This window comes from Mauremys reevesii, linkage group 3 (genome assembly GCF_016161935.1).
Source record: "Mauremys reevesii isolate NIE-2019 linkage group 3, ASM1616193v1, whole genome shotgun sequence".
Taxonomy (NCBI): Eukaryota; Metazoa; Chordata; order Testudines; family Geoemydidae; genus Mauremys; species Mauremys reevesii.
In genome coordinates, this window is record NC_052625.1 from 54842972 (window position 1) to 54908464 (window position 65493).

General features: G+C 44.0%; 1 protein-coding gene and 2 long non-coding RNA genes across 5 annotated transcripts; 2 read left to right on the forward strand and 1 right to left on the reverse strand.

Moving 5' to 3' along the window:
* Window positions 1-22694: 22694 nt before the first annotated feature.
* LOC120401341 (histone H3.3A) lies at window positions 22695-31148 on the forward strand. Of its 2 annotated transcripts, XM_039531210.1 has the most exons (5): window positions 22715-22833; window positions 23479-23629; window positions 24353-24507; window positions 26755-26908; window positions 30513-31148. In XM_039531210.1, exons 3-5 carry the CDS (start codon window positions 24380-24382, stop codon window positions 30639-30641), a joined length of 411 nt encoding a protein of 136 aa, XP_039387144.1. In that variant the 5' UTR covers window positions 22715-22833; window positions 23479-23629; window positions 24353-24379; the 3' UTR covers window positions 30642-31148. The 2 variants fall into 2 exon arrangements, with proteins under 2 accessions (XP_039387143.1, XP_039387144.1); XM_039531209.1 differs by lacking the exon at window positions 23479-23629 and having other exon boundaries at window positions 22695-22833.
* A 9990-nt stretch (window positions 31149-41138) lies between these two features.
* LOC120402147 lies at window positions 41139-45008 on the reverse strand. Of its 2 annotated transcripts, none has more exons than XR_005597016.1 (3): window positions 44957-45008; window positions 43308-43373; window positions 41139-42167 (listed from the first exon to the last, which is right to left on the reverse strand). It is a non-coding gene; the product is annotated as an uncharacterized LOC120402147 (long non-coding RNA). The 2 variants fall into 2 exon arrangements; XR_005597017.1 differs by having other exon boundaries at window positions 44898-45004.
* A 6030-nt stretch (window positions 45009-51038) lies between these two features.
* On the forward strand, window positions 51039-55153 carry LOC120401507. The gene is made up of 3 exons (XR_005596494.1): window positions 51039-51718; window positions 52510-52619; window positions 54562-55153. It is a non-coding gene; the product is annotated as an uncharacterized LOC120401507 (long non-coding RNA).
* Window positions 55154-65493: the final 10340 nt, after the last annotated feature.

Consider the following 65493-nt stretch of genomic DNA (forward strand, 5'->3'; position numbering starts at 1 on the left):
TAAAATTTATAGTAAAATTGCCAATGATTTACCAACTGCAATAACTGGAGAGGAATCACACTGCTGTCAGTTCCTGGGAATATCATGTGCTACACATTATCCTGGAACATACCAAGAAACAAATAGACCCTCAACTTAGAGAGGAACGAGCAAGTGTTTGATCACTGGGCGCATTTGCGAGCCGTATGGCTGTCCATAGACATATTATACAACAAAATGTTGAGTGGCAAGCACCTTTAGTAATAAAGTGTATAGATTTCCAGAGGCTTTTGACAGTGTACACAAAGATGTTCTTTGGAAAATTATGGCACATTACAGAATACCAGCAAAAATAATTAGAATAAGAAAGGATCTCTAGTGACAACATCAGGCAATGATTTGTAGTGACAACTGGAGTAAGGCAAGGATATATTATGTCCCCACAATTGTTTGCACTGGTCATAGCTATGCCATAAGGAAAATAACTGCAGAAGGCAACCAAGGAATTTTATGGACAAATGATAAAGCACAATTGAATGACTTTGTTTTTTCTGATGACATTGTCCTGTCCAATTCAACACATCATTTAATGGAAGAAAAGACCCAGCTTTTTCCAGATGCAGCAAAACAAATTTGTTTGTTCATCAACATGGGCAAGACAAAATATATGGCTATCAATGTCCCCAAAGTAAATTATTTTACCTATCTTGTGAGTGAGATGTGCAATGATGGTGACACCATGATAGATGCCAAGCAATGAATATCAAAAGCGGCAAACAACTTTCATAAATTTGAAAAGATTTGGAAAAGTAGCATGATTGGCACAGACACAAAAATACAAATGATTAACACCAGCATTATGTCTGTCCTTTATGAAGCAGAGTCATGGAAATCTACAACAGAAATTGATAAGAAGATCAGCTTATTCCAGAGTAAATCCCTGTGGAAGATCTCCAGAGTTGATTGGAAAAAGTTTCTTGCAACATTGGAAATTCTATATAGAGCAAACCAATCTAAGGCTTGATCTTGTCTTCATTGTTTTCTCCCAAAGGAAAAACAAAACTTTCAACTGGGTCTTCTTACCCAGTCCCAACTCCCTTCTTTGGGGGACCACTTCAGGAGACCCTCTCTCCCTGCAGCTTTACTCTGTGGATCACCTTGTGGCTCTGTCCTCAGTGAACTCCCTCTGACCCTTATAGCCCAGGTGCAGCCCCGTATCCTTAATTGGCTCGGCTTGGAGCACCTGGTCTGGCACAGGGGAGCTAGACTTACTTCAATCACAGAGGCCAGCCACCCTGAGACAGCTACTTCAAGAAACATTACACAGAGCAATAGAGAAAGAAGCCAAACCCATCAACATGACACTAGGAAACCTGAACAGACCAACACAACACCAAAAGAAACTGATGGATGCCCTGTATACCTGAGGGTGCAGGAGAATAAAGAAACTGATGGATGCCCTGTATACCTGAGGGTGCAGGAGAATAAAGAAACTGATGGATGCCCTGTATACCTGAGGGTGCAGCAGAATAAAGAATGGAGAATCCTGTATATCTAAATGGGGGCCCCCCTGCAAAAAGCTCAAGTGAACAGGCTTTAAGCAAGAGACCTCTGTAACATTTGGGGGATGTCATAGGATGGACTAGCACTCCCTGCTCTATGGCCCCCTTCTTGAGTTTTTCTTTCCCCTCACAAGTCCTCTAGCATGTCAGTTCTTTCAGGGCTATTATGGTATGTCTAGGGTTATTAGGTGCTGCACCTGGAGGGCCTACAGTCATGAACTCTTTACATGGACCCACTCGTTGGAGTCTCTCCCTCCATCATCTGCCTTATTTACATACTGCAAACAGAGTCCAGTCAGTTCCTAGCATTGCTGAGCAAGGCAACAACTTTAAATTTTCTTTCCACTGACAATGGAACAACCCTCATGGGATAAGTGTTCTTTTCTCCATGTACACAATAAATTATCATCCCCTCTTGTCACCTCTACCACCTAACCAAAGTGCTCAGTACAAGGGAACAAGCTGCTGCTGAATCCACAATGCTCCTGGTAGCCTCCAGCACACTTTGATGGGAATTATCTTCATTCCGGGTTCCCCTTTTTATGCCTGTCCACCCACAGAACTCTGCAAACCCACAATCCATGTAGGTCCAGTCTTCCTTCTCATGACCTTTACCCCTGCACTGGTAACAAACCATTGAATGGGTAATTGGGGCACCTTTGTTCATGTCTTGTGACCAATTCTAAGGCTTTGATGAATGAGGTTCCTCAAGCTTCCTTCCCTCTCTGTAGGAGGACAGAGCTCTTTTCGTGGAAAGTGTGATTCCACATGATACTCCTCTTAATTTCACAGCAGACTCTAACAATTCCGGTTGATGTGTCCAGACCCAGGCTCTTGTTGCCTCAGGGTCCAGAATAATTGAGTCTCTTTGGGCCTTTAAGTCCTGACTATCTGGCCTCAACCACCAGTTGGCCCAGTCCAACAATTTCCGTGCAAAAGCCCTGGGACATATCCTGCCATTGCATGTGGCTGCTCTGAAATTTTTGTGGTATTTCTCCTTTCACCACATGTGCTTTTAATCTTCAGTTGCAAAGCATAACAGAAGGAACCACTGATATACAGTAGGAGACTTCCATGCAGCTTTCTCTCCTTTCCCAGGCTCCTCCTTTACTTCCTGTTCCTCCCAAATATATATCCTCCCTATTATTGAGCCGATTGCCTCATCAGACCAGCAATTACCACCCAAGTATCAGTAATTCCCAACAGAAATGGTTTAATTTACTTAAATTAAGCCTGCAGTTTTCCTGTGCTGCAGCAATCTCAGGGTTCGTCTGCACTACAATAAAATACCTGCCACACAGCCACAGCTGGCCTGGGTCAACTGACTTGGGCTCCCAGGGCTCAGGCTGTGGGCTATTAAATTGCAGTGTAGAGGTTTGGGTTGGAGCCTGGGCTCTGAGACCCAGTGAGGAGGGAGGGTCTCAGAGCCCAGGCTCCAGCCCCAGCCTAAACCTCTACACTGCTATGGTTAGCCCCATAGCCCAAGCCCTGCAAGCCTGAGTCAGCTGACTGGGCTCTGAGACTCGGTGCTGCTGAGGGTTTTTTATCTCAGCCCTGGTCAGGGGTGGCTCCAGGCACCAGTGCAGCAAGCATGTGCCTGGGCGGCAAGCTGCGGGGGGCGGCCTGCTGGTCGCTGTGAGGGCGGCAGTCAGGCAGCCTTTGGTGGCACACCTGCAGGAGGTCCGCCAGTCCCGCGGCTTTGGTGGAAATTTGGTGTTGGGTATGCTGAAGGCGCAGGACCGGCAGATCACCTGCAGAAATGCTGCCGAATCCGTGTGACCAGCGGACTGCCCGCAGGCGTGCAGCCGAAGGCCGACTGACTGCTGAGCTTGGGGCAGCAAAAAACATAGAGCTGCCCCTGGCCCTGGTCTACACTATGAGTTTAGGTTGAATTTAACAGCGTTAGATCAATTTCACCCTGCACCCATCCACACGACGAAGCCATTTTTGTCAACTTAAAGGGCTCTTAAAATTGATTTCTTTACTCCCCGAGGAGGGGATTAGCACTGAAATCAACATCGCCGGGTCGAATTTGGGGTAGTGTGGATGCAATTCGATGGTATTGGCCTCCAGGAGCTATCCCAGAGTGCTCCATTGTGACCGCTCTGGACAGCACTTTGAACTCAGATGCACTAGCCAGGTACACAGGAAAAGCCCTGGGAACTTTTGAATTTCATTTCCTGTTTGGCCAGAGTGGCGAACTCAGCAGCACTCAGAAGCATAGGTGACCATGCAGTCCCCACAGAATGTTTCTACGCTCCCCCTATCATCTCTGTCCCTGGGGTTATCGCAGATTAGAAGGCGAAAAAAACACACTCGCGATGACATGTTTTCTGAGCTCATGCAGTCCTCCCGCACTGATAGTGCACAGTGTAATGCATGGAGGCATTCAGTGGCAGAGGCCAGGAAAGAATTGCTGTGTTTGCTTAACATCAAAAGTATGTCTCGCTAGCGATCCTGCCCGAGCCATGTTGCTCTGTCACATGCACTCCGCGCTGTGTCAGTCTTCGGCAGGGGCATGACCGCTTGGTGAGCTGGAAAGCCATAGATATAGACATTGCATTAGGTAGCTTCTGTAGCTAGAGGAAACATTCCTGTGCATTTGGCAAAGTTTGTGGCAAAAAAAGAGAAGCCCTGTAGTGTAGTGGTGATTATGTTCACCTAACATATGAAACATCCCTGGTTCAAAACCATGTGGAAACTGGTCACTGTTCCTTTTTCTGATTCCCCTCCTGCATTTTTAGTCTTAGAACAGACTGCGCTGAGAAATTTTACTTTGAATTATATCAATTATGAGTTAAATAATATGGAAGCTCTCTCTAAGTTATTGTCCCGGGTTCTTTACCCTTTCAGCTGCTCTGATAAATTAACATTTTTGTTAGGGGCGGGGGAAAATTTTCATGAAGCCTTATATAGGGACTAAATGCTATCTAGGACTCTGAAATAATCTTAATGTGGCCCATAGAGTGCAATCCTTCGTTCTGGATTTGTCATTCCACAAGTTGAACTGCTCCTTACGACTGTCCAGGCTTCATGAGCCATGGGAGCAAGGGGCAGGCTGGGGTAGGTGCGACCGCATGGTGCTGCCGGCTGGGAGAGCAGCCTGAGGCAGAAGCCTCCAGCTCGCATGATATTCCAGGCGAGACTGAATCTCCATGAGATGAAATTTAAAGAAGAGAATGACCTGAAGTCACTCCCATTTGGTGCTCTAAGAGGAGGATAGCCATGTCCAGGCACCCCTGATCGACCTCACCGAGGTCTGCCAGCTGAGCGGGACCCCGGCTGGCAGAAGCCAGCAGATGGAGCCCCAGACGGGCTGAGTGGCTCAGCCTGCTGCTGGTCTGGAGCTCTGTCCACTGGCCCCGCTCAGCCCGCTGTCTGCCTGGGGTTCCGATCATCGAGGCAGGCAGCGGGCTGAGTGGGGCTGGCGGACAGTACCCCGGAAAAAAGGCGCAAAACTGTTGTCTGCCGTTGCTTTCATGGAAGGGGGGGGGGGGCCTGACATGTACCGAAAACCACCCGCGACAAAGTTTTTGCCCCATCAGGCAGTGGGAGCTTAATCCAGAATTCCAATGGGCAGCGGAGACTGCGGGAACTGTGGGCTAGCTACCCACAGTTCACCGCTCTGTAAGTCGATGCTAGCCATGGTAGTGAGGACACACTCTACCGACTTAATACGCTTAGTGTGGACATACGCAAGAGACTGTATAAAATCGAATTCTAAAAAATCGACTTCTATAAAATCAACCTAATTTCGTAGTGTAGACATACCCTCAGTGTAGTCATACCCTCCGTATGCACGAGTCACAGAGGAGAAAAACGCAATCCTCCCTCAACCTGGTCACAGGATAAGGTACATCAGTGCAGCAACTTCAATAGCCCATGTTCTCATGAATTGTCCAAAGGCATACACCAGTGGCAAAGATGGAATTTAGTGCTCCAGAGTTCTTGTGTCTGTTGGCCTTGATTACCAGAACCTATTCCACAGCCCCTCTGCCTCCTTTCCGAAAATCTATAAATTAATGAGCTGAAAAAAAAATCTGTCATCACAGCACACAGGTGTTTCCATAATTTTCTGTTTTGCATTTACTTTACATTGAGCTTGGGCAGCATGAGTTTTATTCTCTTGATAATTAATGAGTAGTTCATGGGTCCACAGCGGTGTTTTGAAATATAATTATTAAATAATACATGCCACTTTTCACACTAAAAATGTTTTACAGACATTGGTTTATTAATCCTCACACCTCCTTTTGGGATGAGAAAATATTAGTTCAACTTTTCAGGTGGGAAACCGAGGCAGGCTAGATTACTCGCCTTAGATCACATGGCAAGTCAGTGTCAGGGCCAGGATTAGAATTTAGAATGTCTTACTGCCCTGATTTATGCTTGAACAACTAGACTACACATCTTTCTCCTAGTTTACTTTGAACTTCCTAAATGAAATGTCCAAATTATTGGGTCAGGTAATGCCTGTGTTATGCAGGAGGTTAGAATAGATGATCATAGTAGTCCCTTCTGGTCTTAAAATCTATGAATCTACTAATCTATTTATGTGTAAATTTAAAAAAAATCTCATATCTATATACAAAGTCAGTGTAATCCTCACGTACAGTCATTTGATTCAAAATATCTGTTCATTTCTCATCATCGTGATCATCATTCCACAGTGCAGAGAGGCCCAAACTAAGATCATGGATATAAGATACAAGCAGGGAGAACAGAGTACAAACTTCTTTAAAAATATCAGTATAAAACATTCCCCTGAACGCACAAGGTACCCCATATTAACAAAAAACGTGTGTGAGAATGATGTTGAGAGAATACATTCTGATAAAGAAACAGGGTTGGGCATTATTAAACACAACAGAGAGAAAGAAATGTTATTTAAAAATATGAAAAATACTTCTCTATTTTAAAAGGACAGTGTCCCTTTAAAGTATTATTGTTCTAGGATGAATCATTAAGGTAAAATATATTATATTTAAGTAATCATTAAAGGTGTTTGAAGAAATATCTTTTAAGAATGTTTCCTAATCTGCAGAACAGTATTTTGAGTAATACAGTGTACACAGAGATTGGCTAATGTGAATGAGTAGAGACATTTTCTATTAAGTTTTAATGTGCTAAGCTACAAATTGCAGGTGGTCTATTTTCAATCTATAAATGTTTGTAAGCAATTTCATTTTTTGTATGGAGGCTTCATGAAAACATATAGTAAAGCCTTAGTGTGTGTTCTCAGAATAATAAATTTAAATGCTGTATTACATTAGGGAGCATTCTTCATTGCAGATGCTATGACATCATGCCATTTGACAAAAATGTAATTAAGTGGAATTAATCTAAGTTGATATCTGCAAGTGCAGCTTCCTGCCAAATGTCAATAGTCATCCATTCCACTTGCTGTGTCATCAGCATAATGAGTAAAAGCAATGTGTTATGATACCTGATACTGGACTGGGCGCACTATACTACACTTGGAGAATACAATCTTATATTACGTTAGCATCAATATTATAGCTACTGTCAAATTTACCGAATGCCTTATAGTCAGTTTCTTGATATTAATGGCCAGAAGTGAAGCTGAGGCTGATTAATTCTCTTAACAAATCATGTGTAAATGTGATAAATAACTACAAGAGTTTTATTATTGTTATAAACTCCTATCAGTGATTTACAACAGATAATAATATGGATATATATTTTTAAACTCTGGCACCAATAGCTCAAGTTGAGCAGGTTTATTGAAAACCCAAGTAATTTTCAAGAAGTTAATACTGCTCCACCAATAAGACTTTTTAGAATCTTGACCTCTCACTCTGTATCTCCTCTAATTTGCTAGTCTATTTTTTGTTTAGATTTGGTCTGTTTTGATTGACTTTAGCTCACTAGGACTGGTGAGAAATGAGTGGGTAAACTGCAATGTACAGTGGATTTTATAGAAGAAAAACAATTCAAAAAATAGGTCTCTGCCTCTCTTTATTTTTGCTCTGCCTGTAATGAAGTTCCCTACCTTTAATTATAGCTTGCAGAGACAGAGTGCTGAATTACTTAATCTCTGTCTAAGCACTGGATTCTAGTTTCCTAAATGGCATGTGAGTGTTTGGCAACGGTGCCAAAATCCAAACCTAAGAATGAACATGCAGTATGAGATGTATACTATGTACAGTACATTTCTATTATCTGTCAGCCAGGCCCCTGAGCATCAAAATGTTTAGGAAATAGGAGAGGGCAAACGTCACATGGCTTTGTAATATGGCTTCTTCATCTGAACACAACACTGAAATAATTTGAAGTTCACAAACCAAAGCAAACTATGTAGATACTAAGATGATCAGCTGAAGTAAAAAACCAGACGTGTCCTTGTTTTTCAACAGAGATGAGTGTTGATTTGGAAACTCCTGGCTAAGAGTCTCCTTGCATTTCCAGTTGCTGGGAGTAACTCCAAAATTATAGTGCCCCACCCACATCTGCTTGGTATTGGCTCACTTGGGACACTGACTGAAACTAACACAGAAGGGAAGGGCATCAATAAAAGGGAGGGAGCACAGAAAAAAGGTCTACACAAGAGGGTGGTTTACAGCATGATACCTGTATCCAAGGCCCCTCATTCAGAGTTAAGTGTAGTCCCTTCACCCCAGCTCCCTCGCCACACAATGGTCATAAACAGCAGAAGCAGCTACTAGATAATCCCCTGGCAGGAGATTTCTTGACCAACACAGAGACAGTGGAATGGCTACATGGCCCCACATTGTAGCCACTGGTGTAGGAACATGCTTTGGGGGCAGAAGAGTTGTGGCCAGAACACACAGGGACATGGCGATAACACCATTGCACTTCAGCTACTCAGTGCTGCTGGACAGCATCTATAAAGGTAGGGAGTGTAATAGTGAGCATTTGGGGCTGTTCAGAGAACAAGGAGGGAGTATCTCTATATCTTAGACCTTTTACACTAAAAGTAAAACAGTGTTTTTAACTTGCGACACTGTCACCTAACCTGGATACAACCAACACAATTGGGTTGTGTCTACACAGCAGCTTTTTTTTTTGGTCAACTGTGGTTGTGCATTCACATCTACAAACACTGGATTTTTGCCTTTGCAGGTCACCTCCGGTTATACCTCCATAACAATGACAGCATGGGTAAGTTCCAGTCCAGTTTTATGCCTTTTGGGGGGCCGGAAACTATATGAGTCACAGTCATGAATAGCCACCTGTTGGCTTTGGACTCAGTCAGTTTGCCTTTTTGGTTATACTAAAGCTGTGATCACCTATGTAATTAACCGTAGTTTTTGGCTTTGGAGTTTAAAGGGTGTTGGTCCTATACAGCTGTGGTTCTCAACCAGGGGTATGCATACTTCTGGGGGTACGCAAAGGTCTTCCAGGGGCACATCAACTCATCTAGCTATTTGCCTAGTGTTACAACAGGCTACATAAAAAGCACTAGTGAAGTCAGTACAAACTAAAATTTCATACAGACAATGACTTCTTTATACTGCTCTATATACTGAACACTGAAATGTAAGTACAATATTTATATTTCAACTGATTTATTTCATAATTTTATGGTAAAAGTGAGAAAGTAGGCAATGTTTCAGTAATAGTGTGCTTTGATACTTTTGTATTTTTATGTCTGATTTTGTAAGCAAATAGTTTTTACGTGAGGTGAAACTTGGGGGTTCGCAGGACAGATCAGACTCATAATTTGTGTGGATGGTCCCTTTATTTAAACTGTGAAGATTCTACAACTGAACCGCATCCCCTCATGACTTAGAACTAGGGCTGTCAAGTGATTTAAAAATTTAATCGCAATTAAGCACACAATTACAAAAATTAATCCTGATTAATTGCACTGTTAAACAATAATAGAATACCATTTATTTAAATATTTTTGAATGTTTTCTACATTTTCAAATATACTGATTTTAATTTCAACATTGCATATAAAGTGTATAGTGCTCATTTTATATTTATTTTTAATACAAATATTTGCTCTGTAAAAAACAAAAGAAATAGTATTTTTCAGTTCACCTCATACAAGTACTGTAATGCAATCTCTTTATCATGAAAGTTGAACTTACAAATGTAGAATTATGTACAAAAAATAACTGCATTCAAAAATAAAACAATGTAAAACTTTAGAACCTACAAGTACACTCACTCCTATTTCTTGTTCAGTCAATTGCTCAGACAAACAAGTTTGCTTACATTTGCAGGAAATAATGCTGCCTGCTTTTGTTTACAGTATCACCTGAAAGTGAGAACAGACATTCGCATGGCACTGTTGTAGCTGAAGTTGCAAGGTATTTATGTGCCAGATGCGCTAAAGATTCATATGTCCCTTCATCTTCAACCACCATTCCAGGGGACATGTGTCTATGCTGATAATGGGTTCTGCTCGATAACAATCCAAAGCAGTGCAGACTGACGCATGTTCATTTTCATCATGAGTCAGATGCCACCAGCAGAAAGGTTGATTTTCTCTTTTGATGGTTTGGGTTCTGTAGTTTTTGCATTGGAGTGTTGCTCTTTTAATACTTCTGAAAGCATGCTCCACACCTCATCCCTTTCAGATTTTGGAAGGCACTTCAGATTCTTAAACCTTGGATTAAGTGCAGTAGCTATCTTTAGAAATCTCACGTTGGTACCTTCTTTGCGTTTTGTCAAATCTGCATAAAAGTGTTCTTAAAATGAACAACATGTGCTGGGTCATCATCCGAGACTGCTATAATATGAAATACATGGCAGAATGCAGGTAAAACAAAACAGGAGACATACTATTCTCCCCACAAAGAGTTCAGTCAAAATTTAATTAAAACATTATATTTTTAACAAGCGTCATCAGCATGGAAGCATGTCCTCTGGAATGGTAGCTAAAGCATGAAGGGGCATATGAATGTTTAGCATATCTGGCACGTAAATACCTTGCAATGCCAGCTACAAAAGTGCCATGTGAATGCCTGTTCTCACTTTCAGGTGACATTGTAAATAAGAAGATGGCAGCATTATTTCCTGTAAATGTAACAAACTTGTTTGTCTTAGCGATTGTCTGAATAAGAAATAGGACTAAGTGGACTTGTAGGCTCTAAAGTTTTACATTGTTCTGTTTCTGAGTGCAGTTATGTAACCAAAAAAAAATCTACATTTGTAAATTACACTTCACAATAGAGAGATTGCACTACAGTACTTGTATGAGGTGAATTGAAAAATACTATTTCTTTATTTATAATTTTACAGTGCAAATATTTGTAATAAAAAAATATAAAGTGAGCACTGTACACTTTATATTCTGTGTTGTAATTGAAATTGATATATTTGAAAATGTAGAAAAACATCCAAAAATAATAAATAAATTCAGAAAGTTAATAAATTCAATTGGTATTCTATTTTTTGACAGTGCGATTAAAACTGTGTTTAATTGCGACTAATTGTTTTGAGTTAATCATGTGAGTTAACTGTGATTAATCGACAGCCCTACGAAGAATCTATAGTACTGTAGTTTGTTAGTAAGGTTTCCATTAGTGGTTCCTCACTGCTTGTGGCTTGAGGCCTGCTCTTGCTATTCAGTAGCCACAATCATGTTAAACTCAACCTGTGTTCTCTACCTTAGTGGCCCAGATTGTGGTGGTTTAATTTTAAGACATCATTTTTGGATGTTAAAGCCACTAAGGGGGAAGGACCCTGCAATATTTGACATGTCCTCCTTAAGCCCCATCAAAGAATCATAGAAGTTTAGGACTGGAAGGGACCTCAATAGGTCATCTAGTCCAGTCCCCTGCACTCAAGGAAGGACTAAATAATAACTAGACCATTCCTGGGAGGTATTTGTCTAATCTGTTCTTAAAAGCCTCCAATGATGGAGATTCCACAACCTCTTTAGGCCAATGGTTCTCAAACTTTTTTTTCATGGACCACTTGAAAATTGCTGAGGGTCTTGGCAGACCACGTAATGATCTTTCCAAATGTTGTTTGTACTATTAGCTAACTATTGTAAAGCGCTTTGGATAAAAGCACTATATAAAAATAATCTTAATAATAATAAACTTGTTTTGTTCTACAAATAAAAGCACACAACTCATATTTTAATATCAGTAGTCTTACCTTTCTAATGGATGGATGGAGGGCCGGCTCCAGGCACCAGCGCAGCAAGCAGGTGCTTGGGGCAGCCAACAGAGAGGGGCGGCATGTCCGGCTCTTTGGCAGCAATTCAGCGGCAGGTCCCTCAGTCCCTCTCGGAGGGAAGGACCTGCCGCCAAATTGCCGCCGAAGTGCCGCCCCTATTGGGGCTTTATTTTTTGCCGCTGGGGCAAAAAACCTCTGTGTTGCCCTCTCACCCCGCCGCAACAGCCACCGAGTTGGGGCTTGGAAGAAGGGAGGAGTCTCTCCCCCGCCACAGCAGCCACAGAGCTGAGGCTGGGAAGACGGGCCATCTCTCCCCGGCAGCCGCAGCCCTGGGGCTGGGGAAAATTGCTTCTTTCTCTGGCTGCCACAGCCCTGCATGTCCCAAATTCCCCCTACCGCCTCTTCCCACCCTTCTTCCCCCTCCCATAAACTCCCTCTGCCCCCCAAGGCCACCACTTCACCTTATGTGTGCGTCTTCTCCAGGATCCAGGCACCTAATTAGTGGAGCCAGGCCTGTGCAGCTCCACTAAGTAGGTGGGTGGCCCTTCATTCTTTTGTGTGCGGCCGCCTAGGCACACACCTTAGAGGGAACTATGCGTGGACCACCTCATAATCAGGATGTTTTTCCTAATGTCCTCCAATCTAAACCTCTCTTGCTGCAATTTAATCTTATTTCTTCTTGTCTTATCCTCAGAGGTGAACAAGAAGAATTTTTCACCCTCCTTCTTGTAACAACCAATTTGCTCCTGAGAAGCTATGCATTACCATATCAATCTTTTGGACCCAGTACTGTCAACTCATATTCCTCTCAGAAGAGAGGTGCGGTCCAAGCACAGGTCTGGGAACCAGGCACTCCTGAATTCTAATTCTAGTTACAACACTGACTTCTCCTAGGCCTTCAGCAAGTTACTTGGGGCAACTCTTCCAAAGGTACCCCTCCAGTTTTGAGGCTACTCATTTTTTATGTGCCCAGCTTCAGACACCTTGGCCTGATTTTCAGATGTGTCTGATGCCTACAGATCCCTTTGTCCTCAGCTGTAGCTGAGGTACCCCACACTTCTGAAAGTTATACTCAAGGTATCTCAAGTTGGGTACCCAAAATCAGAGGCCAGTTCTGGAAAACTTTGGCCCCAACCTCTGCCTTAATTTCTTTGTCCATAAAAGTTAAGCATAATATTAATATCTAACTTGCAGGGTGTAATGGCAGCTAGTTAGTTAATTTTTCTAAATCTCTTTGAAAGTGAAAAGTACTGCGTAAGTGATAAGCATTGTTAAATTGTCATTGTAGTGAATTTCCAGATCTGTTATGCTGGCTGTGGGGAATCACTCCGGTGATGCGAGCAGTTGACTTGGAATGGGTAGACAGAAGAAGAATGGAGAACTGGATATTGTGTGATTCTGGCCCCACTGTCCATATGCATACACTGGGGTGAGCACTGTGTAAGCAGAGTTTTTAGGGGAGCCAACCTATCTAATCTGTGGTATTTATATGACAATAATCTAGGCACCTATTCTTCATAGTGATTGCTGCTTTTGCCTTGAGATGCCTCATGAGACATGAGTGTGAGGTGAAGGGGAGGGGGGAAATTATTGCTAAGGACAAAATGGCAGGTTGGAACTGTGGCACAGTGATCTGTGTGATCAACAAAGAATTTGGAAAAACCTGCTTTGCTAGAAAGCTCTCTTTTATTTAAAAAACAAAACCTTCTAGGCTCATAAGACTGGGAAGAACGTAAAGTTACCTGCTGTCATTTTAAAATATGCTGCCTGCCATTCCGGCTCCTCATTCCCTCTTCAATTGTCCCTCAAGAGTCCAGTTTTCCTGAAAGTGGGTTTTGAGACTTGGGAGTACTCATTAAAAAAGATAGGATGCTACAGAGTGTGACATTCCCCTCTGGTGTTATCTGGACCTGTGATCTAGGGTGACCAGATGTCCTGATTTTATAGGGACAGTCCCGATTTTTGGGTCTTTTTCTTATATAGGCTCCTATTACCCCCCACCCCCTGTCCCGATTTTTCACACTTGCTGTCTGGTCACTCTACGGTGATCTGCTAGGTCACTCCAATCCTTGACTCTGGGAGCCAGGCTTACCCTGCTCTGCTGTGAGAACCCCAACTCCTGGGTTGTTCACGCACAGCCTCTAGCATGTAAGCTACTCCTTGGATTGTGCAACCGAATGACACTAGCCAATATCTCCAGACACAACCCTAGGACTTCCGTCAGAAACCTCTCACCACAGGCTGGCTGGTTGCCCTTCAGCCAGGCTCTCCCCTTTAATCAGTGCTTCAGTCGCTTGGTGTGGTGTCTGTAGATGTAGATGGAAGAGAGAGGAAGAGTATGGCAAACATCTCTCCCTTTTATCATGTTCGTTCTTCCCTCTTGGCTTTGCCTGCCCCACTTTCAGAGTCAGATGAGCATTACCTCATTGCAATCCAAACTGATCAAGGGAAGGGGGGGTGACTCACTCGAGAGTCCAACAGATCCTTTTGTTGCTGCCTGGGCCAGTGTCCTTTGTTCCTGTGAGGCTGGGTTGGGTTTGTCCCATACATGCCCTGATGAGTTGTGAACTGCCTCTCTGCTCTTTGAGAGTTTTTGCCTGGGCTTATTTTAAGCCATGAGGATACATTTTCAGCCTAATAACTATATACATGAAATTATAACCTATAACATTACTGTAACAACAATTACTATAACATCACTATAACAACAATGCTCAGTGCATCATGAGCCTTCCAAAGACACCCAACATAACAAACTTTGCATTGGATACCACACAATCATTTTACAAGGATGAATATGGGTGTGCTGGGTGTTCCCCCGAGGTACAGAGCGTCACACAGAGTATCTCAAAATTGTATTAGGGTCAGATCACAAAATAATGATACCATTACTGAGAACGTATCTCAGCAGATGTTCAAAATTAGACCTGTAATGCTTTAATGCTGTTTCAAGAGGACCTTACTCCTACTTTCACAATGAGGTGAACATACATATTTTGAAAGTACTGGGTCAAAAGAGCCTCAGTGTTTCAAATAAACTAATGATATTGAGGACCACACCTGATACTGAGGACTGCTGTTTGCTGGGGTATCCTGCATTGTGTTGTTTGCCTTGCACTGCAGCATGCTTGAGTACCGCTGTATGACTGCTACCCCCCTGGGCACTCCTGAAACTGAGATGCATATCTCCTGAGTCTATTCCACTGAGAAAAAATATGAATTAAATAATAAATCTCTTTTAGTTCTCCAAAATATGGTGTCTCTGAGAAAGTCACAGCCTTTCAAGGCAACTTCAGCCTCGGTTGGATACCGCATCAGTGCAGAAGTGAGCGTATTTTATAAGAAAATGGCACTATGAAATCAGGCCAATGTGAGACTAAATGGATGGAAAATAGTAAGCCTGTGTTTTTTGTAATGCAAACCTACAGGGGCTTGTTTGCCAGAGTCCTGAGGCAACCTAACTCACTGAGGTTCTGCTAAATAGGAGATCAAAATAAATCATTGGAGTTGCAGGAATCTCATTTGAGAACTAATTAGACTTTATCCTGGTTGTTTCTCCTCAGTAGCTTAAACTCAGTCTATCAACACAGAAGTAAAGTACTAGGAAATAAAACATTTTACAGTAGCCTCCTTTGGGATGAGGCTCATGGGATAATCAGTTTCTTGTACAGGAAAGCATGAGGATTAAAAAAAGACCAAAAAAGTTATAACTTGGTCATGTATGAAGGACCTGGACAGCTAGAATGAGGTTAATTATTTTGATACTGTAACTTTAGGAAGCTATGTTTCCTCACATGCTTATGCTACCATCCTCTATATCAGGGGTTCTCAACCTTTTTCTTTCTGAGGTTCCCCCAACATGTTATAAAAACTTCACGGCCCACCTGTGTCACAATAAAGGGTTTTCTGCATATAAAAGCCAGGGCCGGCATTAAGGGCTAACAAGCAGGGCAATTGTCTGGGGCCTCATGCCACAGGAGCCTCTGCAAAACTACATTGCTCAGACTTCGGCTTCAGCCCAGATTCAATCCCATGTGGCAGGGCTTCGGCTTTCTGCCTTGGGCCCCAGTGAGTCTAATGCTGGCGCTGCTTTGGGAACCACTGCTCTGTATGCAGAAGACCTTTTAAACTCCCTCAAAATATCTTTATCTGTGCAAAATAACTTTTGCTTGGTGGGCTTCGTTTCAAATCAGTTTCTCTTTATCCACCAGTTTTCCTTATAATGAATTCAAATTTGCATTAGTACAGCAACTTTTGTCCAAGAACCTAAAAGCATTTTATAAATATCAATCAAGCCACACAATACCTCTCACATATGTATTATCGCGGATACATTAAGATGGGTAAACTAAGGCAGAGGTTAAATGGTATATGCCCCACATCAAACAGAATCAGTGGAAGAGTTGAGATAGAGTCTCGACTCCCAGCTCCCTTCTCTAAACGTTAGACCACATTTCCCCTAAAAATCACTTTCTGAGATATCATAGAATTTCCAGTCTTTGGTCCTGTTGTAAATTAACCCTGCAAGCATCTGTCTTACCCATAAGCCATACTAAATCTTTTTTGCGGTTGCTTAGAGCTCTGGTATGCATTCCTTTATTTTGTGTCTGATTCGTTTACCCCTTTTGTACCTTAGGAGGTCACAGTGCCCTGTTTAATAAAAGTGTGTGGGTTTTTTTAAACTATGTATTTAGAAAGTTTTAACAAGTTTATAAATCCTTGCCATGTAAATATCAGAAACAAAACAAAATTAGCTTTTGTTTAGAGAAACATTATCCAAGAATATAGTCATCCGATCTTTCTATTTAACAGGATGTTACCATATTACAGAGCATCATTACAACATCTAGCTTGGAAAAAAGGAGACTAAGGGGGGATATGATGGAGCAGGGGTAGGCAACCTCTGGCACGCGTGCCAAAGGCCGCATGCGGGCTGATTTTCAGTGGCACTCACAGTGCCTGGGTCCTGGCCACCCGTCCGGGCGGCTCTGCATTTTAATTTAATTTTAGATGAAGCTTCTTAAACATTTTAAAAACCTTATTTACTTTACATACAACAATAGTTTAGTTATATATTATAGACTTATAGAAAGAGACCTTCTAAAAACGTTAAAATGTATTACTGGCACGTGAAACTTTAAATTAGAGTGAATAAATGAAGACTCGGCACACCACTTCTGAAAGGTTGCCGACCCCTGTGATAGAGGTATATAAAATCATTAGTGGTGTGGAGAAAGTGAATAAGGAAAAGTTATTTTTTGTTCCCATAATATAAGAACTAGGGGCCACCAAATGAAATTAATGGGCAGCAGGTTTAAAACAAATAAAAGGAAGTTCTTCTTCACACAGCGCATAGTCAACCTGTGGAACTCCTTGCCAGAGGAGGTTGTGAAGGCTAGGACTATAACAGGGTTTAAAAGAGAACTAACTAAATTAATGGAGGTTAAGTCCATTAATGGCTATTAGACAGGATGGGTAAGGAATGGTGTCCCTAGCCTCTGTTTGTCAGAGGATGGAGATGGTCGGCAGGAGAGAGATCACTTGATCATTACCTGTTAGATTCACTCCCTCTGGGGCACCTGGCATTGGCCGCTGTCGGCAGACAGGATATTGGGCTGGATGGACCTTTGGTCTGACCCAGTATGGCCGTTCTTATGTTCTGATGTTATGTTCTTATAATATGTCAAAAATGTGTTTTTAGTAGTAGAATGCTATGCAGAGGAAAGAAAAACAAAATGCACAAGTTTAGAGAGTCAATTGAACTCTTCAGCAAGAGGCCGCAGCTTCCATGTTGAGGGCAGGCCCACAGCTGTATTAAAAATATAGTAGTGGTATTTATTCATGTCAGTTATCCATACACTGAAACAATTTAACATATAATAAAAAGCAGCATAAACATGTGGATTATAAGGACAATCAAAGGAAATGGAAACATAGTGTAAAACCAAGCACAACTATTTAAAAGTTCCTCGGTATTCTGTTTGGGACTTTTGTAATGTTTATTAGGAATATTGATTCTTTTGTACTGTTACATTTTAAGTGTTCTCCCCCGCCCCCGCCAATACAGTGGATATCGGTAAACAAGACTTTCATAGCTGATATATATAAGATTTAAAAACAGCTATTGCAATATATATGCCAAATAGTGGATGATCCCACACATCATGAACTCTGTGGTCCCTCTGCAACGTGCTGTGTGGTGGGCAGCAAAGATGTTATAAAAACCTGGTGCTGGTGTGGAGGGGATGTGGTTATACGGGATGTTCTCTGCTCTGTGTAGCCATCACTTTCTCCTCCACAGGAAATTCACATGGCCATCGGGCCATGTAAAAAGTAGGGATTAGTTAATGTTGCTTCAAGTAGCATTTATTATCTTTCCATGCTCTATGACCCCCATTGTATGGGTCAGAGAGTACAGACCACTGTCCAGAAATCAATGGCAGTATAAGTTTGCTTGTGTGTATGTGGTGGTGATGTTAGGGGGAGCCTGGAAGATGCAGATAGGATCAATGTAAAGTTAAGCTTTGAGTAAATTGGACTAAGCACATTCATAAGTCTTTGCAGGACTGAAGCAATAATGATGGAATCAGAACTCATCTTGTTCAAACCCACAGAAAATCAGTGATAATCCAAAATCAGAAATAGAACTCAGGAGCCCTGATTCTCAGTTCTCTGTGCTAATTCACCCCTATTTTCTCTCGTATAATGTTGTCTTTGAAATTCCTTTTGTGATAAAATTTCTCATGCTCAGGTGTCTCGCAAAGTGGGCTCACCAAGTTTCAGTTGTCCAGTTGATGTCTAGCTCACACAAGGTAGCTCAAAAAAGGTCTTTCTGTGACCTAAATGCAAAATGTGTTCAGCTATAGGGTCTGCCTAGTTTCTTGGGTTTTAGTAGAGGGAAGACCGTCCATCCATCCCCCGGCTTTACTTGAGGCCGGGTCTTTTCGTGCTACTAGAACACCTGCTGTGCTGTGCCTGGTCTGAACCCTGATTGTGAGGCATCCAACATTTGTTAGTTTGCTTCTGTGTTGACCTTTTAACTCAATGTCTGAAAAACACTTAAGAGACAAGATCTCTCAGTAGCACCCTCAGCTCTATTAACTGTTCTCTGGTTCTCAAGAGTCTTCTCCCATAGGTGCTGGAACTAAGGGAGTGGGGGGTGCTACAGGGTTTATAGTTTGGTTCAATGGCTGTCAGGACCCTACTATAAAAATTGTTCCAGCATCCCGTCCTCCAGCAAAACATTGGGAAGGTAAAACTGGATATTCCTGGTACTTTTAATGTACAAACAAGAAAAAAAAAAGTCTTGAATTGTTTCAAATATTCTTTATATATTCATAAATAAATCCATTTTTCTTTCTTTTGCAAGTTGCCTTTAAGGATATTAGAAACATCAGTAAGAAAAGAGGAATTGAGAAGATGACAATGTAAAGAATTTAAATTTAAAGAAAGTTGAAAGATTTTGGGACAGATTCTCCCCTCAAATACTCATATGTGATTAATTTTGGCTTCAATGTGTATGGTTAACTGAGGGTACAGCTTGATTCTAAAGATATTATTGTTGTAAGGTTTCAGTTCAACAGCGGGACAACGGCACAGCTGTAAGAACTGATGGGTAGATGCACATATGATTTCCTCTTATTCTTTGCTCATGGGTTGCTTATAGGGGTTTCTTTCATTCACTATCTCCTGAACGGTTTGGTTTGGACCTGTGAGAAGGGAAAGGAACTGTGTTTTGCATCTTGGGAACCAGAAGAAGTGTCTAGGACTCTAGGTCAAGAGCAGGAGACAGAGTGAGCCAGCTGAGCCAGAATATTCATGCTTTGTCCCACCCCCTATGACATCATGGAATTTGAGGGAATTTCCACCAAAGGCAGTGCTCCTGGCTGGGAGAGCAGAATAGGGCAGTTGTTGTCAAACTTTTTTTCTAGGGACCCAGTTGAAGAAAATTGTTGATGCCCATGACCTGGGGATGAGGGGTTTGGGGTGTGGGAGGGGCTCAGGGCTGGGGCAGAGGGTTGGCATGCGGGGGTAAGGCATTCAGGATGTGAGAGGGGGCTCAGAGCTGGGGCAGAGGGTTGGGGTGTGGGAGGGGGTCAGGGCTCTGAGCTGGGGGTGCAGGTTCTGGGGTGGGGCTGGGAATGAGGGGTTTGGGGTGCAGGAGGGGCTCCAGATTTGGGGAGGCTCAGGGCTGGATCAGAGGATTGGGGTGAGGGAGGGGGTCAGGGCTCTGGTCTGGGGTGCAGGCTCTGAGTTGGGGCTGGGGGTGAGGGGTTTGGGGTTCAGGAAGGGGTTCTGGGTTTGGGAGGGTCTCAGGGCTGGGTCAGGGGATTGGGGCACGGAGTTGGGGTGCAGACTTACCTCCAGTGGCTCCCGGTCAGTGGTGCAGCTGGGGTGCAGAGGCAAGGTTCCTGCCTGTCCTGGCACCGCAGACTGCGCTGTGCCCCAGAAACGGCCAGCAGCGGGTCCGGCTCCTAGGTAGAGGCACGACACTTGCCTGCAGTCACCGCCCCTCCTCCCCCCCATTCCCAATGGGAGTGCAGAGCCAGTGCTTGGGGCGGGGGCAGCGCCTGGAGCCCTGTGGTCCCCTTGCCTAGAAGCCGGACCTGCTGCTGGCCACTTCCGGGGTGCAGCGCAGTATCAAAACAGGTAGGCTCTAGTTTGCCTTCGCTGGGCAGCACCGCTGATGGGACTTTTAACATCCCGGTTGGCAGTGCTGACCAGAGCAACCCAGTGCCTGACATGCCACAACCCAGTACTGGGTTTGAAAAATGCTGGAATAGCAATTCAAAGCAATGTTGGACTTGAGTTAAGCATAGTTTAATATTATTAATACAAATTATATTAAACCTAATGGTATGTTGAGAATGGAATGCAGCTTCCCATGCTCACTGGACTGTAATCTAATGGCTCAATCCTCCAGTCCTTATTTACATGAAGATTCCCACTGAAATTAATAGGACTACTTGTGATAATCAAGACTGCAGAGTCAGACCCTAACTGCTAAGAAAAGACCTATATTGTAAACAGAATCCCATATCCAATGCAACATTTCAATACATGAAAGCATAGTTACTTTATTTTTACATTTTTATATTTTTACAGTTAATACCAACAATAATGGCCTTTAGGCTGGGCTCTTCCTCTCATTTAATAATTGTCTGTGCTAATGGCTGTTAACTCTTCCAACTAGTCATTGAAGTCTGTTTGCACTGTATCAGTAATAATGTTAATTTTGGGTGCCTGGCCTTTATTATTTTATATTATATTTTATCATATGCTATTTTAATATCCTATTCTATACTATTATAATTATTTACTCTGGGCCTTCTTTCTTGCTAACTCTTAAAGTGCAGTCCTACTTTAAAAAGTGATTGTAAAAGTAGTATCAGAGGATAACAGGTTTGTTTTCTCTATTGATTTTTCCAGAGTTTACAAGTAAAATGATATTTTTTCTAACTGCTAGCTACACAAACTCATCTTAAGATCAGAGAGTCAAACTATTTTTTCTGGCTCTTGCATCATCACCTGTGGTAAAGGTTCAGCTTAGTTATATACCTGTGCAACTGAAGACAATTGGGTTGCACAGGTCTAACTGACTACAGAATTTGACCCTGCAGCTGCAGCTTAGCAAATCTGTTCATGATGGGTAAGTCAGAATATAATTCAGTTCACTCTCCCATAGATATTTAAGCTTCTCAGGTTTAACAAAAATATAAAGTAAAATACATGTTCTCATTAAATAATAAGGCAACAAATATAACTCTGAATGAACACAGGGATCAGGTCCGTTGGATGAGCGGGGGGCATTTTTACATAGTCACTTTTCTGACCATAACTGCACTTTCACCTTGGAATAACCTCCCACCACTGATCCTCCAAGTACCTTCTCTTGTTCCCAGTCTTTTCAAATCCCTCCTTATAACCCATTTCTCCCACAAATATTTTCCAAGCTGAACTTCTCAGCAGTGATCCCTTCCCAGTCTCATGCACCCAAAAGTCTGATTTTGCAGGGAGGAGGAAGAGAATTCTTTTATTGTAGATTAATTTTAAGGCGGTTCTAAAAGTCTCACCTGGTTGCACTACAGGGTTTTGTTTTTATGTGTTTGAACTAGATACCTGCAGTTTCCCTAAAATACTTTTCCAGGCCTAGGACTGATACAGCTCTTCAGATCTGAGCATCCTCAAACTTTGGAGGTGTCGAGAACCAGCTCTAGAGCTGAGTTTTTCCAGCCATGTCTAATTTCATTTTTTAACCTCCCAACATTCACTGTTCCAGCCTGTCAGTCCCTCAGACATTTTGCTTATGTTCTTTGGGGCAGGGACTGCGTCTGGCTCCCTAAAGCACCTTTGACATTTATGAATTACATTCGTGCGGAGCGTGCAGTGTATGCACTGTTGTACATTGCAGTGTCCCAGCAAGAGGAGCCTGTGGGAGTGGGACCCATCCGGGCACTGCCCCACAGGTGAACCAGGAGCACGACTAATACTTTATTAGTTCAGCAATTAGGGGCCCCTTGCCATGGGTGGGAGCAGGAGCTCACCCCGCACAAGAGTGTGGGGCTGCCTGGCCCTAGCCAGCTCGGAGGGGGAAGGGACATGTGGGGGGGCTGTGGGGACAGGGCAGCGGTGGGGTCTGGCTGCGAGGCGCGGGGCTGGATACAGTTGGGGTAGGGGAGGGGCGGCCTGGTACTGGGGGCCGGTTGCTGTTGGTCTGATCTCGCGCAGGCTGTTGGGCTCGCGCCCGCGGCCGTTAGCCGCGGCAGAGTCCCCGGAGTGGCCTCGCGCTCCCTCCTGGCCGCTGGCCTCCCCCTCTGCTCGCGGGAAACGGGAGGAGGCGAGGGAATCCCTCTCGCGCGCGCGCGGCGTGTCTTTTGTGTTTGTACACACAGAGCCCGGCTCAGAGGTTGCGCGGGGGCAGAGACGAAGGAGGGAGGAAGGGGAGTGGGCGTGGCCAAGCCTTCCCTCCATTGTGCACCATTGGCCGCTTGGCGGAGGATGGGGCGGGGCCGGGGCGGGCGGGGGCGGGGCCAGGCGGCGGGGACGGCCCTCGCGAGTCAGCCATCTTTCAATTGTGCTCTCAGCCGCCGCCGCCAGCAGCAGTAGCTGTAGCTCCTCCTCGCTTCCTCCCTCCTTGCACGGCAGCCGCTCTCAGCCCAAGCGGACGGGGGTAAGTCCCTAGCTCCCCCCCCGACTCCCCGCGCCCCGCAAGCCGGCGGGGGGCCCCATGGCCGCCCCCCAACCCGCCGCACAAACTTTTGGGGACCAGAAATCGCTGCTGGGAAGCGGCAGCATCCGGAGTCCCCCTTCTCCTCGCCACCTTCCCCTGCTCAGCCAAGGAGCCTGAGCTGCTCCCTTCCCCAGCACCCCCAGCCCCTCTTCGCTCGATCATTGCCCCTGTGCCCCCCGTCCCCCCACTCCAAACCCCCACCAACACCCTCCCCAGCCCCTTAGCTACCTCCTGAGCCCAACATCTCCCCGGATCAGGGCTGGGAAGCAGCTGCAAAGAGGAGCCACTTGCCAGCCCAGGGTAACTCTCCTGCCTTCCTTCCCCTGCTCCCCACAGTTGTTGCTCAGCTTCACCATCTTGTCTCTTTTCTCTGGTCACCGACCATATTTTTTTTCCTATTGCATAAAAAACAATAAAAAAAGAAAGAAATTTGCAAAAGAAACAACCGCAACCCAGTGCATTTTTTTGCATTTTGATTGCAAACTTTTCCCCCATTCCCACTTGATCTGTACCCACATGGTTTGGAGTTCCTTGTATTTTTTGCATTATTTTTTGCAATTTTATTTTTTTCCCTCTTTGCAAAAGGACTAGGGCTGCATTTCGTGATTGTTTCCATTTTGTTCGGGTCTGGGAGATGAGTTTGCCAGTGAGAGGCGCTTGGGAGCGAGGCAGCCTTGGAAAAGCAATTGCACAGAAAGAGACAGAGAGGCAGCACCAAAAACAACCCCCCAAAAAAGTTTGTTGCTTTCTTGAACTTAAGTCAGACTCTTTTTGTTTGCAGCATAAATACCAATTTGCGTATATTTGCTTTTTAATTTTCGGGCATAGCCGAGCGATTGCAATGGGCAGGTTGCTTTGCAGAAAGCATTGAGGGGCTGCTTGTCTGCCTTCCCCGTCTCTACAGTTTTGAAAGAGGTATTTTTGCTCAATGCAGACTATAAATTGGATGCGAGCCCCCCAATGTTTTTCAGGTAATATTTGTAGCACTTTTCAGCTGACGGGGGGAGAGCTACAGGGGGCAGTAATAATCTCTTATCTGTTGTTTGAATCGACCTATTTAGGTTTTGCTGCTGCATCGTTCCTGTTTAACTCTTGGGTGAAACTGCATTTTAATAATAATCTGAGGTCTTCAGACACTTAATTTCTTTTGCAATTAGATAAATTAGGCCGATGGTCCTTTTTGGCTAGTGTGTTTTCTCCTAATTCAGCAGTTGAAAGGGAAGGATTCCTTTATGTGGCAAGCAGTTACCTAGGGTCGCAGTTTCTCTTGTGAGAAGTGTGGTGTTTGCATGGTACAGAGGTATAATCGGGATCATTTTAATTGTTCGATGTTGTACGTCTTTTGATTCTTGTTAGACAATATTTTAAGGTGTAAAAGGTAAATCTGCATTTCCGGAACATCTGAGCTAGTGGTTAGTTTGTTGCAGTGTGTGATCGCATGGTAATTTTTTACCGATAGGTGTAAGGAAGAGAAGTTTTCAGGAACATGGCTCGTACCAAGCAAACTGCCCGTAAATCCACTGGTGGTAAGGCACCTAGGAAGCAGCTCGCTACGAAAGCAGCTCGCAAGAGTGCGCCCTCTACTGGAGGGGTCAAGAAACCTCATCGCTACAGGTACAGAAATTACCAGGGACAAAGCTTGTGATGCAACATCCCCTTAACCAAACGGAAACGTTTATCGGAGCAGAACTTTTTGCATTGGGGGAACTTTGGTGGTTTTCATTTTAATTCTTGATCAGGATGATTTTTTCAATGCTTTCATTATTTCACCACTTGATTATGAACAAGTTTTAAATAATCCATAATATGTTTTATGTTGAACATTTGTACAGTGGCTTAAATTTACGTGTAGTAATAATAGGCTTATTTTATTTAATAGATTATGCATATTAAATTATATTTATGCAATTAAGACCACGTTTAACCTTAAACAAATAAATGTCATCCAAACATATCTGCACTTTGGTGAATTGGCTTCGAATTAATTTAAGTATTGTAACAGAATTAGACTGGAATAAACTTTAATGCACAGAACTGATCTTCATTTACTTAAACTGGTACAATTCTGTCTTCACAGCTATTTTGCTATTTAATGAACTGACAATGTAGTTAAGATATTCTACCATTAGAGGGCAGAACATGTCTACATATAAGCAGAACCTCTGCAAATAATTTTATGTTCAGTTAACCTAAAATGAAGACTTAAATAGAGGAGGAAATAGGCTAGAATTACAGGTAAATCGCTTGCTGACAATTATGTTGTAATAAACTCTTTCATCCGGAAGGATCCTTGCACAATGAAGAGTTTTAACATACGATTGCTCATCTTGAGGGATGGTCATTGTTATTAAAGCATGTGTGTGTTTCCTTTTGAGAAGAGGAACAGAAAGGCATTTGGGAAAGTGAATGTAATCTTGAAACATTGCAAATGCATATTTTAAGAATGTTTTAGTCTGCATTCATGGTCCATAAGTAGAATTAGAGAATACAGATAAGAGGGAGGTGGAAATTAATACTACAAATTAGTAAGTAATTTAAGGCAAAAAATGCAACATTTTCATAATAAATGAAATATACACAATAATCATGCCAGAAATGAACTGTGTGTTTGCAAAAAGATGGCATTAACATGAATTTTTACTTAAAACACTAATGTAAGGAAATTTCATGAGAATAGATTTTAAGTTCTTAGGCTAAAATATAACAAGGATATGGTGTTTTTCAATACCATTTTTATGGTCGTAGCTACAGAGTAGGGAGGGAGTGACCTGTTTTTGACATGAATTAGCTCAAGGGTAGGCAAACTATGGCCCGCTGACTGGGTCCGGCTCCTCAGGGCTTTGGATCCGGCCCGCAGGATTGCCCCCTGTGGTGCTGCGGGCCCCGCGCCGCTCTCAGAAGCGGCCAGCACCACTTCCCTGCGGCCTCTGGGTGGGGGGGGGCAGAGGGCTCTGTGCGTTGCCCTTGTCTCCAGGCACCGCCCCTCGCGGCCAATGGGAGCTTCGGAGGAGGTGCCTAGAGGTGCAGCAAGGGCAGAGCATGCGGAGCCCTCCGCCCTCCCAACCCCAGGGACCTCAGCGCTTCCTGGAGCGGGCCAGGGCAGGCATGCAGGGAGCCTGCCGTGGCCCCGGTGTGTGCTGCTGCCACCCGGGAGCCTCTTTAGGTAAGCCGGGACGGAGCCCGAATCCTGCCTGCACTCTGCTCCAAGCCCTCTGCCTGCACCTCGTGCCCCTCCTGCACCCCAACTCCCTGTCCTGAGCCCCCTCCTGCAGTCCACACCCCTCCTGCACCCCTGCACTCTGCACCCCTCCTACACCCCAACCCCCTTGCCCTGAGCCCCTTCCTGCACACCCCACACTCCCTCCCACACCCCAACCCCCTGCCCCGGCCCTGCATACAATTTCCCCACCCAGATGTGGCCCTCAGCCCAAAAAGTTTGCTCACCCCTGAATTAGCTGGTTAAGGTAAATCCTTGGGTAGAGTCTGGTTTAATTTGACCAGAAAACTCATGTTAACACTACAACTTGCCTTGTCTACACTTAGTTTAACACATGTTGATTAGTGTACGTTAGCTAATGTGTTGTACACCTTTTTTCGTGCTGAAGACAAGACTTTGGAGGGCCTACTCTTGTTGCTTATCCATAGGTGGAATGCCTGGTGAAGCTAATATACAAATGAATGATGAGATCAGGCCCTCTTTGTAAGTCAAGGTGTTTTTGTGTTGTAAATACTGAGATGCTTCTAGTAAAAACAGAGCATATACAAAACATTCCTAGTTCAGATTAGAAGAACATGGGTTATATGATACTCTAAAATGATATAAATTATTTGTAAATGTTAATTTTTTTTATTAATTAAAAGGCCGGGTACTGTGGCTCTCCGTGAAATCAGACGTTATCAGAAGTCTACTGAACTTCTGATCCGCAAACTTCCCTTCCAGCGTCTGGTGCGTGAAATTGCTCAGGACTTCAAAACAGATCTGCGCTTCCAGAGCGCTGCTATTGGTGCTTTGCAGGTAAAACTTAAAGGAAGACTGATTTATTTTCAGGCCTAATTTAAATTAATTTTTTTGTGCGTGGATGTCTATAGACGAGCTTGTGAAACTCAACGCACTTATTCTGCTTAGGTTTGTATGCATCTATATTCATATTCGGAAGGTGGTTAAATGATGTCCCTGTCTGCTAGTGTGGATTCCTAATAGTTTGAGTACTGGTTAACAAAATGAGTTACCTGGTGTTTCCTCATGCAAATATCTAAAAACATCACAAAGAACTAAAGAAACATCCCTAACTGAAACCTCTAATATTTTTTTTTTAAATAATTTAAACAGATTAACTCTTAGAGTACCCTGAATTATTTCCTTGATAAACCTTTTTTTCAGGTATTCATCATGATGAGAGTGGAACTGTTGGGATATTGCTGTAAATATGCACACAAATTAATCTGCAGTAACTTTTATATAAGTAGCCATATGCTGGTAAAACATGGAAATGACTTAAAAGAATATTTTCTTTAGAGCAGTAGTTGATAGGGCCATGCTGTTGCCTTTGTTACTGTGGGAGAGAGGATGTGATAGGTCAGTTCCATAAAGTCATGTAATTGGCTAGGCTGTTTCTATGGTTAGTCAAAATTTCACTCTATTGGTGAACTTCAGAAGTAGGCATCTACTGATTCAATTCTAGGTGAATTGATGCTACAGTGTTCAATTTGCCCAAAGTAATTAACTTTTTGTTGTTGAAACATTTATAATTTGATAAAATCTAGTTACTGAAACAACTTTATAAAAATGCCATAAGTATATTATTAAAATTGGAAATAGCTCTCGTAAAAAATCTCCTAACTTGTTAAATGCAGAAATAGTACTTTTCTCATAATAAACTGAGATAAATCTTCTATTCCTTCCCTCTCACTTAAATTTTGTAATAATTAACATCTTTGAAAACCAAGCACTTTGAGAGTAGATAATCTGTGTGTGTTTTTAATTTAAGGTTTCAGGACACTCAAACAAACTTCACTGAGCACACATTTAGGTAACCAAGGCTTGCCTAAAATACAGTTAGTATGACCGTGATTAATAAGTGCAGATTTGCCAGCATTTCAGTTATGTACTACAAAGTATATTGGGAAATTGGTGGCTTTTTATGGATCCTGCTCTTTCAACTTAAATCCTGAATAGTTAATTTTTTTGTTACTGCTGCACATAAAAATGATTTGGCAATTTTCAGTATTACATTTTAATACAACTGTAACTTAATAATATAACTGGATAAAGCTGCTAATAGAATTATATTATAGCAGGAGTGGCCATCCATGGCTTGCAAGCCTCATGCGATTCTTTTACAGTTAGTGTGTCCCCCTCCACGTCTCCCTCCATACTCTATCTACCAGACTGGGGGTGGGTGGGGAGCTCAGGGCTTCTGCCCTGTGGCAGCGTAGTGGGGCTAGGGGCTTCTGCCAGAGACAACTGGTGCCTGCTGAGAGTTGGGGGGACAAACATTTAAATTGTGCCCTCCAACAGCTCCCACCCCACCCCCCGGCCCTTCCACCCTCGTCAGCCCTTCCCTGCAGCTCCCAGGTGTGAGCTCTGCCGCGCGTGGAGAGGCAGCAGCATAAGGGGAGGCTCTCCCTGCAGCTCCCAGCTGTTTGCCCGCTGCCTCTCCCCATGGCCGCAGCTCCCAGCTTGCTGGCTCCAGCAGCTGCTGTGCAGGGAGGGGGCCTGGCGGCACCATGTGACCGAGCAGGGCTAGCAAACCCTGACAAAAATCGGGCGGGGGGGCACTTGACCCCACATGCTCCCCCCATGTGTTGCCTCTGGCTTCTGCCCAATGGAGAGGTGAGTCTTGGAGTTTCAGCCCCACGGAGCATGCCTGCCGAGGCTTGGGACTTCAGCAGGAGTGGGGATGAAGTCCTGAGCCTGGGCAGGGTCCTCCTGCAGGGCTGTAGCTCTGAGCCCTCCCCTCCCCACAGGACTGAAACCCCAAGTCCTGACAGGCACACCCCAAATCTTGAGCTTCTGAAGATTGTTGTATGTGACTCAGGGCATCAGTAAGTTTGACCACCCTGCATTATAGCATCCTTTCTTTTCTCATTGTGAAAAATAGTAATTCCTACTTGTCTTGATAAAGTTCTGTGTTCAGGTAATTAGAAGGACCAGATATTTCAAGTGGGTGGCTTGTCTCTAAATGATTTTGCTTTATTATTTCTAAAGTAAACGCCTGTGGTTAGTGACCCATGCTTAACTTCAACAGCTAATTTCAGTGGTGCTCACGTGCTTAACTTTAAGCATGTGCGTGAGGGATTGTGCCATGAGACTTTTAAATCCTTAAATGGTGTTTTAAAACCTAGTGGGAGAGTCTCAAGATTTTTGGGTTTGTCTACACTAGTGGTGGGTTTTTTGTTTTTTTTTTAACCTGAAATTAACTGATTGCTAATTAACTCAAGGTTGCTAAAACATTTCAAAGGCTAATCTGGACACATCCCACTTATCCCTTTTGTTTCAGGATAGAAACCTTTGGTTTACTCTAGTGCTCAGCCTAGTGGTAAATCTTGCCAGGCAAAAAGGGCATGTGTATTTATTTTTCCAATCCTGTTGGCTCATCCTAGTTACCTGAACATGATTGAAAAGCCCTATTAAGATGCAAGCTAATTTGTATTGAGTCTATGTTGTAGACTGCACTCCCTTCCCCCACAGGCTTTAACTTGACCACTTCACCATATGTTAATGGCAGAGTATCTGGTCTACACTAGGCTTCTAATGTATATTTGGCCTTGTTGTCAGTAGGAAAAGCTGTGTGCTGAACTCAAAATAACTAATTCCAGGAAAAATCCTAGTGGAGAAAGGTAGTTGGTAGTTTTCACATGAATTAGCAGGTCAAGTTAAAGATGTGGGAGCCTAGACACACCTTTTGCTCATCGAGACACACCTTTTAATGCTACAGTTGTCCTATTATTCCATTCACAAGTATAGGTCAAAAGAAAGTTCAGCATCAATCTATATACTGTGTAAAAACTTTAAGCAGTCTTCCAGATTTTCTTTACAGGTATAGAAGCAGCAGAACATCTGTATGGGCTTCGTACCTGTTTCTGTGTTGTGTATTTTAGAAGCTAACTTGAAGGTTACTTGATGTTAGACTTCAGACTCTTGCTTACTTCACAGTGTAAGCTGTTCTACTGAGTTTAGTGTCACTCTCAATCATAATAATGGGCTTCAAGTTCCTCATCAAAGTATTTTAAAATGATTAAATATTTCTTTATTTAATTGTAGGCGTACTGTTGTGGCTATAATATTTCCCCATATCTTACGTTTTGGTCTAAGTATCTCTGTAATCATCTTCCAGAGAATATCAACTAAATAGCAGTGGTATACCAAATTTTTATTTGACCAAAGGTATAGAAAATCATTATCTATGGAAGTAAAAGTAATACAGGTTGGCTGTTTGTAGGGAAGCAGTGAGAGAGACTGCCACACTATTGAAAATACTAAACTGTTGGTATCTTTAATAGATACGTGCCTAGACTTCTGATTATTACGATTACTTGAGATTTTGTCATGGACTCTTGTGTTCTTTTAGGTGCTGTTTGTGTAAAAAGTCTTTAACTCTTTGTTTCTTCTGTAATAGGAGGCAAGTGAAGCCTACCTGGTTGGCCTGTTTGAAGATACCAACCTCTGTGCTATCCATGCCAAACGTGTCACAATCATGCCAAAAGATATCCAGCTAGCACGCCGCATACGTGGAGAGCGTGCTTAAACTCCACTATGGTGGGTTTGTCCTTCTCAATACAAATCTCTTCTTCCTGTTATTGGTAGTAATGAACGTTAGATATTTTTTTTCCATGGGGTTAAAAGGTACCTAAGTATATGGTTGCAAATGGAAACATAGGGGACAGAATCGGGTATTGGCAAGTTTTTTTCCATTTTCATTTGTGTGTGGATTTTTAATATAAATGAGACATAAAGCATTAATGCAGTCAAAAATGTTTCAGTGAACAAGTTTCAACAATTCAACTTTATATCAATTATAAATAAACCTGTCAAATTTTTCTGGACAATGCCAGCATTTGGATTTTTTTAAAACAAGTAAATTTCTTATCGATGGCAATTAAATGGTGTTTGTAGCATTTTTATCATACAGTAGATTCCATCCATTCGCTATACTTTTCTAACTGAGTTGTCCTACATGCAAGTACATGTTTTTAATGTTGTCTGTCTTCTGTGCTGTTCCTGTAAGTTTGCTATTAAAATACATTAAACGACACCTGCTTTTAGTATTGTTTTTTAAACCTTCTACTTGGATCGTCCTAGATACAAGTGTTCAGTGTATAGCTTTTTGGACAACTTTCCTACCGATTCCTCTTCCTGCTCCAGTCTTAATACTGAAAAGTAACATTTCCAGCATTGTTTTAACATTAGCTTAGTTCCATAAAAGTGTGTCCTCACATAAAGTAGCTGCTTTATTAAAAGAAAATAAAGTTAGAGTTTTGAGCCTCTAATCACTTCAAGGTTAAGCAACACTTTTTGATAAGTGTATTAAATAGGTAAAGAGACTAGGATGTGGAAGCAGTATGGAAACCAAGAAGAAAGTCACTGGGTAAGAGTTCAACATTTCACTATATATTAAAGAAAAATTGTTGGTAATCTGACTTTTTTTACTTGAAGTAAAAAAAAAAAACAAAAAACTGTTCATTTATGCAGAGTCTGGAAGTAAACCTTCAGTCCATGCAGAACATAATCAAAAGAACCTAGGGCAAACCAAGGCAAAATGTATTTTTTTTTAATATTAATCTCTTCCCCTGCACACCCTCCCCACACCACCCATCTCATTCTGAACTAGGTAATGTTTGTTTTGTTTTGCATTTTTTTAAACAAAGTTCTTTGCCCTGGTTGAGAACTCAGCATATGCACCATTGCTTGTAATTCCTACTCCCTGTTCAAAATCATAATATAGTACCTGCATGATAAGTCATCATTTAGTTTTGATCTCTCATGCAAGTAGTGAATCAAACTGGGTAGGTACTGCAAATGCTCATATTGGAATACTTTTTAAACTCTCCTTGATTGTGCCTCTCTGTTTATTTTAAATGAATGTTCCAAACTTCCTTCTGTAAGACTTGATTAATTTGTTAATTTTGAATTCATAAGAGTGGTTAACTTCATTGGAAACTTGACTTCAAGAATTATCATCCAGCTGAGGAAGAACATACCACATTACTCGTTTTTAGTCAACAGCCCTAATATCTAATTAATTTCTGCTCTGTAACTCATTTACAGGTAATAATCTCAGTGAAATTCTCCCCGTGCAGAGTCCCTACAAAACCTGTGTGCCTCTGAGTCCCTCAAAAAAGGACTTCCTGGCACAGAGGCTTTATGCAAGGGTGAGTTTCATCCTCTCCAGATACCTTGAAACAATAGAGATTCATGATTTGTTTTGGCAGTTCCTGAAGAGAGAGAGCCAAAACTTATTCAGTAAATCATGTTCATAACTTGTCCAGCTCTAGTAGTTATGAATACTATCTGCCAGCATTGTTCAGAGTAAAGTCTTTCTTAGGAGTAGCTTGTCGAGGAAAAGTAATGCCATACAGTGTAGTTAGAGCAGATCGTTTGATGCTAAACCTGTCCAAATCTGTGAACCAAATATTCATCGATATTTGATTGACTGTCTTACAAGAACCAAACCAATAGAACTGTTAAAGGTGAGCAGCAAAGATTGTTTAAGTGAATTGAGATTTCAAGCCTGCCTTCTCTGCACACATGTCTGGTAAACTCACTTTAACACAAACAGCCTATATGCAAACATTAACTGCCTGCATTGTCATATAGTTAGGGCCCTACCAAATTCTCGTCCATGAAAAACGCATCACAGACCATGAAATCTGGTCTTTTGTGTGCTTTTACCCTATACTATACAGATTTCATGAGGGAGACCCCCAATTTGAGAAATGCTGGTCCTGATCCAAAAGGGAGTTGCAGGGGGGTCACAAGGTTATTTTAAAAGGGTCGTGGTATTGCTACCCCGACTTCTGCACTGACTTCAGAGCTGGCTGGCCAGAGAGCAGTGGCTGTTGGCTGGGTGCCCAGCTCTGAAGGCTGTGCCCCGCCAGTAGCAGTGCAGAAGTAAGGGTGGCAATACCATACCATGCTATCCTTACTTCTGTGCTGCTGTCGGTGGTGGCTCTGCCTTCAGAGCCAGGATCCCGGCCGGCAGCTGGAGAGCGGCAGCTCTGTCGCCAGCAGCAGCACAGAAGTAAGGGTAGCAGTACCACAACCACACTTAGAAAAACCTTGTGATCCCCCCAACTTCTTTTTAGGTCAGGAGGGACCCCTACAATTACAACACGGTGAAATTTCAGATTTATATAGCTGAAATAATGAATTAATGATTTTAAAAATCCTATGACCGTGAAATTGACCAAAATGGACCAGTTTGGTGGTAGGGCCCTACCTATATTTGGATTTCCAGTTTATATACATCAGCTGATAACACCTAAACTGGTTAAATTAATCCAATTTTCTGTAGCTGGCAGTGATGTTGGCTATTTTTCCTATAACTTGAACTCAAGTATTGGTAGGTAAAGGAGTGGATGGACTTAATTTCCCCCACACACACATCAGAAAAATAAGTCTAAATGTGTTGGTATGGGATATTAGTACATACGTTTTTAATAGGGTTGGGGAGAACGGAACAATAAGGCACCAACTGACTATAGACTGCAAAATGTTTTCTCAAAGAATTTAACATTTTTATATAAAGCTAATAAAACAAAGCTTTAAATCGACCAAAGCAAGAGAATTCAGAATGGAAGGAAGGCTGATACCCAAACCTAAACTTGCCATGTTTTTCTTGCAGTCGGTATTGAAGCATGTAATGTTAGACTGTTCTTAGATTCTTACGTCTTTCCAAAGTGCTAGTTACAACTGTTATACCCCTAAAGAAGTGATGTGCAGTGAATCCTGGTATGATTTGTTAGGAGCATATTTCCCCCCAAATCTTTTATTAAAAGAGCTTGTCATTTGAATATTAAGTGCCCTTCCCCTGTAAGTTATTCCTGTGGAATTTTTGGCCTTTAGCTTTCTGCCCCCATTGTAAGGAAAGCAGTAGATTTGTGAAAATAATCTACACCAGAGTATTGCTTTACATCAATTGTTTCTATAGTGTCCCCCTCCCACCTTGCCATTTCAATATTTACTATGAGAAGCAGCAGACGAGCTCCTGAATTGATCTGATTTTTTTTTTAATAAAATGATCTTACCATAAGACAGGTGTCACTTACTTTCTTAAAACTTGCACTCAATAGGGTACTTTATCTCCTAGCTCAGTGAATATGCAAATGCTAAACAAATAAATCTAGGTGGCTATTCTTATGGGAATGGACAAGAAATGTGAAGTCTCCAGTTTTTTTGGGTCAGGTCTTGGAATGAGATCTACATGGATTTAACAGTTTTTTGTTTTTGTTTTTTTTAAGTGGGGGAGAGAATCAGGCTGTAGACCAGGGAGTTCTTAAACTAGCATATGAGCTTCATGTTCCGTCCTTTCACTTCACAGCAATTTCTTTTAATAGGGTGGCATGCGAACCAATAAAGCTTAAGAGCCACTGTTCTAGATCCTTCTCAGCGTAATGTCTCTAAGAGCCGTGATGACAATGACTTTCTTGCTGGATTGGGAATTTGCCTTAAAGGCAGCTTCCACAGTGCAGGAAGGACAAACGTGCTGGTGTTAATTTAAGTACAGAAGTTGCCCAGGGAGAGAGGACAAAGCTGCTGCTAGCTTTAACCCCCTCCTTCCCACTGCTCTAGCACCCCTGCTTTTGATGTCAGGGAAGGAAAACAGTATTAAGGCACTGCTTCAGTTTAGACCAAAACTGTGGGGTGTGCCCCCCCCCCCCCGGAGAGGGGGCATGCCACAGGACCTGGGGCAGTCCTCATGTGGTGTGGGGAGGGAATGCCACCCAGCCCTGCCCTGTCTTCAGCTGCAGCCCCATCCCCAGCTCTGCCCCCAGGCCAGCTCCACCTCTAGCCCTAGCTCCTTCCCCATCCCCAGTTCTGCCTCCTGCTCTGCCTTCAGCACACACTCCTCTGCTGAGCCAACGGTGCAGTAATGGAGGGTTGGGGCATGACAGGAAAAGTCTGAGCACCACTGGTCTAGGCTGAGAGCTGCTAGATGGGTGTACGCTTTACTCATGGAAGGGGTGTGTATGATAGAGCCCTGCTAAGTTTTAAGATGCTGACCTTGATTGTGTGTCCTTTTCTATGGTGGCTAGTGGTTCATGGTAATCCATTCCTAAAGTGGCTTAGTAGAGCGCAGCTCCAGTCACTCCTTCAGATGGGAGACAGAATAGTACTGCTGCTTAGTATACTTGTAATGTGTTAAAATCTAACTCATGAAATTATATTTTAACCAGTGCAGTGCCCCCCCCCCCTTTGCACATAAACAATCCAATGACTGGTGTGAGCAGCAGCTACCAGTGGGTCTGGTTGCCGTCTATGTAATACAGGCATCAACTGCAAAGAAATTCAGCCTATAGGTGAAAAGACTCTTAAAGCTCAGTTGTACACCGCTACCTCGATATAATGCCACCCGATATAACATGAATTTGGATATAATGCGGTAAAGCAGCGCTCCGAGGGGGCCGGGGCTGCGCACTCTGGTGGATCAAAGCAAGTTCAATATAACATGGTTTCACCTATAACATAGTAAGATTTTTTTGGCTCCCAAGGACAGCGTTATATCGAGGTAGAGGTGTATTTACTGACTATACTTTAACTGGTCTCTCTACATTAAGAAAATACTGCTATTAAAAAGCAAAACAAGGAAGTTGGCTGGAGTTCTGTTGCTGACAGGTGAAGAAATGGAAGTTTTATGGGGGGAAATAACTATCAGCTGATAACTATTAAAATGCTTTATTGCTGTCAATGTTTTAAATTTTCTTCTGATAAAATCAATGAGTCATCCCTCTCCGAATAAAGAAATCTGTGCTCCTTGGGTGCGATCAGTCATGAGGAAGCTATTTGCAAAATAATCTGAATTCACCCACTTGGTTGTGCAAAAGTGCCCCTCTAAAATAGCTCACCTGAGCAATGGCAGGGGTGTGATGTGAGTCCTGTGGCTTTATACTTTTACTGGACATACAAACTAATTTAAACATGATTGCTTCCTGTACCAATTTTAAAGACAATATTTTTCTATAATGAAAGTTTGCTTGTGGGAGGGAGATAGACTGAAGATGCAAATCACTGGTGCAGGGGTGTGAATGTTCAGTAGGAACTGGTCTGTGACCAGCATATGATCAGAATACAGTAACAGCTTTTGTTTACTAGTAGCATGGTCTTATTTGTCTAACATTTAACTTATCTAACTACCACTTTGTAGAACTGGTTTTAATTAAACTAACAAGGTATTAGATAAGTCTCTGTTTTTGCTTTCTGGTCTTGTATGGGTAATAGAGAGGCCATGATTGAGTGTGCATAAAAACTGTCCAGTTCTCGCACCCTCAGAAGGGATGGTCTCTCCATGTTAGGGTTCAGGTGCACAGGGCAGTATTAAGCAAAATTGTCCTGCAGCTGCTGCTTGTGAAGCATCTGTTTGTGTGGATAAATGTAGAGTTGCCCTTCTAGCATGTTTCTGAAGCACTGCTTTTTTTTTTTTTTATAAAGTCTTTTGTAAAATCCCCACCAATGTCTGGTGCTAATGAAGAGCATCTCCATGTTCTTTGGAGTCTAGAATAACCAACAATTAAAAAGAAATAAAGATTCTTTTGAAGTAGCAGAGTTAAACATGACCTATCTTTGGTATTTTCTTTGGTATTTTCTATGTGAAAATTCACTGAATTGTACATGGATGCATGCAAATGTATTATTTATAAAGAGACTTTAGAGTATAAATTATGGATTATCCTTTGAATTCTCAAGGAATGGTTAGCATTTAGGGTTGGGGAAAGGTATGATATTTCTTGTACACAAATATTGACTTGTTTGACACCGAAATAAAAACAGAAATATTGCATTGTCTGCAAAACATGCAAACGGGGCATAACTGCAACAGACAGGCATGAGAAGAGTAATGGAAATTAGAAGGCAGTGGTGTCACTTGCCTAAAAAAGGTTTTGGTGAAAGCTTAGTGTCCATTTGAAATTTCATATTTAAAACAATCTGGTTAGAACGTAGGTTTCTGAAATAAAGTTCCCCGTTGTAGACAACAGAAATTTAAATAAGTAGGCTGTTTAATCATACTGCAACTTTGCTGCACGCAGGGGTTAAATTTATTATCACGTGAATATACACTAGGGGATGAGTTTAACCTAGTAACTGTATTGACTTCAGTAGTGTGGGGATGAAAATGAACTGACCCACTGCCTGTTAATTGTCACAAATATGTTAGATTCCTTTCATCATTTTAAATACCTGTGAGCAAGGCATTTAAGAGCATATATACATTCCTGAACAATTTTACTTGGTCACACTTCCCCTATACATTTTATGAAGACTCAGACTTTCCAGAAAATATGCTGCCAGAAGAGCTGAATTAAAAGCAAGCTGTCCATATTTACTAAATTCATATGCCAAATTCAAACATAAAATGTCCAAGATTTTATACGTCTAGTAGAAACAAATTGCATGTATGTGAAAGAAATGGAAATATAAAATTGTTAGTGTCTTTATGATTCTGCTGTATCAAATCCTTCAGAGGAAATAGACCTTGAGAGCAGGACTAATTAGTTACCAAGAAACTTTAGGCCCAAAATTTTATCATGTCTTAAATATATAAGAAACGCAACACATTTAAAACATTTATTTTAGTAAAAATAATTGTTGGATTTGATCACCTCATGTGCAGGATTTACAGCCCCAACAGGCTAGTACATTAGAACCTGAAAATAACTTAAGTTCTAACTTCGAACTCATTAGTCTGTTTTCACTGTCTAAGCAAAGTGACTTATGAAACGTTAGCCAGCAATAGAAATAGTGGAAAAATTAACTCAATTTTTAGCAGTATTGTATTTTACTATATAATTATGTAGTATTAACAATATAACATGTTTAGTAGCAAGTATTAGTAATAAGGATTTTTTTAAAAAGTATAATGTTACTATCCCAATTCAGCGCTCTTCAGAGTTTTATAAAGCTGGGTCTATGGTTTGCTATTTTCCCAGAACGTCTTTATATTTTTGAAGAGCAAACTTTTGTGTTCTGTATAGTGAATGCAAAAATGGAACAATGGAGCTAATAATTACAGTATTAAAATATTAGTAAAAATTATATGTAATCCACCCACCAATTTAGTCAATATAAATTAAGGACTACAGGCACAACAGAAATTGACTGCAAATGTTTAGCCATGTAGTAATCTCCTATATTGTTTGATTTATGATTTAATTATTCATTGTTTTATAAATGTAATTGCATGGATGCAAACTGTGCTCCATTGACAAGTGAACACACGAGGCAGCAGTGAGTCAGGATTCCGGGAGGGCATAGAAGCCTTGTCATGTAGGACCAAAAAGGCTGCTGAGGCTGCCTACATGCTGAATTCAGGAAGCAAGATTGACCTGGAAATAACAAGGAGGAAAAAAAAATCAATCTGTGCCTGACTCTGATATTAGTGACTTCCTGATAATTTCGCCAGATAGCTACTATCTGCTGAGATGGGCATTAAATAGAGAATGTCAGAGTGGAGAGCAAGCTATCAGTGTGGGTTAAATTCTCCTCTGCAGAAATGCAATATCTGCTGGTATCTGGTGATCAGCAGATGGTATCTGAGCATCTGCAGGGGATAGCGATTAGTATATAGCAGGAGGAGAATCGAGAGCCAAAGGACAAAAATGAAAAGGAATTTGTAAGGGTTCATCAGGATGATTAAAGACTTTCATAGGACACCATGCTGAAGTCAAAGGCAAATTCCCACTATATCTGCTTTGATAGTATCCTACATTTATATAGTGCTTTACATGCCAAAACCTTTTACAATCATCCATTTACACTGGCAGCACCTGGTCTGCAGTCAGTCAATGCAGTCCGAAAAGTAGGCAGAGTCAGCATAGTAAGCACGAGGTGAGGCCAGCCAGAAGGGTGATATGCTGTTTCCATGCTTTCCCTTAACAATCTCTGCTGGAATATAAAGGGGCCTCCCTTAACCTGAACTTCCCCTCCAACATCGCTGCTTCAGGGGTGCCAGTGGGGCTTGCAGCCCTTATATCAGCAAGGAATGAATCTGTCCCTTTATATAATCGAATCTCACATCATTGAAATGTCATCACCTCTAGGGTGAACATGGCATCCATTCTGCACCAACAACACCACACATTTTTTAGGAAGGAAAGTGAAGAGCAATTCATGCAACTGAAACACACACTCTGTTTCAGATAATATATAAAGTGATGTGAATTATGTCAACAAGTGGGTGAAATGGAAACTACAGTGGTAAGGAGGCGGGAGAAGGTGCAAGCTATGGTTTGGGAGGGCGCTACTTCAGCTTATGCTTTCTGCCACCCTCTTAATAGTTGATTTTCCTGCTACACCCATTTCTCTGAGTCCCACAGTGTATGTTACCCCAGTTTAGATTTTGGATCTGGATCTGAATTTCCCAGAGGTTTGGTAGCTTCAGATTCTGAATTTTGATTTCACCTTGTCTCTGTGCACTTCTATCACTTCCTATAATGAGCAAATGTGTGTAACTCTTCTCAAGTCATTATGAGTAAAGGATTAAAACCCTTAACATCACATACATTGCAGATTGAAGTCTAGAAATTAGAGCTCTCCCTTTCAGTTCAAAATACTCAGTAGTGGGAAACAATAAATCCCCTTTGTGAATCTCACCCCATCGATGATTAGAAGTTTCTGCTCAGCATTTACCTGCACTTCATGACAATCAGCACTGCACAGGCTTGATTTGTGCAGGTTTGCTGCCAGAGATGAACAATGAGGGGTTGCGTTCAACAAAAAGTCATCGCTATGTGGTTAAGGAGCCTTGGTGGTCTTCTACAGTTTGGCTGCAGAGGTGTCCATGTCAATTTCAGAAGCTGAAAATTGCGGCATCCCACCTATAGGTTCATAGATTTCAAGGCCCGAAGGGACTATTATGATTATCTAGTCTGAGGTGCATAATACAGGTTGTAGAATAACATCTGTCTGAGTTAGAGCATATATTTTAGAAAGCTCTTGATTTAAAAACATCAAGAAACAGAGACTCCACCACATCTCTAGGCAAGTTGTTCCAATGGTTAGTCACCCTCAGTGCAAAGACTTGTGCCTTATTTTTAGGCTGTAGCACTCATCTCCTGTCACACGCTTGATTAGACAACAGCCAGAAATCACACTTTCTCCTTCCCTCAAAAGTCCATGAAAAGAAATGGCCATAATGGTACATTATTTATCACAGATGTGAAGTGCTTCAGTGTGGTATCTGGGTGCACTTTACATCATTAATGACAAGAAGGGCCGGCTCCAGGCACCAGCGAAGGAAGCAGGTGCCTGGGGCGGCCAATAGAAAGAGGCAGCACTCCGTCCGTTGTTGGGGCGGCACATCCGGGTCTTTGGCGGCAAGCCCTTCACTCCCTCTCTTCCTCTTCGGCGGCACTTCGGCAGCAGCTCAATCATTTTTTTGTTTTGTTTTGTTTTCTTTGCCACTTGGGGCAGCAAAAAAGCTGGAGCCGGCCCTTATTACAAGCAATATTTCCCTACTAGAAGGAGCAAAACCTCTATAACCACTGTCCACAATACTTGCAAAATTCCAGGAAAGAGGGCGCAAAATCTTGCTAATGGTTTGGATGCTAGGTGTACTGCAGTGATTGTTGTGCGCTCTTAATGAATGAACCATATGTGGGGAGATGGTAATGTTGACATAGGGTCAGGGCCGGCTCCAGACCCCAGCGCGCCAAGTGCGCTCTTGGGGCGGCATTTTGCCGGCAGGGCGGCAGCCGGCTCCGGCGGACCTTCCGCAGTCATGCCTGCAGGAGGTCCACCGGAGCCGCGGGTCCAGCGCACCCTCCGCAGGCACGTCTGCAAGAGGTCCCCCGGAGCCGTGGGTCCGGCGACCGGCAGCGCGCCACCCTGCTTGGGGTGGCCAAATTCCTAGAGCCGCCCCTGCATAGGGTGATAGGGAGCATGAAAAACCATTCCTGAAAAAGCCTGAGTTCTTCATCTTGACTGTTTCCCAGACACCATCTCCAAGGATTCTCTTTGCTACAGGACCAAAAACCAATTGACATAAAAAAAATGTATTTATTTAAAATCAGGAGCAAAATATATTCCCAGTTTTAAGTTACTGCACAACAGTGGGTCTCAAGAACTGTCTTCACTGCAGCTGATCTGGACAGAATCCATCTCTATTCCTCCTGTACGTTGCTCAATGTCACTTTCACAGCTGCAGCACTGAAAGTCCTGAGATTCTGGAGGCTGGTGAGTGACCTCCAAAAACTAGAATCTTGGACCAAATGCCTCAGGTTAGGCGGGTATGGCATGTGCTCTCTCCAAGGCTGGGTGACACAACACTTGAGCCGAATAATTTCTGAGTGGAAAATACAAGTCTCATACTTATTTCCACCATGGTTTTGATAACAGGCATTTCAAGGCCCGGGTGATGCTAGTGATCTGAAATTTATACACACACAATCTTCTCTGTTGCCTCACTGCTGGCAGAATCTCCCTGATTTTCCAGTGTAGGCAGGTACAACGTGGCCACTAACACAATAGGTGTATTTAGAGAGCTGTGACTGGCTAAAAGGCATAATGAAGATCAAAAATAAAAAGATATGCCAGCACAATATGAAAAATGTGTCCTCAAAGAAATTTAAATTGTGCGTGATGTCTGCTGCCTATACTCATGGCTCCAGGTTCTCTCCTCTTGTGTCTCTTCACTTCTTTCCATCAGATGATCTCTCCTTTGTGGTTGTGTCTTTACCAGTGTGCCATGTAATAAAAGTGTCTCCCATGCAGAACCAATGTGGGCAAAGTTTATTTTTTACATCCAGCTCACCACTAGTCCCCTGTTATGGACAAGGTGGCATTATACACCTACTGCTTTGGCAAATGTAAACCTTGTGACTTGTTAAATTTGTCCACAAGTTTGGTTGTCAGTTTATAGGGCTTGATATAGATTTTGAAAACTTGAGGAGTTTCCTTGGAGCCTTGGGACCTTGATGGTGGGCACAAGGGTCTACAAACATGGCATCACCTATAGCTCTACTGTGCAGGTGACTCAAGCGGGGAGGGGATAGAATGGGAAGATACAGCTGCTGTCATCAGGTAAAGAGTCGTGGTTCCAATGTAGCAGGGAAGGGAAGCCCTGCAAAAGAGATGGCATTTACAGTCCTGTTGAAATGCAGGGTTCCTGTCTAAACGCATCATTGCCTGGCAGCTGAGACCTTGTCAAACAGCTTGTTAATTGGGCCATTGCCAGATGAACACATGGGCATGAATGCAGGCAACTAAGAGGCTATCACATGGCCTATGGGATCACAAATTCTGGATGGCTAGGATACAAGTCCCAGCTGGGAGCATCCTCAGGACAGATTATGGCTAAGGAACTGTGTCAATCCATCTAATGGCTGGAGTGACTTCAAACAATTTGTGTGTCTGTTAATTTAGAGCTTGGGGAAAGTGCCAGGCTGAGGCTCACACAGTCCTGAAGACTGCAGGCCTCTGCTTAGCCACAAAGCAGATACAGAACTGGCAGCAGCAGCATTGAAAGCTTCCTCACACTAGCCTGCCAATGTGCCTGACCTGGAGAGGCCACCTCTAGTGGAATGGGGATGGCTTATTCTGCATGCCCCATGCTGACCAGCCTCTCTGCTGAGATTGCCAACCAGGGGCCAGATTGAGAGCTGAAGGAGAGAAGAGGATGCTACAAGGCTTCTGACCTTTGCACAGAGGACAGGCACAATGGCAGTCCTGTGTTCAGCAACTGCTCTTTCCTAATGCTCCTTGGGGCAAAACAGGCAGGACAGAGCCTGGGGCATGACCAACCATGGAAGGGAGACAGACAAATGCACAAGGAAGCACATGCTATGCTGTCCTAAGGGATGGTGCAGTGGGCATATTCCCCTGGTTCCCGGGAGTGCTGTGTTGGGGCATAATGTCTCCTCAAGCTTCCCCTGGCATAGTACAGCTTTGTACCATTCTCAACATGGGCCTGGCCCGGAGTTTGCCAGTTAGTGCTGATAATCTTTTGATGTGGACATTTGTCCCCTAGGAACTGAACTGACACCAGCAAACTTACTTCATAGAGGCTGACAATAAGTCATCAACTTTAGATTACTACTGACCTGAACTGGATTTGAACCAGGGACTTGTAGTTTCAGTTTTTGCATGACATGTGGTAAACAGACAAGGTGAAGTTTTTCATTTTATTATATAAAATATTATTGCTGGTAGTGGCAGTCATTGATCTATATACAAGATGCCACGATTTCAGCCACTTACTCACCCGCACAAGCAAGTTCACTTTCGAAGCTGCTGTGAGAAGACCAAGAGGGAATGGAAGTATTTCTCTCTTTTACAGCAATCCCAGCAACATTAGTTTCCATTAAACCAGATTAAAAAGAAAAAAAAATAAAACAAGTTTTTTTTTTTTAATTAAAAGAGAAACAAATTAGTTCATGGCTTATATTCCTAGGTGGACAAAGTGGTTTAAATTGACAGGTGATTTCCAAGAGATATTTTTGTGTTCCTAGAACAATAATTTGATAGACAGCAATCCATGGATTGAATCTGAGTAAAGTTCTCCATTTACAGTGATTTCCCCCCCACCCCCTTTCTGGTGTCAGCTTGAGGCATAGAAAGCAAGGAATTTCCCAAGAGATGGGCACATCTGTTTAGGAATCTGATCTCATTTCTGCTTTAAAGATCCTCAGACTAAATGGACCATTTGCTTTCACAAGAGTAGTTGCTTTGAATGCTGTGAAAAAAAGGAGCCAGAGCCATGGATAACATCCAACTTCTTTGGTGTTTATCAAATAAATTTATGTAATAAAATAAATAATAATAATAGTAATTAATTAAAGTAGCATTCAATTTAAAAAAAAATAAGTTTACTATTTCTAAGCCTACCTTGGCTACATCTGGCACAGGGCATCACAAAGCAAACACAATCTCTGTGCTGTAAGGAATCTGACTAGTCATAGAGACATCACAGGTATCAGTTATACTGCACACGTGGGCATTTTGGCCCTATAGATAGGGACCTTCCAGGATCATGACCATGAAAAACACATCACTGAATGTGAAATCTGGTCTGCCCCGTGAAATCTGTATAGTATAGGGTAACATTACACAAAAGACCAGATTCCATGGGGAGACAAGCGTTTCTCAAACTGGGGGTCCCGACCCAAACTACGGGTTGCGGGGGGAGGTTGCAAGGTTATTGTAGGGAGGTTGTGGTATTGCCACTCTTACTTCTGTGCTGCCTTCAGACCTGGGTGGCCACAGAACGGTGGCTACTGGCCGTGCAGCACCCCACCAGCAGCAGCACCAAAGGAAGGGTGACAATACTATACCATGAGCTGGGTGGCCAAAGAGTGGCAGATGCTGGCTGAGGGCCCAGCTCTGCAGGCAGCAGCATAGAACTTAAGGGTGGCAATACTATCCCAAGCCATCCTTACTTCTGTGCTCCTGCTGGCGGCGGTACTGCCTTCAGTGCTGGGCAGCTGGAGAGCGGTGGCTGCTGGCCGGAAGCCCAGCTCTGAAGGCGACGCTGCCGCCAGTTGCAGTGCAGAAGTAAGTGTGGCAATACTGCAACCTCCCTACAATAACCTTGCGACCCCTCCCACAAACCCATTTTGGGTCAGGATCCCTATAGTTACAGCACTGTGAAATTTCAGATTCAAATATCTGAAATCATGAAATTTAGGATTTTTAAAATCCCACGACTGTGAAATTAACCAAAATGGGCTGTGAATTTGGTAGGGCGCTACCCATAGAACACAGAGCTGTTCTCAGTCACACTGGTGTGAATCCAGAATAATTCCACTGACTTCTGGGATACCTGAGACTGAGTTTGTCCACAAGCCTTAACTACCTGAACTATAGGAAGCTCTGAAACACATGACATTAGTATTAAAATCCTGTTGGTCTCACCACCTTCTCCCTGAAAGGACCCAAGCTTCCAGGGGTGCTAGAACAATTTTTATAGCAGGGGTGCTGAGAGCCATTGAACTAAACTGTAAACCCTAAATGTAATGGAAACCAGTTAAAGCCAGGTGGTGCAGCAGCAACCCCTGCACTCCTAGTTCCAGCACCTATGGATGCTCCCTGCTGATTGGCTGATGATGTGGACGTGACAACTCCAGATCAGGAAGTGGCAAGCTTGGAAGCTCTAAATGTGGATGCCTTCATCACCTAAATGACATCTATCTGCCTTCTCTATCTCCTCATGTGTTAACCCCCGCCCATCTCTAAATAAGTGGAAAAGGCACTGCTGCACTCCCTGCTTTCAGCAGCAACAGAAATGAACTTTTGCTGAAAGTCTGCTTCCCTCCCCAGCAGGGCCGGCTCCAGGCACCAGCTAAGGAAGCAGGTGCTTGGGGAGGCCAATACAAAGGGGCAGCACTCCGTCTGCTATTGGGGCGGCCCGTCCGGGTTTTTGGCGGCGGGTACTTCAGTCCCTCTCTTCCTCTTTGAGCTGCTGCCGAAGTGGGAGTGAAGGACCCGCCGCTGAAGAATGGAGCGGTGCGATTGAGCTGCCGCCGGTCCGCTTTTTTTTTTTTTTTTTTTTTTTGCCGTTTGGGGTGGCAGAAAACCTGAAGCCGGCCCTGCTCCCCTGTTCCCAGTCCCCACATGTGTACCATCTCCCTCTTCCTGCTCAATGCAGGAACCACCCCTCAATCTCCCTGTCTTATATCCACAGAAGAAGGGACATGCTGCACTCCCTGCCTCAAGGAGCAGAAATGAACTGGTGTTGTATCTTTCTCCATGCACAAACTTCCTCTCCTCCATCCTATCCACCATGCACTGCCAGTCTCCCAAACTTCAAACAAGCAGAGGCACTGATAAACTCCTTCTCCCAGCAGGTATATTTGCTGCAGTAGCCCCGGGGTCTTTTGCTTGCTCTTAGCACTTCCTCTGAAGCAGGCAGCTGCACTCCATGATAGTATTTTGATCACCCATTGTGTGTTTTATATATATCTCTTTCTATTTTTGCTATTAACAAATGGTCAGTGGATTCTTCACTATAAGTGGGTTAGCGTGTGGAATGTGTTTTTTTAATAGAAAAACAGCAGAAAAAATGCTATAAACAAAACATTAAGGCTTGTAACTATGTAGGCTGCATTCACTAGGGGCAATGCAATCATCACCACCCACCCCCAGCAGATGTACTCACCCCTTTAGTGGCTGCCTCTTTCTCGGGCAGCTGATCTCCTGGTACATACACTGGAAGAGCTCATTGAGGTCCCCCAATATCCAACATTATATAAGCAGCAAAGAGTCTTGTGGCACCTAATAGACTAACAGACGTATTGGAGCATGAGCGTTCATGGGTGAATACCCACTTCGTCGGATGCATCTGACGAAGTGGGTATTCACCCACGAATGCTCATGCTCCAGTACGTTTGTTAGTCTATAAGGTGCCACAGGACTCTTAGTCTGGATCTGTAAAAGCAGCAAACACGGCTACCCCTCTGATACTTGATACCAGGGATCAGCAACCTTTCAGAAGTTGTGTGCCGAGTCTTCATTTATTCACTCTAATTTAAGGTTTCACGTGCCAGTGATACATTTTAACGTTTTTAGAAGGTCTCTTTCTGTAAGTCTCTAATATATAATTAAACTATCATCTAGAAAGACAATGTGCAGAAGTGAGGCTGCAATGAAGCCAGTGACTCTGCGAGTGCTTAGCTTTAGCAGGAGTCCTACAGATTGACTCTTCAGTTGTTCAAAGAAGCAGTTCCTTCTACTGGGGTCAAAGGTTTTTTTTGAATGGTCACAATTCATGCTACAGATAAATAAAGATGGGTCCACTGGCAGGGGTGGCAGGTTTGTATAATTTTTGGTGGTGTCCAGAACGGGTCCAAGTCCTGCTCCTCCCCACACACCTGCCTAAGGTTCTGGGAGGGAGTTTGGGTGTGGGTGAGAGGTGCAGGCTCTGGGAGGGAGTTTGAGTGCGGGGTGCAGGCTCTGGGTTGGGGCAGGGGGTTGGGGTGCATGAGAGGTTGAGGGGTATGGTGCTTACCTCGTGCAGCTCCCAAAAACGACCCGCACACCCCTCTGGCAGCGGCATCTAGGTGGGAGCGATGGGGGGGTCTCCACATGCTGCTGCCTGCAGGCACCACCCCTGCGCTCCCATTGGCCGCAGTTTCTGGCCAATGGGAGCTGCAGAGTGGGCACTCAGGGTGGGGGCAGCACGCAGAGACACCCCCCCCCTTTGGGGCCACAGGGACATGCTGGCTGCTTCCAGGAGTGGCATGGAGGGAGAGTGGGCAGGAAGCCGCCTTAGCTCCACTGTGCTGCTGCTGCTGGTGGCGGTGGCCGGGGGCCCCTGTGCCCTTTTAAATTGCCCTGGGGCGGCAGGCGGGGCCGGGAGACACTCCGGGGGAGGTGCGTGGGGGTGGCAGGTTTGTCTGGGGGACATTCCGGGGCAGGTGCATGGGGGCGGCAGCTGGAGCTGGGGGAAGAGACCCAGCCCCAAAAATTGGTGGAGCTGGGCTCCCAGGCCTTGAATATTCCAGGAGCATGGGCACCATGGGCCCATATAACTCACCGCCCCTGTCCTTTGGAGACCAGGATCAGAACCATCTCCCTTCTCCTCAACCCGTCGGGACATCTGTAACCAGACCCAAATTAGCAGTTTGGTCCAGGCGATGTCATTTATCCCTCTGAACCAACCCTGAATGGTTATCCCAACAGAAAAAAGAGAAGCAGAGAAAATGAGCCGTGTTAATTTCAATCCTGTTAGAAATAAACAAACAAATCAGAATTTGTCAAATAGAAAAAGAATTAAATTGGTAGTGAAAGCCATTTTGCTTTTCAAGCTTCCAAGAGGGTGTTACAAGCCATGGAGAATCAAAAACCTATTACACCACCTAACACTGGTGTTTTTCTCAGTACTGGATCATCAAAAGACTTCTAGTTGAAATGCTCTTTGGAAGAATATTAGGCTATCAAGCTTCAGAAGACATTCTTAATGATAAACTATAGGAAGGCAGTTAATTGAAGTTCTCTGCAGAACATCATCCCATAAGAGAATTCCTATAAAAAAGCATGTGACATTTACCAGCAACATAAGCAATGAAGATTTATACAGGGCCAGCCTTCTCCTCCTCCTCTTCATTGTTATGTTTACAGTGTGTAGGTGTGCTAGGCACTTTGCAGAACAAATACAACAAATGAGGCGCTTGCAGTCCTTTTCTTTTTTAAGAGCCTCAGACAACAAGGTCCATCACCTGACAGGGAGCGGTCCAAGTTCATTGGCAAATGTTCAACAAATCACATCATCCTTCCAGGTGGAAAAATGAGCGGACACTAGCTCCCGAGTAACTCTCATCTAGAAGGGAAGGTTCTTCAAGCATTGGTAGCACTCAGCCCAATCAATCACCCCTAAAACTAGATCTATTTAGTTGCTGGGAACAGGATTAGTGTTCCTTATATAGGGCAGATGCTTGCAAATATTCAGCCGTGCTCCACAACATGCCATAATCAAGGGGTCATGGTGAGTGATATGGACAGGCCTGCCTACTCACATATACTTGTCCAGCACTGCTACAGTGAACTGCTAGAAGCACTGCACACCTGTAATCCCCAGTGAGCCCATCAAGAAAAGGTGTGACAGGGCGCCACTAAACAAGTTAAGATGGCCCATGGGTAGCAGATGATCTAGGCCACAGCCTCACCACATAGCTCAGGATGGGTAGTGAGTGAGAAAGGCACCCTGAACCGGGTCCAGCCTGCCCCTGGCCTGACTATCTGGTTTCTTCTAGGTAAACCCAGGGGGCAGGGAAGTAGAGTGGTAGCAAGCTAGGTCAGACTAGCAAGGTATAGGGGCTTGGGAAGGGGAGAATAGTTAGGGGAAATGCTCTAATTTGAGCTACCGATAAAGGGACCTACCAAAGGCAACCATAGAGTTAGCCAGTGGGACTGGAGGAGTAATGCACGGTAATTAGCCTTGCAGGTAGGACTGGACAATGACATACAAAACATTTCTGTGCTTAAAAACAGTCCCCCAAAGCAGCTGTATAACTGTCCTTCCTGCAGGCCTGGCTGAGAGAATGTCCTGTAGAGAACCTGCATGTGCACACACTGAAGATGGAGATAAGCAGCAATTATTACAGTGGTGACCCAGGCCAGCCCCCCGAGCGTACTCTGCATCAAAGCATCATCCATGAGAATGAAGGTGGGGAGGAGGGGAGATACTGCCAGTGTGGAGCTAAGGGATCAAGGTCGGGGAAGTGGCTTGGACTCCATCACTTCCCATGTACTGAGTTCTATACCATTGTTTTATTGTGTGGAACACCCCCCAGTGATTACTAAAGAACTCTCTGTTCCTAACCACTAGGTGGCTTATGGAGATGTTAGGTCAGATTGGGGAGTGTTGGCCATTACTCCTGAATTCATTCACCCCAAATAATTGATTACACACAAAGAAAGATTTTATAAAAACAGCAAGGTTACAAAGTCAAGCACTCAAAAATTAGGAAACGCCAGAATGAAGGTTGCCTGCGTGACTATTGTTTGGCCCATGAGTGCTAGGTATAATAGGGCAGGGGAGGCTAAGCCTCCCTTGGCACAGATGCTGCTGCCTCGCTACCAGATGCCTGGACTGTGGTGGCCCTGCCTGCGCTTCGCCCCTTCCCCTCCCTGCTCTGCCCCTTCCCCGAGACCCCCACCACCCGTCGCTGCCTGGTGAGTCCTTCCTCTCCTCCACTCTACCCCCCACTCCAGAGATCCCTCCCGCTCACCACATCCCTCCTCTCCTCCAGCCCCATGTCCTGCAAGACTCCCACTGCATCCTTCCTCACCCCCATGAGACCCCCTGCATCCACCACATCCCTCCTCACTCCCCATCCCCATGAGACCCCCCACTGCTGCTTGCCATGTCCCTCCTCACCTCCATCCTCCTCACCACTTGCTGTGTCCCTCCTCACCCACCCATGAAACTCCCCACCTGTCACTCACTGTGTCCCTCCTCACACCCCTCCCCCATGAGACTCCCCTGCCTGCCACTTGCTGTGGCCCCCCTCTCCTCCACTCCCCTCTCCTGTGATACCCCCCACTTGTCATGTCTCTCCTCACCCCCCACCCCTGTGGTGGGAGAGAGGGGCTGGAGGAGAGGAGGGACACAGAAAGTGTGAGCAGGAGAGTGGAGGAGAGGAGGATGCAGGGAGCAGTGGTGGTGGTGGGGGGCTGAGTAGGGAAGGGGGTGGGACCTGAGGGGGCTGGGGCATAGCAGGGGTAGAGTGTGGGTCGGGCCACGGGCAGAAGAGGCGGGACAGGGAGCTAGTCTCCTCCAGGGGAAGATACATCTGCTGCCCCCGGTTTGGCCCCCACGTGCCTGGGCATTATGAGAGAGTCTTTAATTACATGACCATAGGCTATTTTTTTCCACAGGACCCATGCCTCATTCAGTGCACAGGATGGACTGTGCCCACTTAGTGCAGCTCTATCTCTTCTTTGTTCAGTGTGAGGCCCCAGGCCTTATTTACTGCACACTATTCAAACCATGCTCTGAAGGCACAATTATTAATCTCCTCATGAGATTTTTCTATGGTGCTCATCACTACATGATCTGATTGCTTCACAAACAGTAATGAATTTATTTGCACAACATCCGTGAGAGATAAATGAGTGTTACCCCCATTTTACAGATGGGGAACTGAGGGATTAAGGTCAGAAGTAGCCACTAATTTTGAGTGCCTAAACACCTAGAACCTGATTTTTCAGAATTCTTAGCATTATAAAGCACCTTATAGGTTCAAAGCACAGCTCCCATTGATTTCACCTGCAGCTGTGAGCGCTCAGCACCCTTCAAATCAGATCTCAGACTGTGCACACAGAAAATGAGAAACACAGGGTTAGTGACCCACCTGTGAAAAGTTTGGCTTAAGTAACATGATTAATGTGCTGGAAGTTAGTCTTTCCCCTGAAGAGTAATAGAGCCTGGCCTTTTACTGTTTCTTTAAGGGCTTGGGACTAGAAGCCCCCTCTCTCCCAGCTCAGTGGGATGCTGCCTTTTCCCTTATGGAGGGGAAGGTGTGTCTGTGGAACTTTCACAGCCTAAAGGGCTGATTGGGCTCAGCTGAGGGCCTGCAGCTAGCCTGACCTGGAGCCTAGCTTTAGGAGGGATGCTGGGGGGATGCCTGATCTGAGGCAAGTGCTAATAAGAGTTTAAAATACAGCCAAGTTCCAGGAGAGGAAGCTGCCTTAAGGAGGGATAATGTAACTACCTGAAGCATGAGTTGGCTGCCAGAAAGGCCATGAGTGGACTTGAGGAATCTCCTCAGTAGCCAGCTGGGATGAAGCCAGATGGGGAGACCAAACTACAGAACAGGAATAGTGTAATCTCCAGCCCAGGGAAATGGAAGGAGCAGTTTGCTGCCTAATGCAGGGTCCCTGGGCTGAAACTCAGACTAGAGGGTGGGCCTGGGTTCCCTTACCTCTCTGCCAGCAAGAGGGGGGACTACAAGCCTCTAGACTAGAGGTGGGAAAACTATGGCCTGTAGGACTGTCCTGCCCTGCCCCTGAGCTCCTGGCTGGGGAACCTAGTCCCTGTCCCCTCCTCTGCCTTCCCCTCTTCCCCCATTGCCATGTTGCTGCATGGGTTGTGCTCTGGCCTGCTGCTCCTGCTGGGCAGTGTGGGGAGCGCAGCTGGCTCTGGTTGGGTGTTGTGGCTGTAGGCTCCTGCTGCTGGTAAGGGGGTGGAGAGTGGAGGGTCCTGGGGGGCAGTCAGGGAGGAGGAGTTGGTTGGATGGGGTGGAGGTTCTGGGGGGGCAGTCAGGGGATGGGGGAACAAGGAGGGTTGGGAGTGGGAGTCCTGGGGCGCCTGTCAGGGGGTGGGGATGTGGATAGGGGTTGGGGCAGTCAGGGGACAGGGAGCAGGGGAGTTGGATAGGGGTTGGGGAGTCCTGGGAGGGGGGTGTTATTGGACAAGGAGCAGGGGGAGTTGGATGGGTGGGGGGCAGTCAGGGAGTAGGAAGGGGGTGGGGAGCAGGCTGTTTGGGGAAGCACAGCCTTCCCTACCTGGACCTCCATACAGTTGTACAATCCCACTGTGGCCCTCGGGCCAAAACATTTGCCCACCCCTGCTCTAGACTAAAAGAAGCAGAGATTGATGGGGCCACAGATGAGGGCCAAAGGCATAAAGGCCAGTAGACTTGGGTTTGGTTCTGTTTGGGCTTTTCTGCTAACCTCTACCCCTTGGAAGAGGATTGAACTCGAAAGGCTCAGGCAACAGAAGCTGCAGACCACTATAAAACCAGAACAGTGGATGACAGGCGGTGCTAGAGTAGAAGAACCCCTGCAATGCAGGTGTTTGGCCCATGAAGGGTGCTTTGATGGTGTGTGCCCCATGACCACTAGCATCACATAGGAGCTCTGGGGTGGAGGTAGGGGGTAGAATCCAATTCCCTAGGGTAGTATTGAACTGCCTTAACCATGAGATTGTCCTTTCTCTTCCTGCAGTTCTCTGCCTTGTTTTGTAGGCACGTTCCAATGTCTGAAACAAATGGAGCAGAAGCCTTAGAGAACAACATTTTTCTCTACACAACCCTGACTCATCCCAAGAGCCAGTCCATCCTGTGCACTGAATGAAGTAAGGGTCCTGGGGAGAAACAATATGGAATCATAATGGATATGCACCAGGGGGCTGAATTAATCTTGAACAACCTTAATTCTGGTTTAACTTTTCAGTGCTTGACTGTGTAACATTAATGTTCTCTTAACATTGCATTTTTGTGTGTAATTGCTTTTTTAAAAAAATCCCAGCAAAACCACAATTTTGAACCTGTGGCGGCATATTGACACCTATATGGGTCATCCGCAGGGTTTGAGCCTTTAGATCCGCTACATGAACCTCTGCCACTTGCACTAATTAAATGCTGGCCTGTGTTATATAGTTATGTTGGCTTAACCACATTGCTCAGGACTGTGGAAAAAGTTAATGCCCTGTGTGAGGTAATTAAGCAAACCTAAGCCCCAGTGTGGACATCCCTAAATCCCCAGAAGAATTTTTTCCATCGACTTAGCTCCTGCCTTTTGGAGAGGTGGATTTCCTACAGTGATGAAGAACCCCTTCTGTTGCTGTGATGCAGCTGTGGCTGTGCCACAGTAGCATTTCTAGTGTAGACATAACATGTGTAACTGATAGCAGTAGTAGACCATTATCCTCTGTGGCCAGCGTTAGAGGGGGATGGGGACACTTTGCCAGTGGGTTTCACAGATAAAAGCTGATAGCTGAAGAAGGTGAGGCTTGGGAGTCTTGGTTTCCATTCCAGGTTCAGAAGTGGAGTCTTCTCCAGTGGGCACAGACTCTTCTGCTCTCTTTCCCCCAATCCTGACCCCTTCTGTCCCAATCCTGTCTCTTCCCCACCCCTTGTTCCCATCTCCTTACCCAGCAAGTCCTGGTCTCACCTTTCGAGATGCTCTGTCCCAGTCTCCATGTCCAAATAGCCCCAATCTTTCCCCACCCCAAATCTTCATCTCGGTTTCCTTCTCTTCTCCCCCCAGGCTCCTTGTTCCAATCTACTCTCCCCAGGCTTTTGTTCCTTCTGCATTGGACTCAGACTCCCTCCTGTATGGGCCCAGTGGGGGAGGGAGACAGGCCTGAGCTATAACTGCAAGGAAATTCCTGCTCAGTCTTGGGCTGGAGCATACTAAATGCAGACAAAACTTCGGGGCATTGAGCTGTGAAGCTCCAGTAAGTCCCTAATGAGCATGGGCAAAATACATAACTTTTTTCAAATGCTTAAAATTTGGCCAAATCTGGGCAGCTTTTCATGGGGATGGCTAAAGGTGCTACCTTGACACACAGGCCACTCCTTGCCAAATTCCTAGTCCCTGCTCCAAACTCTGGGGGCATTAGAACTTTTCAAAGCAAAGGTTGCCAAAATCTTTCATGTGGGCAAAACAAAACATTATCCCCTAACCTCATTCTCTGAAACATCAGCCAGGATAGTTCAGCTATTTCCGCTCTCCCCCCACGCCCCCGCCCAAAATTGAGCATGAGGTAGGTGTGGAAAATGTTTAGTCAAAGCAGTTAGTTTTGCAAAGTTATAAACAACCGAAAACAGAATCTCATAAATGGGATGTGCTGGGTGACATTAATAGCTGGGGCTGGTAGCACCACCTATAATACTGTGGTAACAGCAATAAAATGCAGCTTCACCATTTGAAAAGAGTGGCCTGACAATTACTGATATTAAATAAATGTCATGGGTATGCATGGTGCTTCACAGATATACAAGATGACAAAGAGCTGTCCAGGGGGATTTTTATAGTCTGTTATAGATGGATAACTGTGTGTGGGTGTGGGTGTGGGTGTAAACCATGGGGTGGGGAGGAATGAGGAGACCAATGAAGAGCATGGGAGGGAAAACTCTTGGAAGGCTTGTTCTAGTTGTGTAATGATCAGAGAGGGGCATGATCAAATGTCTGAGCTCAAGCCTGGGTACCAGAAACTCCCCTGCTTCGACTCTTGGCTCTGACACTGACTTTCTCTGTGACCTTGGGCAAGTTGCTTCATCTTTGCTCCTCAGTTTCCTCATCTTTAAAATGCGGCTGATGATGTGTCGTGCCCTCCCAGGGGTGTTGTGAAGATTACAATGAATGTGCATAGAGCATTCTGAAGAATGAACTGGCTTACAGGATTTCTCCTGCTTTGTTGGCAGTCTAGTCCCAAGTATGCTGTCTCAACTTGTTGTGCATCTTGTGAAAACTGTATGGATACAAAATCCTGGGCAGAAATGGAGAAGACATTGGAGAGAAACGTGTGTTGGTTTGTAGACTCTTCTGGGAGCTAGCATTTGATGTCAGCACTGCTCCATGCTGGGCTGCTCCTAGCTAATTATGCTTCCTACAGTTATCCATCTTTGCTACAAAGATCGTGGGACAAAGGCGATAGAATAGCTTATGCTTCATAAGAGAGCATTAGTGTGATGCTAAATACAGTCTACTGATGAAAATCCACTTTTAATAACATCACTGAGTTCCCTGCTGCTTTGCATTTTAGCATAGATATTAATAATTGTTTATGAAATTCTTGAACAGATACTAACAGCAGGAAATGCACCTGCATTATTTAAAGGCTGTTAAATAAGCAGATTTTATTTACCAAAATACCACAGTACTCCTTAAGCTATTAAACCTGTCCTTGGTTTTGGCAGGATGGGTGCTTATTTCTGTGTTGGGAAATTGGCTGTATGTTGCTGATGTCAACAGACAAAATGGACTTTTGAATGAGTAACAGTGGCATCCTTGGCTGTGAATTTTGGCTTCTGTTTATGACTCTGCAATCAACCAGTGATATTTACATATTGAATAACTGGGGGGGGGTGTTGTACAGTACTGTGGCTAATCAATTTTAATGGGAAATCAGTATGTATTGAACTGGCTTGTGTGTGTAACCCCCTGCTGGATGGAATCAGATTTGATCAACTGTGTGTCATCAGCCCTATGCTGCTAGTGGTGATTCTCCTTTAGCTTAAATGGCAGGAGGCTATGGTTTTGGAGCATAAGGATCTGAGTTCTATTGTTGCTACACTTGGCATTTCATGGTAACTCAGTGTAATTACACTAGGGATGAAACAATGGACCCAATGAGTCAGCAACATCAAGAGAGAAATCACAAAGCAATCACTTTGGCTCTCTGCAACACAACTGCTTGATGTTCCCTTCAGTTCTTTTTCACTCCTTCCTATATGCTGAAGGAGGGAGAGAGGGTGGATTATCATCTCTCCCTTTCTCCCTTATTTTGATTGTTTTAGAGGAACAGGGGTCTAAGAAGCTCCACCCCATTTACTCAACTTTTCCTGCAGAGCCTCCAGTGAGTTTGGGTAGCATGGGGAGTGCGTCTTTGATTGGCCATGCAGTCATTCTGCCTGATAACAGGCACAGCCAGGAAAGGGCCTTTTCACATATTAACACCCCCCCACACACCGGAGGAATGCATTTGGCATTAGATCCATAGTCTGAGGTCCATCTGGTAGAGTCTATGCTGGGTGAACCTGTTGCTTGTATCCACAGTCAAGGTGCTTGTTTGAAGCCCAGCCAGACCTCCTGCATCTGCAAAATTGGCCTGTGTTGTCAGATGCTACCGGCGTGGTGCTCTGCTCTGGTCAAGGTTGACATCACTCAGCTGCGTGCGTGTGTTCCCTCTGTGTGCTGTCCCAGCTCTTCGAAGATAGTTGACACAGCAGACCCCGAGAGAACCCCCAATGACCACAGAGTCTAGTAAGGTACGAAGGCACTTCGGCCAGGTTTATTGTCAAACGAAGCACAATGATAGTACCCTCTAGATTTTACTCTACAGGACATACTACGAGTATGTGCCCCCTGGCAATGGACTCAGCTCAGTCAGTGGCGGGACTTTCCACTGCCCCCTAGGCTGGACAAAGACACTGCCCCAGGGATGCATTCTTATTCACAGGTACAAACAAGTTACACATCACTCCTGATGTATTGAGGTTCAACCCTTCTACGTAGCAAGGTACAACCCCTCTACGTAGTAAGGTGCCGCCTCTCACCTTGTACATGTTGGTTCGAACAAAACAACTCTATCCATCATATTACCCTTTTGGCCCCGTCACTGGCATGGGTCAGCCTGTTCCTTGTTATCTGTGTGGAGTGTACAAGTATGCAAATGTTCTGATCTCTGGTGCCCCCAGTACCTTTTAGGGTATGTCTCTTTCTACAGCATCAGCCCTTTCCTTGCCAGATTTTGTGAGCAGGGCCTGCCTCTGGCTCACAGCTTAACTTTGCTTTATGTTAGCAAAGTCTTGACCATTACTTTAGTTCAGGTCTTAGGCCTCATACCAGGCCTCTGATACCAAGGTTTAGATCTCAGGACCTCCTCTTACTACAGCCTGGAAACTTGGTGTTACTGTTAACATGCTCTCGAGATTTCCAGTATATCCTACTTCTGTCTGGCCTAAAAATACAAGAGTATCTCCAAGGTTATTTCAGCACCTCTGGAGCTGGTCCTGGTTGGAACCCAGAACCTTCTTGATCTGAGGAAAAGGCCAAAGCTAAAAGAATGCTTCAGAACCTTCAAAGATGCTCCCTTAAAAGAATGTGCAGAGGGTTCTGGGATAGATGTAGGAGCCTTATTGTGTCAGGTTCAGGCAAGCTGCTTCAACCTCATGACACAAGGGTTATCCCACTTGGCTCTTGCCTCTCATTTGAAGTTCTTAGTATTTGTGATGCACTCTACCCACCAGTTTATTCCCAGTTTACAAGTTGGGGAAACCTAGGCACAGAATGTAAAACGATTTGCCTGACCTCATACAGCATGTCAGTGCCAGAGCTAAAAATGAACTGAGAAATCTTTACTCCTAGTCCCATTTGGGATCATTCGATCACTCTGCCTCATATACAAAAATTTGATGGGGGAAAACACCACATTACTAGACAGGTTGTAAAAATTTGTATTGCAGTAGCTCCTAGAGACTCCAACTTGGAAGTATGTGTGGTGTTACACAATGTGTGTATATACACACAATAAGAGAGAGTCCCTGTACAATTTAAATAGATAAGACAGACAAAAGGTGGTGGTGGGAAATCCATCTAATCATCCCCATTTTATAGATAAGCAAATCTCCTCAGTTTCTTAAGGTCTTATGAGATGTCTGTGGCAGAACTGGGAATTGGACCAATATCCTCCCCAACTCCTGGTCCAGTACCTTAACTACACCACCATCCTTCCTCTTAATCACAGAGTTTTATCTATGTAAATAATTAACTCCCCCCCAACATGATCATATGCAAATTATTTTAATTGCACAATGACACCTGTGCAGATCTAAGAAAGTTAAGACATCAATTAAAACTGTAGCCAATGGCTGTTTGCATAGTAAGGTGTCAGTGCAGAATGCTGCAACATCCGATGCAGCAGCAGAATTGTTAAATTAGCACAAGGGTTCTCAAACTTCATTGCACCGTGACCCCCTCCTTACAATAAAAATTACTACGTGACCCCAGGGGGTGGGCTTCCGCCCTGGGTAGTGAGCCTTGGGCTTCGGCCCCAGGCAGTGGAGCTAGGGCTTTGGCCCTGGGGTCCTGCAAGTCTAATGCCAGTCCTGGTGACTCCATTAAAATGGGGTCGCTACCCACTTTGGGGTCCTGACCCACAGTTTGAGAACCTCTGAATTAGCACATTTAATGGGGGTGGAGGGGAGAGAAGAAGGATTTATTCTGTAACAGCGGGGGGGGAAATGCATCTATCATTCATGAGAGAGGCTTTAATCCAGATGTCTGACAAGAAAAGTTTTCCCTTGAACAGCAGCATAATGGTCAACACAATAGGACGCCCATAGCAGAAATGATCTTGCAGCCACATTGCGCGAAAGGTCTGTGGTTCACAGTGTGCCACAGAAGTGACATTCAGCAGGGTGATTTCCTCCTCTCAGCAGCAGAAAAATTTCAGTGTGTGTATCGAGACTGCTGACAGCTGTTGAAATTGTGGTGGGTCAAAGGCTACCATGATGCTACTACCCACCATAATAAAACATTATTCCTTTCATCCTAAAGCACTTCACAGGCTACATACAGTACAATTAAGGCTTAGCAGAATTTTGATTTTTAATTTTTATAAATTTGGATATTGGTTTTTAAGCACTTTATTTTTATAAATGTTCAGTTGTGGGAAGTTATGCGGCTGTCAGACTATTTATGGCAGCAGATGTTAAGATTAAAAATGTTAAAGCTTTATATAACTGTTGGAACACAAATTGTCAACATCATATGTCAAAACATACAATGTAAATATCTTTAAATCAAGCTCTAAGTTCTCAAGCAGCATTTTCTTTTACTTTGCCCATCTGTAAATTTCAGTTGTTATGGCTGGCAATACGGGTTTGGGTATGTAGGATGACATCGACGTTTACTGATTTGATTTTTTTTTTTTTTAAATCAACTGCTTTGAAGCCTGACTTCAATGCACCTGTATCTAGCTTGCAGTACAGCACTGGAGAGGGGAAATCTGATCCACTAATGCAGCCAATTACTGCCCTTTCAAAAAGTGCCATGGGGTCTTTAGTGGGCTGTAATAAATATCAGACTGAATCCTGCTCCCCAGTTATTGGTCGTTTTGCCATTGACTTCAATTGCAAAGAGCTTTAAATCATCTGCTTGCTGTAGGATAGTCATTTGAGCAGGGGGAGTAGGCTACAGAATCTTTCTCCTTCTCTCTCTCTCTTGCCCACTGACTAACTACATCTCCAAAGTGGAATGGCTTCAACAGGAGAGACTGAGAACTCGATATCCAACTATCCAAAAGCTCAGTGGTTAGAGCACTCACTTGAGATTTGAACAGGGATCTGCTCCCTCTTTTCTCCCCATCAAGCAGATGGGGGACTTAAGCTTGGGTCTCCAATCTCTCAGGTGGGTGCTGTAATCACTAGGCTGAAAGTTATAAGAGAGGCACCAGCTCCTCTTCTGGCCAGATTTTGAATGGGGCCTGATCCATGAGGTGGCGCTTTGAGTGCACCTACTGGAATGGGCCCCAGAAGCAAGATAGGTATTTCACTGCCTGTATTCCCCTGGCTGGTGGATCATACTAGGGCTCAGGTGTGAGATACTCATTCAGATGCCTTGAGTGGGGCAGCAACACTCGTGCCTATGGAACTTTTTAAAAGCAAAAACTTAGGTGCTGAGTGAGTTAAGTGCCTACAGGGTTAGGAGGCAGCTGAGCAGCGGTTTTGTGGGTCACAGTTGCACCTAAATCCTGTGTGGATCTGGGCCTTTGAGTTTTTGGAGAAGAATAAACATTTCCCCATAAAAAAGGAGGGTGGGGAATAAAGAACCTTTCCCTACTAAACCTGGATCTCATTGATCAGTTATTCTATTGAAGACCTGGTTTTTCCTGCCCCTTGCAACTTGCCATGCAATAGCACCAAATAGCTTAGCTAGAAGCTTAACTAAAATATATGTCAGGGTGCTTTTTTTGGGAAGAGTTCCTGTTCTTGTTGCAAATCAAACAGAAAGAATTGGAGGTGAAACTCATGAAGAGTAGCTCTGGGAAGGATTTTTCCAGCATGTAGAATCAGTTACGAGAGGAAATAGTGTATTTAAAGACATGATAAAAAAAGTCAATTTTTTTTCCCCAAAAGGCCTAATTTTAATCTAGCTAATTCAGGCACTGGAGCCATAAAACTGTGGCAGCATACACTTTAGCATGGGCTGTACAAGCATACCCTGGGTAATTACTCACAAGGCAGGTCTGCTCTGAAGTGCATGCTGCTTCAGCTTCATGCTCTGGGTTGTGAGCTCGCTAAATTAAAGCTAGCTCAGGTATGTCTGCTCCAGCTGCAATCACACCCTCTGATTGCCATTTAGACCTACTCAAAGACAAAAGGATGCTGATTCCTGCTATGGCAGGATTCTCTTATGATGAGAGCTTAGGAAAATTGGGGTCATTTAGCTTGGAGAGCAGAAGTGAACTTGTAGAGGGAATATTATTTCAGCATTGTAGAAGGAAGAATGAAAACTGATCAGTCCCTCCTTCTTACCCTGTCCCATCAGACCACAACAAGAGGTTGGAGGCTGAAATTAATGGTTGATACATTTAGAATACATTAAAGAAAATATTTTATTTGCCCAAGTGTGGCAAGGAGCAGGCCCAGTCTCTCATATGGGAACCCTGAGGAGGGCTTTGCCCTGCAATGGGCTGAGAATGACTGATCCTAATGGCACTGACCAGGTGCTACAATAATGGATGGCATAGAAAACCCTGAGATAGGTTGATCGGACTTAAAATATGAGGTTAATTACCTAATTTTGTTGAAAGAACGAGGAGGACTTGTATCAGAGGGGTAGCTGTGTTAGTCTGGATCTGTAAAAAGTAACAGAGTCCTGTGACACCTTATAGACTAACAGACGTACTGGAGCATAAGCTTTTGTGGGTGAATACCCACTTCATCAGATGCATGGAGTGGAAAATACAGTAGGAACAGAATACAGAAATACGCACACAACATGAAAAGATGGGGGTTGCCTTAACAATTCTGAGACAAATCAATTAAAGTGTGCTATTAACACCAGGAGGGAAAAATCACTTTTGTAGTGGTAATCAGGATGACCCATTTCAAACAGTTGACAAGAAGGTAAGAGTAACAGTAGGGGGGGAAAATTAGCATGGGAAAATAGTTTTTAGTTTGTGTAATGATTCATCCACTCCCAGTCTTTATTGAGGCCTAATTTGATGGTGTCCAGTTTGCAAATTAATTCCACTTCTGCAGTTTCTCGGAGTCTGGTTTTTTTGAAGTTTTTTTTGTTGAATTGCCACTTTGCGGTCTGTAATTGAGTATCCAGGGAGGCTGAAGTGTTCTCCGACTGGTTTTTGAATGTTATAATTCTTGATGTCTGACTTGTATCCATTTATTCTTTTTAGTAGAGACTGTCTGGTTTGGCCAATGTACATGGCAGAGGGGCATCGCTGGCACATGATGGCATACATCACGTTGGTAGATGTGCAGGTGAATGAGCCCCTGATGGTGTGGCTGATGTGATTAGGTCCTATGATGGTGTCCCTTGAATAGATAGGTGGACAGAGTTGGCAATGGGGTTTGTTGCAAGGATAAGTTCCTGGGTTAGTGTTTTTGTTGTGTGGGTGCTAGTGAGTATTTGCTTCAGGTTGGGGGGGGGTGCTCTCTGTAAGTGAGGACTGGTCTGTCTCCCAAGGTGTCTGAGAGTGAGGGATCGTCCTTCAGGGTAGGTTGTAGATCCTTGATGTGCTGGAGAGGCTTTAGTTGGGGGCTGAAGGTGACAGCTAAGTGGCATTCTGTTACTTTTTTGTTGGGCCTGTCCTGGGGTAGATGACTGTGACAGGTGGGATCACAGAAACCCCTTTGGGACTGCCACCTGATGTGCTGAGACTACCTCTGAGCCCACTTTCCCTGGCAGCTTGGAACTCCAAAAACTTGCCTTGTTTGAGCCAGACATGCTAGCCTGCTGCAAATGCAGGTCCACGTCTGAACCACATCCCCCAAAAGCTGCAGGCTTAACTGAAAATAGCTTAGGAAGTGTTCCTGTTTCCAACACCTAGATGCCCAGTTCCCAATGGGGTCCAAACCCCAAATAAATCCCTGTATAAAGCTTAATCAGGATAAACTCATAAATTGTTCGTCCTCTATAACACTGATAGAGATGCACAGCTGTTTGTCTCCCTCCCCCACCCCCGGTATTAATGTATACTCTGGGTTAATTAATAAGTAAAAAGTGATTTTTATTAAATACAAAAAGTAGGATTTAAGTGGTTCCAAGTAGTAACAGACAGAACAAAGTAAATTACCAAACAAAATAAAATAAAACATGCAAGTCTATGCCTAATACAGTAAGAAAGTGATTACAGATGAAACCTCACCCTCAGATGTTTCAGTAAGCTTCTTTTACAGACTAGCCTCCTTCTAGTCTGGTTACTGCCCTCTGTTCCAGTTTCTTTCAGGTAGCCTTTCCACCCCCAAAGGATATCTCTTGAGCCAGCTGAAGACAAAATGGAAGGGTCTCCCAGGGGCTTAAATAGACTTTCTCTTGTGGGTGGAGACCTCCCTCCTCTCTCCTATGCAAAATCCATCTCCAAGATGGAGTTTTGGAGTCTCATGTCCATGCATGTCTGTGTTCCTTACCAGCCAGGCCACATTTCTGGGAAAGCTCAGATGTGGATCATTAGCATATGTATCTTACGGATTTTGTATTGCTGACTATTGCCATATCGGAGTACATTCCTTTAAAAGTAGTCTAGAGTCATCTGAGTGCCCATGACTTCATTTTCACTGGGACTCTAGTTTGTCTTGCTTTTTGTTATTCAGCAGCTCTGCCAGTCCCAACAGAAGCAGGCAGTAAATCATCACCATCTTTTCCAGTGTTATTGGCAGCTGTTGGGCACAACGGAAATGCTAAGGCACTATGTAAAATCACCATCAATCACTCGGTGGGTGGTGAAGTGAACTGACTTCCAAGCAGCTTTGGAGATGTGTGTAGTGAGGCGGAGGGAACATTACAATGACTGGGGCCATATAAGAACCTAAACACACACAAATGGTTCAAGTGAGTGCAATTTGAGTCTGACCATCCCAGCTTGGACATTGCTAGTCAGGTTCTGTCACATGCAAGGATACTCACCGCTACAGTTTGCATGAAAAATTTCAGCCAATAGCTTTTGGCTGAAAAATGTAGATTTGGGTCAGTTCTGGTCAAAGACTTTTTTACCCATAAAAATAAGTCAGAACAGCTTGTTTCAACATTTCCAAACCAAAACACCTAGATTCATCTTTCTGGAAAAAAGGTTTTTTGTTTGTTAAATGTAGGGAAATTCCTAAAAACACAACTTTAAATGTCTGAAACCTCCCAACAAATAAATGAAACATCTTATTCAACCTGAAATGAAAGTTTTCAACTTTGTTTCATCCAGAAATTCAGACAATTTTTGGTTGGTTTCTGAATGAATTTGAGCGCACACAAACCATGACCCTTTTTTTTTTTTTTTTTTAAAAGAAGAAAAAGTTTGGTTCATGGAAACAAAAGAAATGTGGTGGTTATCCAACTCTACTCACCACTTTTCAGACTTTGTCCCTCCAGGACAGAAGCACCATCTCACGGTGCAAATGTTGTCATGTCTTCCTATAAGGTGAAGAGCCCAGCACTCAGATGTGGGCGAAAGGAGGAGGCGAGGTTTGGTGATGTGTTCTGTAGGTTCTCTAAGTCTGCCCTTCCAAACTTATGTTTCACCATTTCTCACTTGTGTAGAAGAAGTTTGTCAGTTACCACATTTTAAAAAAAATGGTGGCAATTCCAGAATAACCATCCTCGGTGCTACTGAGGAGTGGATGGCTCACGGGCTAATGGTATTTGCATGAGGAGATTTTTACCCGTAGGTGGCTAGTTCAAATCCATCTCCAATAACTATGAACTAAAAGTTTAACAGCCAGCAGAAGGTAAGGTTGCCTATATTAAATGAGTGGGTGGATCTCACTCCAGTTCCAGGTAGGCACATGTCCATCTCCCTATTTGGCACTAATAGGCAATCTTAGGAAAGTACAAGGATGAAGTGAGACATGGGGACTAAGGTAATAATTGGAGATATACCAATATCCTAGAACTGGAAGGGACCTCAAAAGGTCATTGAGTCCAGCCCCCTGCCTTCACCAGCAGGACCAATTTTTGCCCCAGATCCCTAAGTGGTCTCTTCAAGGATTGAACTCACAACCCTGGGTTTAGCAAGTCAACGCTCAAACCACTGAGCTATCCAACTCCCATTGTGTGGAGTTCCTTCCAGGGCATAGCTGACACACTGATGGGACAGTGTTAAGAAGATTGTGTTGTCTATGCCTGTTCTATGGATAAACTTGACTCTTTAGGCTTGTCCATCCAGCCTGTTTAATGAGCACTGAATTCATTAAAAAAGAAAACAAATATGAACAGGACCAGCTCAGGCTGGCAGAAGAACTTGAGAAGATTGGGAAGAAAAGGGTAAGGGGAGGAGGAAAAAAAATGATTAGAAACAAACCCCCCCAATCGTTAAGAGCCTGATTCTTCTCTGTTGAATAATCTGCATGTAAGGTGAAGTAGTGCACGTTCAGGTCCAGATTCTACCACCCCTACTCATGTTGAGGAGCACCTTACTCCCATTGGCTTCAGTGGGCCCACTTGGGGAGTAAGGCACTATTCAATGTGAATAAAGGGGATCCAAATCCAGCCTTCTATCTGGGTATAGGCTTTGGTTCTGTAATATAACTTGCCTTGGGACAGTCCTCTGCGCGCACACACAGTTTAGTGGAGCAGACTACATTTGAAAGTTTAAATTTTATTCTCAATTGTATGGTTCCTTTTCTTGAAGGTTGCTAAGCCATTTGTGCAAGCAATAAAGATGACCAGGTGTTTGCTTATGGTGAAAATAAAGACATTCCTTAGGTATAGAAGAGAATATCAGGGTTGGAAGGGACCTCAGGTCATCTAGTCCAACTCCCTGCTTAAAACAGGACCAATCTCCAGACAGATTTTTGCCCCAGATCCCTAAATGACCCCCCTCAACGATTGAACTCACAACCCTGCGTTTAGCAGGCCAATGCTCAATCCACTGAGCTATCCCTCCCTCCATGGTGTGGGAACTAGGGGTGCTACTGCACCCCCTGGCTTGAAGTGGATTTCACCATACACAGGGTTTACACTTTGGTTCAATGGCTGTCAGCACCCCCTAGACAAATTGTTCCAGCACTCCTGTTCTTGGGTGCATTGTGCTAAAGCAGATGCAGCTATTTGACAATTGTACCAAACAAGCGTGGCATTATTACAATAATAAAAAAAGCTTAGTTTTTGCTAAGAAGTTACGTTTTTTTAAGTCGTGCCACTAGCAATGGGTTTTATAATACAGCTGACCCTACTCTGAGCAAGAGAGAATGGTAAACTTAAAGTGGGACAAGCTTTGGTAGCTCATGTATTTAGCAAGTAAGGTCTGGTCTACACAGCGAATAGTGTAG

What these genes read in the sequence shown, in the direction of transcription:
- LOC120401341 (XM_039531209.1), top strand. Translation starts at nt 24,380, where the DNA reads ATGGCTCGTACCAAGCAAACTGCCCGTAAATCCACTGGTGGTAAGGCA. An exon ending in AAGAAACCTCATCGCTACAG is followed by an intron (nt 24,508 to 26,754) that starts GTACAGAAATTA and finishes ATTAATTAAAAG; the next exon opens with GCCGGGTACTGTGGCTCTCC. An exon ending in CTGCTATTGGTGCTTTGCAG is followed by an intron (nt 26,909 to 30,512) that starts GTAAAACTTAAA and finishes CTTCTGTAATAG; the next exon opens with GAGGCAAGTGAAGCCTACCT.